General features: G+C 36.1%; 2 protein-coding genes and 1 pseudogene across 3 annotated transcripts; 2 read left to right on the top strand and 1 right to left on the bottom strand.

Annotated features, from left to right (window-relative positions):
* The first annotated feature begins 21,087 nt into the window (after positions 1 to 21,087).
* On the top strand, positions 21,088 to 27,387 carry LOC113277265 (respiratory burst oxidase homolog protein A-like). The gene is made up of 11 exons (XM_026526402.1): positions 21,088 to 21,616; positions 21,862 to 22,018; positions 22,106 to 22,154; positions 22,512 to 22,625; positions 22,729 to 23,145; positions 23,385 to 23,771; positions 23,858 to 24,172; positions 24,318 to 24,632; positions 24,717 to 24,845; positions 25,001 to 25,079; positions 27,169 to 27,387. Exons 1-11 carry the CDS (start codon positions 21,298 to 21,300, stop codon positions 27,276 to 27,278), a joined length of 2,391 nt encoding a protein of 796 aa, XP_026382187.1. The 5' UTR covers positions 21,088 to 21,297; the 3' UTR covers positions 27,279 to 27,387.
* A 13,275-nt stretch (positions 27,388 to 40,662) lies between these two features.
* On the top strand, positions 40,663 to 43,346 carry LOC113278758 (annotated as a pseudogene).
* Positions 43,347 to 57,964: 14,618 nt separating this feature from the next.
* Positions 57,965 to 60,741, bottom strand: LOC113277263 (succinate dehydrogenase subunit 7B, mitochondrial-like). 2 transcript variants are annotated; one of them, XM_026526400.1, is made up of 5 exons: positions 60,681 to 60,741; positions 59,541 to 59,635; positions 59,391 to 59,462; positions 58,311 to 58,413; positions 57,965 to 58,153 (listed from the first exon to the last, which is right to left on the bottom strand). In XM_026526400.1, exons 2-5 carry the CDS (start codon positions 59,598 to 59,600, stop codon positions 58,113 to 58,115), a joined length of 276 nt encoding a protein of 91 aa, XP_026382185.1. In that variant the 5' UTR covers positions 59,601 to 59,635; positions 60,681 to 60,741; the 3' UTR covers positions 57,965 to 58,112. The 2 variants fall into 2 exon arrangements, with proteins under 2 accessions (XP_026382185.1, XP_026382186.1); XM_026526401.1 differs by having other exon boundaries at positions 59,541 to 59,609; positions 60,681 to 60,738.
* Between the last annotated feature and the right edge of the window lie 11,348 nt (positions 60,742 to 72,089).

Raw genomic sequence — 72,089 nt, 5'->3', positions numbered from 1 at the left:
GTGGCCGATGATAGATGATGCGAGAGGTTTTGCCTTTTTTTTTCTTCTTCTTCTTCGGTTTTTGATCGGCAAAACTAAAAAGATTAAAATCAAGAAGAAATCATTGTTACTTCCCGAAAAAAGACTAAACAAAAACATGGCCCAAAAAAGATTATACCAGAAAAAACATTGAAGCAACCATCTGTTCAGTGGATGGGGATATGCAACATCCAGCCATTTTAGAAGAATGTGGTTGTGTTTTAGGCAAGGACATAGTTTCACAGGATGCATGCATACATTCTTATATACTGTAGCGGCGAAAATGCTTGTTCAAATGTACTCGAGACGGTGAGGAAAGAGAATGAGTCGTACAAACTCAAAAAACCAAAAATCTTCTTTGCCTGAAACTTAAAAACCCCCGTTCATTTCTAGTCGTTTCTTTGTCCCTTTCTCCTCAACGTCTCTTTAACGGTCATTTCCCACCGGCATTCTACCGGTATTCTCTGCCGGAGATAGCTGGTTCTCCCCCTCTCCTTCATCTTCTTTCCTCCCTGCTTTTGTTCTTATGATTTCTCCTATCATCTAATCTCTTAACTAGCTTTTCTTTGTACTAATGGCTAATCAATCACAATATCTCACCAGAAATCTCATCATCACCCAGTGCAACTGCTTATATTCTTACATGACTGAAAGTAAATCTATCACTAGAAGGGATACAATACAGGAATTCACAAACGTCACAAACATCACTAACATCACAAACATTGCTGAAATCGCAGAAATCGCAGAAATCACAGAAAGCTAAGAAATTATAGGAATCATTAAATCTCCAGGAAAAACAAGAATCACTAGCTCCATCGGCCTTGCAGAACTTGTTAGAGCTCGGTCGAACTCGCATGCGTTGCTATCTCAAGCATGTTTATCAATGTTAGTGATCAAAACTATAAGTCTTGATTTCTAGCCTATTATAGCTAAAGCTCTCGGACTAGGATAGAAAGTGCAGCTGAGCGCAAGACTCCATGGCAATCATCATACAAGACGAAGGACTACTCAAGGAACTGGTGAAACTTCATCGACTAAAAGGTATGTGGAGACTTGAACTTTTCTGTCACTCAAAAGTCTATTTACTCTATCTCCTATTCTTGAGACAAAAGTCGTTTTGATATATAGACTTTGTTTATACACATTTGCTATTTCGAGCCGAGTTTATCTCGCCTATCTATTTCTCGAAATAAGTTTGGTAAGCTTTCGCTTTAGCCAAATTCATCTTTACCTAGTGACGAATGTCATGTTATGTTTCAATCACTTTGAAAATTGCTCTGACGAAAAATGGTCTGTGAATAATGGCTATATAACGTCCTCTGATAATGTTTCAATGATTGAAATGAGAGTTTAGATTACATAACCATTGATAGGATATAAGCATTGTTGTGGAAACACATATATGTATAAGTCCTTATTCCTTGAACCAAAGTTTGCGAACTTTGTTGATCAAGAGAAACGGAATGTGTCGTGAGCCAAGACGCGAACTCAGTCCTCCTACTGGCGGAAGTTCTCGAACCGAGAATTTCGTGAGCTTAAGTCCGCGAACCCAGTCCGCGAACTTGAGTAGGTTATATCTAAAATGGTTGTTCTTGAACTCATGTTTACATAAACTAAGGAATGCTTTTGCAAACCGTGGATATAAAGTTCATGAACCGATTCGAGTGAATCAAACCGTTTTTGCTTCGATTGTGTCTTGTGTAGTTGTTAGAGCATAGCTTGGTCAACCTCGCATGCGTTTCTATCTCAAGCATGTTTGTCAATATTAGTGATCAAAACTATAAGTCTTGATTTCTAGCCTACATACCTAAGTTTCAGACTAGGATAGAAAAGTGTAGTTGAGCTCAAGGACTTCATGGCGATTCATCATACAACGACGAAGATCTATACAAGGAACCGTGTAACTTCATCAACAAAAAGGTATGTGGAGACTTGAACTTATCTATCACTCAAAAATCTATCTCTTCTATCTCCTACTTCTTATGAGACAAAAGTCGTATGCTATATAGACTAGATCATACACATTTGACATTTCGAGCTGAGCATTCATTGCTTATCTTTTATCTCGAAATCGTGTGTTGGTAAAGCGTTTCTCTTTGATCAAGTTTATCTTCACCTAGTGACGAAATTCATGAAAAGTTTCAATCAATTTGAGAATTGCTCTGACGTGAATCGGTCTGTGAATAACGGCTACATATCGTCCTCTGAGAATGTCTCAATAATTGAAATGAGAGTTTAGATTACATAACCATGTATTCCTTGAACCAAAGTTTTCGAAATTTGTTGATCAAGAGAAATCGGGAGGATTGTGGAATTGGCTTGTCAAGTCCGTGAACTGTCGAAAGTTCTCGACCGAGAATTTCTGCTGGGATTTTCCAAAACTCGTTTGTGTGCTAAGTCCGCGAACTCAGTCCCTGAACTGGCGGAAGTTCTCTTTCCGAGAATTTCTGCTGAGTTTGGAAATCTCAACCGATTAACTTAAGTCCGCGAACTTGTTTGTGAAATTAAGAGGTTATGATCTAAAGATGTGCTCTGAACATGAAACATTAAATTACTAAGGAATGCTTTATGAAAACCGTGGCTATAATTTTCATGAGACGATTCAATCGAATCGAATCATCTTTGTTTCAATTGTGTCTTGTGTAGTTACATAAGATCTCATAGAAATTGAACAACTCTGTAACTAATTCATTTGAGTCAATTGAAGTAGTTATGGTGAAGAAGAACAAGGTTAATATGAAATGCTCATATGGTTAACCTTTTGGGTTACTATGTTGAACCAACATACACGTACACGTTTGGGCATGGTTTTCACGAACCCAGTAAACGTATACCCAAGTGTGTGTGACAAGCTAAGTTTTTGATCTAAGGGTTGAAAAATATTAGCTTGAATCTAAATCAGGTTTTCATCTAACGATGAATATGGATTGCTTTGTAACTAAGGCAAAACCTTGATTTGAAGGATATATAAAGGAAACATCTAGCATTGTGAAAAACTAATCCCCAAACGTCTGTGTGCTACTAGTGCGCCCGCTAGAGTCGATCTCCATTAACCTTTGATTTTCTTCTCTAAAATCAGGTTAACGACTTAAAGACTTCATTGGGATTGTGAAGCCAGACCGATACTACTTTATCGTAGTTGTGAGATCTGATCTTGCACCTTCTATCGTACGAGTACAATCGATTGATTGACTTGAGATCGTGAGAGTTCTCCGATAGGCAAGATAAAGAAGTCACAAACATCTTTATCTCACTGTTTGTGATTCCTCGAGAATCCGTTGTGTAGTCAGGAAGGATTGCAGAGAGGTGATTGATTAATCTAGGATGTTCTTCGGGAATATAAGATCGGATTATCAATTGGTTCCTGTTACCTTGATTTTATATCTATAGACAGAACAAAACCTAGGGTTTATCTGTGGGAGACAAATTTATCCTCTTATAGACTTTTCTGTGTGAGACAAATCTGTTTATTATCAAGTCTGTGATTTTGGGTTACAGCAACTCTTGGTTGTGGGTGAGATCAGCTAAAGGAATCAAATGCGCAGTATCTTGCTGGGATCAGAGGCATAGGAGTACAACTGTACCTTGGATCGGTGGGAGACTGATTGGGGTTCAACTATAGTCCAGTCCGAAGTTAGTTTGTAGTAGGCTAGTGTCTGTAGCGGCTCAATACAGTGTGCATTCAATCTGGACTAGGTCCCGGGGTTTTTCTGCATTTGCGGTTTCCTCGTTAACAAAATTTCTGGTGTCTGTGTTATTTCTTTTCCGCATTATATTTTATATAATTGAAATAATACAGGTTGTGCCTTCGTGATCATCAATTGGAAATCCAACCTTTGGTTGTTGATTGATATGGATTGATCCTTGGACATTGGTCTTTGGTACCGTCCAAGTATTCCTTGTATTTGATAAAGGCTCTCTATTGTTTTTAGCTTGAGTAAAAATCAAATCAAGAGAGAGATATTAACTCCTTGAGATACTTTTATCTAGATTGAGTCTGACTGTCTAGTTGATTCTCGAGCAAAGTATTTCGGAGTTAGTCCATACAAATTTCTAATCGAAATATTGGGTGGTGTTGTTAGACCCCCGCTTTTTTCAATTGGTATCAGAGCAGGCAAACACGTTTAAGACCTCATGTGTTTGTAGCGATCTGACTCTATGGACAAGAGTACTATTCTCTCTCGTCTAATTATATTAAAGAGAAAGCTGTTCTATCTCGAATATAGAAAAACCTTGTGGTTCGACGAGACAGACAAACAATGGCAGGTGTGTTCTTGATCTCCCCTCGAAAGAGACCTTCTCTTCTAATGAGTGGGATACAGCTGAAGAAAGTAATTTGATTCTAAATCTTGTTAGTATTCAAGCTTTCAGATTGGATCAGCTAAATCTCCATGTCAATATTCTTCTTGGTGTTGTAAGAGATTGGAAAGTCCATGTCAATGCTGAAGATCATCCTTCGTGCTTAATTCTTGAGGCCAGCTTCGAAAAGGATGCCTTGGATATTGAACGCCGTTTGAATAAACTCTCCGTTCAAGGTTGTTCAAAGCAAGCTAATATACCAAGAACTTCTGATGCTTTACATTCAGAAGTAAAAACAGGTGTTCCTAATATTTCCACCAAACTTAGGACACTCTGTAAAAATCTTTGATGATGATATTAAGACGACTTCCTCCAATCACTCTTATGATCAAAAGGTATGTGTCATCTGTGAGACTAAGTGTTCTGTTAGACAAAAGTGAAAACTTAAGTTGAATAAAGACTGCTTAGTTCAACTTCAACACACCCTAAATTTGATTCTCAAAGGTGTGACTGACATACGTATGATTGATCCAATTGGTTTTCGTACCTATCATGTGAATGCTACCAGGAATGTCAGTACAGTGAGTTCCTCCAATGTTCAAAGGCAGAATAAACGTCTTAATAAACATCATCCTAAGGAAGTTAACCACTGTGCTTCTTAAATCAACGTTGATCCTGTTGAGAGAGTCATCCTAGAAAAAAGGAAAATCAATGAGATGAGAAAAGATATTAAAAAGATAGTTGGAAGATATAAAGAGCTTGTCGACAGATTATCCTCTTCTTCATGTCAAGGCACTTCTGGTAAGAACTCTAACTATGTCTCTTATTTTGATGACAGTAAATTTTATGATAATTTCTCATGTCAAACATGATCTTTCTAAGACTAAGAGGAAATACAAACTTAACCAAAGACATAAACCTCGTAATGAGCCTGGGGCTCGTACTTGTGCTAATTAATTACAAGGTTCGAGAACTTACTCATATAAAATCTTGTTGAGTAAGTTGTGTTAAAAACAAGTATACTTGTTGCTTGCATCTGTTACGTTAATCTATTTTCTTATCGTTCGTAGCTAAACTTGTGTCGACAGATCCGCTAAGATCAAGTATTGATTAAGTCAAAAGAAGTTGTTGCATACTGTTTTAAACCGTGTTTTTTTTTTGGTCTTGTTTTCAATTTGTTGAAGGACTTTATTTCTTGGGTACTTGTTGTACCCGAAAGGATTTCGTTCTAGCCCGAGTCAACAGTTTCTGTTTGAAACCCTAAATTGCTGTCCCCAAAGAATATATATCCAACCTCTTAGGGTTGCAAGTCACGTACGTGTACTCCTGGTTGTTTTTGGATTTTCAAGAATGTCTTCCTCCTCCTCTTTCTATGGTGGTTTTTCAAAAGGATTTCTTGACAAAGGTGTTGAGATTGATTCCAAGAAGAAGAGAACAATTGTAGATGAAGATCATCCCAATGCTTCGTGCTTCTTTGCTTATTCTCATGAAGATGTTGAGAAGGATGATATGATCTCTACTGAAGTTGTTCATGACTTTCTTAAGTACTTTGGAGAAGAAAGACAACAGCTTGTTGATACTCTAAAAGGTCTTGATAAAGTGAAATCTGAGTTGGAAAAGGTTGTGTCTGACCTTGGTCTCATAAAATCTCAAATCAATGATCTTCGTAAAGAGAATCATCTCTCTGATAATGCAGGCAAGGCTGTCGTTCACAAGCCGTAAGACTCCTTGTCTTGTGAGGATCCTATTGTGCCCTAATCCCTATTCGTTGTCAAGGAAACAATGGAGTCTGATTCTCTCTAGATTGTCTTTTTAGATGCCTAGGATGTCTTCTTTTTGGATTAGTTGGAAGAATAACTAGTGCTTTGAATAGCGATGATTGTGACTACACATAACTATTTTTGTTTTCATCTTCTTATGTTATTTTTTAGCTTTATCGGTATTAAATTCTAAAAATATTTGAAGGATGTTTTTTATTGCAGTATTTTAATGGTTTGTGATATTGCAATATTTTTATGGGATATGTATTGTTTACGTCCGTGAACTTGAAGGTCCCAGATTGCAGTCAAAAGTTAAGTCGTTCATGAATCGGTATTCGTATTGATGAAAGGACGAATGGACTTTTGACATATACAAAAGTTAGGCCTATGTAATCATTAATTTGATGGAAAATAGGATAAAATCTTTTGTTCAAAAAGGATAAAGTCTATCATGTCGTTATGATGGAAAATAGAATAGATCCTTGTATGTTATCCACGGTATTGATCTTCATTGATCCATTTTATTATGTTTTACCGTGAAGGCTCCATTGTGTGTCTTATGTTGAGCACCTTACAACTAAGTCGATTTACCTTGGATTTGTTGGTTGTTCCATAAGATGATATATGTCGAGCATTAGGAACTAAATTAATCAACTAGTTTGGTTATTTAGTTTGTACTCCATAAGTTTTCTTCCTTATGTCGAGTACATGTACGGTTAAGGTTGTCATATTCTATGATGAATTTAGTCGGGGTTCCATAAGTTCTTTTATGTTGAGCCCAAAATAATTAAATTGATTACTTCGGTGATTAGTTTGGTTAGTTTTATTCCAATTAGATTAATTATAGGTTCTCTTGTAATTAATCTAGTTGAGTTTTCATATATCCCACAAGTTCTTGTGTTGAGTATATGAAAGGCTACACTATCATGTCCTTTGGTTAATGTAGTCATATATTCCGTAAGGTTTTCCTTATGTTGATTATTTGAACGGTTAAGTTAGTCATCTCCGTGTGATTGACTTAGTCGTAGCTCAGTGAGTTTTCTTATGTTGAGCACTTCCAATTAAATCGATCACTTTTATGGTTTGATTTAGTTGTGTATTCCAATTGAATTAATCATGGGTTTACTTGTGGTTAATTTGGTTGAGCTTTGGATATAGAAAATCATTCTTATGGTTTTTAGTGTCCAATATAAAATCTTTCTTTTCTTTCGAAATTAAGGTCGCTCTTGTTGTTCTCTCGGGAATGACATCAAATGGAGGAGAGTTCTTTTGAACTTGTGCTTAATGCTAATATCTTGTGGGGAGTGCGGCTATGGAATTTTATAGGGGTTATCTTGTATCTTAAAACTCCTTGATGAATGCTGTTAGCTTCGGCTATTAGATTGCATCTAAATTAAGTTGGTATGTATTTTTCTTCTAGTCTATGAAATGTCTCTTGTGGAAATTTCATTATGATCCCGTTCTTTTACCTTTGCCAATTTTATTGACAAAAAGGGGGAGAAATAATGTAGTTCACACTACAAATACATATGGTTTTCGGATCATTGTGTAAGGGGGAGTGGTTTCCATGATCGAGATGGAGTATTGACTAAGGAGGAGTGATACATATCACCATAATATTGTTGTTAAAGTCGTGATGCAATTGGACTTTGATGTTACATAATGATACTATGACACTGTATAATAATGATCGAGAATCTCGATTTCTCTCATTGTTATAGATACGGATCTTCAACAACGGTGGTGCTAAACTTACAACCTTTGGGATCATTGGAGTACTTGGAAGGACGAAGATTTCAAGGAACGTTGAAGATTAGACTATGGAATAGGAGCCACTAAAGTTTATCTTTTTTGTATTCCATATGTATTAATAGTTTTGTCACTAAAATTGACAAAGGGGGAGATTGTTAGAGCATATCTCGGTCGACCTCGCATGCGTTGCTATATCAAGCATGTTTTTCAATGTTAGTGATCAAAACTATGAGTCTTGATTTCTAGTCTATTATAGCTAAGTCTCGGACTAGGATAGAAAAGTGTAGTTGAGCTCAAGGAATTCATGGTGATTCATCATACAACGACGAAGATCTATACAAGGAACCGTGGAACTTCATCAACAAAAAGGTATGTGGAAACTTAAACTTATCTATCACTCAAAAGTCTATCTCATACTTCTTATGAGACAAAAGTCGTATGCATAAAGACTAGATCATACACATTTGACATTTCGAGATGAGCATTCATTGCTTATCTTTTATCTCGAAATCGTATGTTGTTAAAGTGTTTCGCTTTGATCAAGTTTATCTTCACCGAGTGACGAAAGTCATGAAAAGTTTCAATCAATTTGAGAATTGCTCTGACGTGAATCGGTCTGTGAATAACGTCTACATAGCGTCCTCTGAGAATGTCTCAATGATTCAAATGAGAGTTTAGATTACATAACCATGTATTCCTTGAACCGAAGTTTTCGAACTTTGTTGATCAATAGAAATCAGGAGGATTGTGTAATTGGCTTGCCAAGTCCGCGAACTGTCGGAATTTCTCGACCGAGAATTTCTTCTGGGATTTTTCAAACCTCGTTTGTGTGCTAAGTCCGCGAACCCAGTCCACGAACTGGCGGAAGTTCTCTTTCCGAGAATTTCTGCTAAGTTTGGAAAACTCAACCGATTAACTTAAGTCCGCGAACTTGTTTGTGAACTTAAGAGGTTATGATCTAAATATGTGCTCTGCACATGAAACATTAAATTACTAAGGAATGATTTATGCAAACCGTGGCTATAATGTTCATGAGCCGATTCAATCGGATCGAATCATCTTTGTTTCAATTGTGTCTTGTATAGTTACATAAGATCTCATAGCAATTGAACAACTTTGTAACTAGTTCATTTGAGTCAATTGAACTAGTTATGGTGAATAAGAATAAAGTTAATATGAAATGCTCATATGGTTAACCTTTTGGGTTACTATGTTGAACCAACATACACGTACACGTTTGGGCATGGTTTTCACGAACCCAGTAAACGTCTACCCAAGTGTGTATGACAAGCTAAGTTTTCGATCTAACGGTTGAGAAATATTAGCTTGAATCTAAATCAGGTTTTCATCTAACGGTGAATATGGATTGTTTTGTAACTAAGGAAAAACCCTGATTTGAAGGATATATAAAGGAGACATCTAGCATTATGCAAAAGTAATCCCCACACGTATGTGTGCTACTAGTGCTCCCGCTAGAGTCTATCTCCATTAACCTTTGATTTTCTTCTCTAAAATCAGGTTAACGACTTAAAGACTTCATTGGGATTGTGAAGCCAGACCGATACTACTTTATCGTAGTTGTGTGATCTGATCTTGCATCTTCTATCGTTAGAGTACAATCGATTGATTGACTTGAGATCGTGAGAGTTCTCCGATAGGCAAGATAAAGAAGTCACAAACATCTTCGTCTCACTGTTTGTGATTCCTCGACAATCCGCTTCTGTAGTCAGGAAGGATTGTAGAGAGGTGATTGATTAATCTAGGATGTTCTTCGGGAATATAAGACTGGATTATCAATTGGTTCCTGTTACCTTGATTTTATATCTAAAGACGGAACAAAACCTAGGGCTTATCTGTGGGAGACAGATTTATCCTATTATAGACTTTTCTGTGTCAGACAGATCTGTTTATTATCAAGTCTGTGATTTTGGGTTACAGCAACTCTTGGTTGTGGGTGAGATCAGCTAAGGGAATCAAGTGCGCAGTATCCTGCTGGGATCAGAGGCGTAGGAGTACAAATGTACCTTGGATCGGTGGGAGACTGATTGGGGTTCAACTATAGTCCAGTCCGAAGTTAGTTTGCAGTAGGCTAGTGTCTGTAGCGGCTTAATACAATGTGTATTCAATCTGGATTAGGTCCCGGGGTTTTTCTGCATTTGCGGTTTCCTCGTTAACAAAATTTCTGGTGTCTGTGTTGTTTCTTTTCCGCATTATATTTTATATAATTGAAATAATACAGGTTGTGCCTTCGTGATCATCAATTGGAAATCCAACCTTTGGTTGTTGATTGATATTGATTGATCCTTGGGCATTGGTGTTTGGTACCGTCCAAGTATTCCTTGTATTTGATAAAGACTCTCTATTGTCTTTAGCTTGAATAAAAATCAAATCAAGAGAGAGATATTAACTCCTTGAGATACTTTTATCTAGATTGAGTCTGACTGTCTAGTTGATTCTCTAGCAAAGTATTTCGGAGTTAGTCTATACAGATTGCTAATCAAAATATTGGGTGGTGTTGTTAGACCCCCGCTTTTTCAGTAGTTACATAATATCTAAGCAATTGAACAACTCTCTAACTAGTTCATTTGAGTCATTTGAACTAGTTATGGTGAAGAAGAATATGGTGGATATGAAAGTGATAATATGGCTAATCATTTGGTTAGCTATTGTTTAACCAACAAATGTTAATGTTTGGTAACAGTTACATAAACCCAAAATTGGACATTTCATTTGTGTGTAACAAGCTAAGTTTTCGATCCAACGGTTGAGAAAAATTAGCTTGAATCTAATCAGGATTTCATCTAACTGTGAATATTGAATGCTTTGTTACCAAGCTAACATTGATTGCAAACCCTGATTTGAAAGACTATATAAGAGAGAACTCTAGCAAATGGGAAACCTAATCCCCACACCTTACGTGTGATACTAGTTGCATAATCTAGAGTCGATTCTCCTTTAATGTTGGTTTTTCTTCTCTAAACCAGGTTAACCACTTAAAGACTTTATTGGGATTGTGAAGCCAGACCGATACTACTTTTCTTGTAGTTGTGTGATCTAATCTTGTTGTTTCTATCATTTTGAGTACGATCATAATGATTGACTTGAGATTTATATATCCGCTAAGCAAGATAGAAAAGTAATCACAAACATCTTCGTCTCATCGTTTGTGATTCCACAATATCTTTTTTCGCTGCACGATTAAGATTATTGTGAGGTGATTGATAATACTACGTTGTTCTTCGGGAATATAAGTCCGGGTTATTAATTGGTTCCTGTTCACCTTGATTTATCAAAAGACGGAACAAAACTCGTAGGTATATTCGTGGGAGACAAATTTATCTATTACGTGGACTTTTCTGTGTGATACAAATTTGTTTATTAAAGTCCTCGACTTTGGGTCATAGCAACTCTTAGTTGTGGGTGAAATCAGCTAAGGGAATCAAGTACGTAACATCCAGCTGGGATCAGAGGCGTATGAGCATAATTGTACGTTGGATCAGTGTAAGATTGATTTGGGTTCAACTACAGTCCAGACCGAAGTTAGTTTGGAGTACGCTTGTGTCTGTAGTGGCTTAATACAGTGTGTGTTCAATATGGACTAGGTCCTGGGGTTTTTATGCATTTGCGGTTTCCTCGTTAACAAAATTCTAGTGTTTGTGTTATTTCTATTCCGCATTATATTTGTTTATATAATTGAAATATCACAGGTTGTGCGTTGTTAAATCAATTAGAATATCCGACCTTTTGGTTGTTGATTTAAATTGATTGGCACTTGGATATTGGTCTTTGGTACCATCCAAGTTATCTCTCTTTGATAAAGACTCGCAGATTTCTATTTGCTTGAGTAAAGATCAAATTGATAGATTGAGATATAAACCCTTTGATATACTTTTTATCTATATTGAGTCTGACTGTCTAGTTGATTATCTAGAAAATATATTGGATTTTGTCCATACAAATTGCTAATCGAATTGTTGGGTGTAGTTGTTGTACCCCCGCTTTTTTCAGAACTCACACAAAGATCTTCTTGCTACCAAACCTATTGGTAGTTACAATCGTGACAACCCAAATCAGTTCCCTAGTACTACAAAGCGATCAAGAATAGAAGCTCAATCTCAAACCACAAACACCTACACAGTCATACCATGTTTAGATGATACTAGAGTTCTTCAACAATCTCATCTTCAACCTCCTTCTCAAGAGCCTGATACCACTCCAAACTGCTACCCACAACCCCATAACCAAATTACTACCCACAATCCTACCAGAAAACTAATCCTTCAGGAAATTCAGGTATGCAATTTATGTGTTTTGCTTATAAGAATAAAAGAGAACCCCATATATCAGCTATCCTTACATTACTGCCAAACTATTACTATGCACACTATCATCAACCTCACCTCTTCTCTAGATGCTAGTAACATGTTAATCCATATAAAATTTAACATCTACCACTTATCCACCAACAAAATCAACCCAATCACAAATCTAATTACCATAGTAAAAATATACTACCTTCATATTACTAAAAGTTCCCAAAATATCCAAATTACTTACAGATTCAAATTTCAAAACCAAAAAAACCAAAAAATTAAACTTGTTCTGATCCAGATTTTGATAACTAATGGAGAGATAGAAATTCGAACTTCAACATTCATATCCCCTCATCCAATTACTGATGGAGAGATACAAATTCAAACTGTCATTTACCTGTTTCTCCTATTCCTGAGTTCGGCTCCGAGTCCCCTGGCTAACGGTTCGGCTCAGACTTCTAGTCAAATACAGGGTGAAATTTGGAGCTTGCCTTCGAGGAGGAGGGGTAGCCTGATCTTCTCTGTCCTTCTCAGCCTCAGACGGTACCGGAACATCATCAGAAGTATGCATTGGTGGAACTGGCTCGGTTGTTGGATCGGTGGCTGGAACAGTGTCTGGATCGGTGGCTGCTTGAGCAAATATCTCACGACAAATATTACCAGTTGCCGAACACAAACCATCCAACACTGGAAATCGCATTGGCTCATCTCTTCGCCATGGCTGTGTAACCAATTGTCGCACCATGAACCATGCTTCAAGTTGGAGAGTAATGGATTGGAAACCAACCCTGCTCAAACCAGACACCAGGACTCGGTCTGCAACAATGGCAACTCCCTCATGCACCTCGAATGGACCAAACTTGGGATGATAGGCATACAATACCCAATCATCGTCATTAGAACCATTTCGTTTGGGCTTCAAAGAAGACAAGGATTCATCAGAAGCAGTAGGAGCAGACATATCATCTCTCATAGAATGAGTGGCACCAGGCATGCGACACCCACCATCCTCTATCCGAATCCTAGTCTTAAGGAAATGATTACCAACATCTTGTTGAACAGGAGGAGCTTTATTCTGCTTGAAGAATTGCACCAATCTTTCAATAGGGGAATCAAGCAAAAATTCATGCACAACTCCAGGGGGGCCATCTTGTTGCAAGAATTCTTCTTCAATCTTCACTTCAATGTTATGTTGCATATCCCTCAAATACCAATTAAAATTCGCTTGAAAATTAGGAGACTCACACCCTTGTGGAAAAGTTATACCATATGGAAACCGACTCACCAAATGCTCATAGGGATACCAGTGAATTCGTGGCTCTTCCTCCACCTCAATCAACTTGCGGTTGCATTTTCGATCACTATCACTCTGATTTCCAGCCATGATAGATCTCACAGGAAGAAGGGAAGTCTTAAAAAACCAATGGTTTCCCCCAGCAAGCGTTCAGGCTCTTATAAATTTCCATCTCCCAGCCACTTCGAACGCGTCGCCCATAAATGGCGACGGTTCCCAAAACCGTCTTTACTTCCCTCTCAATTCAACCCTCTCTATCTCTGTCGTTTCAAATCTCCCGCAAATAGGTTATAATAACTTATATTGCAGCAAACTGTTTTTTGCATGCTTACTTAACCTAACCACTTTTATGCTGCTAGTTGTGACAGGTGGAATTGAACTAATAGACACATTACTGGTACTCCTCAGTAGTTGGAAAATATGCACTTCTACTGGCTGGAGAGAGACCTGCAAAGCAAAAAAAGACGATCCACAAACCACATCCATATTCGGATAAAGAAAAACCAGGTTACAGTTGCCTCTCATAAATTTCTTTGGGACATAACCCCTTTAGTTGTGCTAGCTAAGCCCAATAAAAGAACTTATCAACAAGCTAATAACACAAACTATAAAGGGAAAGTAATCCTCTCTTGGTCTTCTATTGATATCTCAACGATCATCATATGTTGGGACAAGGTAATGCTTTTATACCAAAAACCTCTATATAGTACTATTATCTTTAGAGTTCGTACTTGTCTTTTTGAAACCAGGTCACTATCCGCTCTGCCATTAGCCATAAAAGACAACCATTTGAACAGTATGTTGACAAAGGAATTCAATATGCTCACATGTAGCGTCAGAACGAACCGCTACATGACAATATTCGATTCAACGCATAATGCTGAACCAAAGGAACCCGTGACAACTATTCAAATTAATGTGAGCCATATCAACATCACAATCATCTCAAACACTGCTACTTATCCAACTAAAAATGACTTTTATCTTACTATAGCCATTACTAGTTTGCTTCAATTCTACAAACTTATGGCTTCATCCTCAAACTCAAAACCACACTCCATTGAAAACTTTGTCAAATAAATGAACACTGCTCTTAATATTCCTGAAGACCTATTCCCATAAGTGTTCATAAACTTTGAAAGTATCAGATAAGAAAAACCTCAAGATTGGAAAGGATGTTTCATAGGAAAACATGTGCAACAATATATGTTTCCAAACTTCAAAAGTGAGCAATTTCATTAATGCCTACTGGGAAATGATCAACAGAATTGAAGTTGAAGTTTGGAACAGAAGAAGAAATTTCTACATTCTCAGAACTACTCATGAAGAAGATTATGCAACTCTAAGGAATGGAGGAACAAGAGGAGTGTTTGATAAGCTCATGGTTCTGGTAGGAGTACCTGAAAAAGGTCCTGAACTAATTGATGAAAAACTCTTTTCAAAGGTTATGATCTGGCTTCTAGTCAAAATAATTCCCACCCACATCATTCCTGACATAAAGAACCTTGTCAAACCTATTGGTGTCTACCAAACTTCAAAGAAGCCTTATGGGAGGGATAGGTTTGAAAAGAATATGGAAGTAAAAGTTACAATCAATGTAACCAGATCTCTCAAGTTTGGAATATAAGCTTTTGAAACACCAATTCTTTCTCACTGGCTAGAGTGTTCCTATGCTCTCAATGGTATCAAATTCTACAAAGTTTGCAGAATTCTTGACCACCCAAGCCCCCCTTGTACTACACCCCCAAATCAAAACAATCATAACTATTATCACCTACCAACTCCCAACCAGCTCTACCTCCAATAACCCCTCAACAGAAGATTGTGTAAGCTGGCAAAGATATTATTCATAGACAATACTCTGATGCAGATACATCTGCTGAGTTTGAAGCAAATCTCAAAGATGCAAAAAGAAATGAACTTGAGAAGACAATTGCAAACATTGCATCAACCTCAAATAATCATATCATCTTTGGATCTCAAAATTCTCAAACTGATTGCCCAAACTCCCCTCACCCTGATGTGTTAGCTTGTCAAATTAGAAACAAAAGACTGGATCTAGCCAAAAAGATCATTGGCTCTTATAAGAAAAAACTGCCAAAATGGAAAGCTGCTGCAAGAACTCAATCAAATAAGACCTCTGAAACCAGAATTGATGATGAAGAAACCATTGCAGCTGAGATTTCTGCTGTTGAACAAATCTTTCCAGCTACTCATGACAACTCTCAAAAGTCCTTTCCCTTCAATACCATGCCAAATTTAGCTCAGATCAAAGCAAATATGGAAGCTGAGGCTACCAAGAAGAAAAAGGAGGCTTGGAAAGAAAAGAAAAAAGACCATCTATTTGAAAACCTTGACACAAATTCTCAGTCCAATCCCTCTAACCCTCACTCAGAGTACAAGAGGAAGCAATCCCTCTATACTGAAGAATTCCTCTTAACCAACAATATGAACTTGAAAAACCAAAGTAAATTCAAGGATTTCTCTGAACATTCTCAGGAGAAGGGTGGAGAACCTCATCCCAACATGGATAATGGCAGTGTGTAAAGCTCATCATCAGGCACCATGGTAACCTTTTCCATCCTTTATTCTACAGTCTAAATTTTACTGTCTTAAGAACTATTCATACCATCTGCATTAGCACTCATATGATTCAAGCTTTCTATGACCATTTAACTATAAGACTTATCTCTAAGTACCCTAATGTCTCTTATTTCTGGCAATTCTTCACTTCTTTAGCTTGGAACTGGCAAGGATTAGGAACTAGAGATGCTAAGAAGTACCTTAATGACATGCTTAACAAATTAAATCCTCATATTGTCTTTATTTCTGAAACCAAACAAAATTCTGGATAATTTGAAAAATCCATGCATGATCTAGGTGTCACCAATTTTTGGTCTGTGAACCCTGGAGGGGCTAGTGGCACTGCTGGTGGATTATCCTTGATATGGAAAAACTGCATAAACTTGGAAATCAAGGATTATTCCATAAATCATATCAATGCTATTATCATAAATGGCAACAACCCCCCTTGGCTCTTCACAAGGTATTATGGGAATCCTTATGAAACTCCTTCTAAGCTTTTATCCTGGAACATCTCTCTAATACTACTACCTCCTACAATCTTCCTTGGTTGATTTTAGAAGATTTGAACTTTATATTGCATGATTCTGAAAAGTTCAGTACTCATCCTATGGACATAAATGAAGCTAATATCTTCAAAGAGAAGATTCTTGAGCTTGATTTAATTGATATTGGCTTTACTGGATGCCCTTTCACTTGGTCCAATAAGAGAAAATGTCATGCTTTGACTGAGCAAAGATTGGATAGAGGTTTAGCAACTGATGAGTGGCTAACCATCTACCCAAATACCACTATCACTAACATGCTTGCCATTGGCTCTGATCACCATCCTATCTTATTAAATTCCAATCCAAACTAGAAAAATGGTAAAATTCCCTTCAAGTTATTTGGTCCTTGGCTGGATCATGAGGATTGCAGGAAAATTATAGCAGAATGTTGGAATAAGACTATCAATGGCTCTAGTGCTTTCATCATTTCTAGAAAGTGAAAAGACATAAAGCTGCATATAAGAGTTTGGAACAAGGAGTTCTATGGTAACATCAAAACAAACATTGAGGAAAGTAAGCAATACCTGAGCTGGATGCATATAAACTACTTCAAAGATGATAGAGGACAAGCTCTAGCTAATGCAAGGAAACAACTCAAGAACTGGTTTGATATTGAGGAAAGCTTTTGGAAAACCAAGAGTAGAGATCAGCTAATTATCAAACTGGGAGATCAAAATACAAGCTACTTCCATAGAGCAACTAAGAGTATAACAAGAAGAAATAAGATTGAGACTGTTCAAACAGAGGAAGGCCAGTGGATCACATACTATGCAGAAGTCAAAAACTGCTTCACAAAACAGTTTTCTCAAATGGAAACTGCTGAACCCACCAACCCATCAACTGAAATCATCAACCTTATACCATACAATATCTCGGCCATTGATAACCTCCTCCTAAACAGAAAACCAGAAACTGAAGAAATCAAAGCCATACTTTTCAGTATGGCTAGTGATAAAGCTCCAGGACCAGATGGTTTTCCACCAAACTTCTTCAAAGAAAATTGGGACATCATAGGCTCTGACATTATCAAAATGGTCCAAAACTTCTTCTCCTCTGGTCATCTGCTCAAGAAAATGAACTCTACATTCATATCCCTCATCCCAAAAATTGAAAATCCCACATCCCCAAGTCATTTTAGACCTATAAGCTTATGCAATACCACATAAAAAATAATATCCAAACTTCTAGCTCAGAGAATGAAACCCCTTCTACCAAAAATCATATCCCCATACCAATTTGCTTTCATCCCTGGTAGACAAATATCTGAAAACATAGCCATAGCCCATGAAATCATACACAATATGAGATCATAAAGAGGGAAAAAAGGAAACAATGGTGTTATGGGTATCAAAATTGACATGGCAAAGGCTTTTGATAGAGTGGATCGGAATTACCTCATTGACATCATGAAGAAAATGGGGTTTGATACTCATTGGTGCAACAAAATTATGCAATGCATATCAACTACTACTTCTGCTGTCCTTATAAATGACTCTCCTGATAAATTCTTCAAACCCTCCAGAGGTCTAAGTCAAGGGGATCCTTTATCTCCATATTTGTTTTTATTCTGCATGGAATCTCTCTCAAGAACTCTCTTGCATGCTGAAGAAAAAGGAATCATTACAGGAATCAAAATATGCAAAGCAACACCTTCTATCAGTCACTTACTATTTGCAGATGACTACATGATCTTCTGTAAGGCTAACTTGATTCAATCACAGAATTTAATGAAGACTCTGAAGAATTTTGGAAGTATCTCTGGACAGCTTATAAACTTCAATCTGGTGTTTTCTTCAGCAAAAACACATAACCCACTCTCATACTCCAAATCAGCAGCTCCACGGGAGTTCAGGTGCTTCAGCTGGATGATAAATATCTTGGATCACCCCTCTTCACTCACAGAAGCAAAATCACCTCATTCAAACCAGGAGCGGAAAAGATGAAGCTAAGACTCTCAGGATGGAAGAATATCCCTCTCAATCCGGCTGGAAGAGAAGTTTTCATCAAATCTGTCACCTCCTCAACATGTATCTATCAAATGAATTGTTTCAAAGTTCCAAAGAAAACTTGCAAAGATCTGGATAAGCTTCAAAGAGACTTCTTTTGGGGCGAAAACTTAGAGCATCCTACTGGGATTTATCCTAAAGCTTGGACCTCAGTATGTAAACCAAACGATTTGGGAGGCTTAGGTTTCATGAATCTGGAACTCTTCAACAACTCTATGATAACAAAAATAGGATGGAGGCTTGATCAGGATAAGAAACACTATGGTATAAACTCATGGATGCAAAATACTTAATAAGCAGGAATGTTTTGAATATGGATATTAAACCTAAAGATGTTCACTCCTGGATATGGAAAGGGATTCTTGAAGGAATAGGTAATATACAACAACATTGCTCTTGGAGAATTGGAAATGGAAACAAAATCAATATTTAGGAAGATATTTGGATTCCAGACAATCACTCAAGATTGCAAAAACTAGATAATTTTCCTCTACAAATAGAAAAAGTTGCTTCCCTCCTACACCCAGATCGTTCGTGGAATGCAGAGCTACTTCTTACTATCTTCAACAATACTGAAGCTGCAATGATAATGAATCTGCATACCAACACAGCTGAGGAAGACAGAATCATTTGGAAGATTACTGAGAAAGGAGATTTATCTGTTAAAGCTCTATACAAAGAAAATATTAAGCACTTATACATAAATGACAACACTACAGGTAACTGGGAAGCTATATGGAGAATGGAGGTGGCACCAGTTATCAAAATCTTCATCTGGAAGTGTGCTCATGGAATCCTTCCCACTAATGCAAAGACAGCTAGCATCCTACACTATATCAATTCCAGATGCATTGTCTGCAATAGTGGTGAAGAGGAGACCATTATACACATGTTCTTGAACTGCCTTGCTGCTACTCAAGTTTGGCAGGAAATCATTGGCACTAATCACACTCAGTTTAATCACAACACTATCTTTATTGGATGGCTAAATTCTTGGTTTCTACCTGGAATACCAAGTAATGAAAAAACCATTCTTGCAACCAGTTGTTGGCATATCTGGAAAGCTAGATGTGATTTGATTTTTAGACAGATTCAGCCAAATGCGAAAGTTACAGCCATGCGCATTAAGCAATACTTATGCAATCATCACAGACTGCATACTCTGCAGACTCATATCATAAATGATTTTACTCTTCTACCTGAGGAAGCTGATTCAGCCTTGACTCGGGATAATATTCCTTATAATAAGAATATCTCCTCATACTTTGGGAACATATTAAAAATATGTACCCTAAAAGATCTTGAGAACCAACTCTACTATACTGCACTGATTATGACAAATTTTGGAGAAAGAATCATTGGAACCAGAGGATATCCAGGATATGCAGGACCTTGGGGAACAACAGGGGGAACATACTTAGCTTTCCAGTGGGCAAAAGAATGACAACAAATAAATGTGCAAATTTACGCTGAATTAATGGAGGTTTTAGCTCGTTTCAAGACTCTCTACCATGAAGTCGTAAAGGGAAGATTTCAACTCAGCTACCATGAAAGAATCAACAGTCATGAAAACAGTTTAGACAAAGGAATAGCCATGTCTCTTTTGTTCTTTTGAATCTTAATATCATCCATCATTCAGAAAATTTGGATGCCTTTAATTTAGCTTCGTATTGTAAAAACAATGATGACAGGATATTTTCCATGCCAATGACAACACTTTTGTTCTGCAGGTGATCTTAGTGCCTTTCGAGGCCTAAATTTTTTCTATAAAAAAAATAATTCTTATATACTGTATATTTTTTAATATTTTTAAACACATACAAGACAGTAGACAATATGCAATTATTGTTTAGTGGATTCACATATGCATCCTTTTGTCCAACGGATGCACGTAGAAATTCGACCATGCCAAAATTTTATTGACCCCGGTTGATTTCTTATAATTTTCATTTCTTTTTCAAAACTAGTCATAAAAACCCAAGATGATCAAATTTGTGGTAGAAAAACCCCACTCAAATGTTGGGATCCATTAAAACTCCATTGTAAACAAAATTGATACAAAAACCCCAAATTTTTAAAAATTGATACAAAAATCACAAATTTAAATATCGGTTTCATCAAATTTTATTTTGGAGTTTTTGTGTTACTTTTGTTTTGATGGATTTTTTGTGAAAGGATGGTAACACCTATGAGATTATAACTCGCTTTAGGCATGCGGTGAAATGACGAGTCAAAACCAAACTTTTGTGTCACCTCAGTTTGCAAGAAACCGTATTTGGAAAAAAGATTTGGTATGTTAGACCCCTTACCTCCACTTATCTCTCTACTCCCCCAAAACAGATGAACTTCACAAAGAAAAAGAAAAACTCATTTGCTTTTCGTGGAATCTTCTTCTATTGGCTCTACTATACTTCACCTGCTCTGTCTTTTTTATTCACCTATTCTCTCCTACTACTCTTTCCAATTCATCCATCTCTCAGCTCTCACCACGTACATCCATTTCTTCTTTAAACTTTTTTCTTCTTCTTTTAATCTCTTTTCTCCCCACTCCTCTCTCTCAAGTACCTAATCACACCACCCATCTAATATTATTGCATTAATTCTCAATGTTCTTAGTAGTAAGACATTTTCTTCTTCTTTTCTACTTTCAAAATCCACTTCATATTTGAGTATATTATCTGTAGTAGTCTGAAACTGAGTTTCCAAAGAGAAAAAAACCCCATGGAATTTCAATTTCAAGAAACCCATGATCACCATCAGCAATATTCTTTGTCTAATTCCTCGTCTTCGTCTTCTTCAACATCTTCGTCTTCAACTACAACCCAAGACTGGTCTGTTCCTGCTTCACCAGGAAACAACCAGAAAAACCATTACTTGCAACAAGAAAATGATGATGGGGTAGGAACGAAACAGCTGAGGTTTTTCGACTCGTTAAATTGTGTAGGAGGAGATAAATGGAAAGATGTGGAACAACGGTTTGATCAGTTGGCTTCGCTGCGGACTGGTCTAATTAGCCGCTCCGATTTTGCATACTGCATTGGTAAGTAAGCAAGTGTAGGCAACAATCATCAACCAAGAAACGCATACTAGCCTTGCTTTGGCATTTCTAGCTTAGAAGCCTTTTTTGCATGACTGCTGCTTTGCTTTGCCTGCATTTTGTGCAATTTATTTTCTATAATATATTTCTTTCTTTTTCTTTTTCTTTAATTTTTTTATTATTTAAGTTCGTATGATTATTATATTTTTAAGCCGCGCAAACAATCAGCTGATTTTGTTTTAATACAGGGATGAAAGATACACCGGATTTTGCAGAAGAGCTTTTAAATGCATTAAGAGGGAGAGAAGATTTAGCACTAGGAATATCAAAAGCTGAACTCCATGACCATTGGTGTCGAATCACTGACCCCAAATTCGATTCTCGAGTTCGTGTTTTCTTTGATTTGTAAGTGACTTCAATTTTATTTTTTAATTTTTTTGGAAGTTTTTCATTTTTAATTCTTTTGTGTTTTTTATTCATATTCTTCTTCAGGTGCGACAGAAATTTGGATGGAAAGATTACTCAAGAGGAAATAAAGCAGGTAAAAATAACTACTCCCTCTGTCCCTAATTACATGACATAGTTAAAATTTAATAGTAAATTTAGAAATGATTTTTATCTCTCAAACTATACAACGGATTTTCGTAAATTTTGTATCATTAGAAAGCATTTTAAAACACCTACCTAATGAATATAAATATGACTATCAAATTTTACATATTTCTTATAATAATACTAATATATTACTCCACTTATTTACGGTATAAGTCATCTAATCGGGGACGAAGATAATATTAAGGAGTAATTTACTAATTTATTAAAGGAAAAATTCATTTAAAATTAATGAAATGTACATTCTTTTTTCTAGTGGTGTAATGGTAAAATTAGATATTTCCAGGTTATTTTACTGAGTGCAGCTACAAATAAGCTTTTCATAACACAAGAAGCAGCAGAAGAACATGCTGCCTTACTCATGGAAGACCTTGATTCTGAACACCATGGATACATTCAGGTAGACATTCTAATCTCTTAAGACCATACATACTCTATTTTTTTTCTTCTTTTGATACGGCACGGCTGAACCCTGAACCCTGAACGTTACTAATTTGTTGCAGCTATCTCAACTAGAAACTCTATTCAAGGAAAGCCTAAGCAAATCTGCAGTAAAAACTCAAACTGAGACAATTACATTGACGGAAAATTCAGTCCATGAATCACATGAACATTATGAAGAACCAATGACGTCGATGGAAATCGCTATACGAACATACTGGAGGCGGGCGTGGATAGTTATACTATGGTTACTCATATGTTTTGGTCTTTTTGTTTGGAAGTTCATGCAATATAGAGAAAGAAAGGCTTTCCAAGTTATGGGTTATTGCTTATGCACTTCGAAAGGTGCTGCAGAAACCTTGAAGTTCAATATGGCACTCATTTTGTTACCTGTTTGCCGGAATACGATTACATTGCTTCGGAGAAACCGAATGTTGAATTACATGATCCCATTTAATGACAACATCAACTTTCATAAGGTAATTTTTTATTTGTGACCGGTAGTTCAGGATTTTGCTTCATTATCTCATGTTGTGAAAGGGGGCACCTAGCCAGTAAAACGCCCAAGGCACAAATAAACGAGCCATCATTATTATTCTTTTCTTTTTTCTTCTGGGTGCTCAAGGCACCTAAGCGCTAGGCGAGGCAAATGGCTTGGCGCCTCGCACAACATAATTCTCATCTGCATGACACATTGTACTTACATTTACTAGTGTAGCTAATTGCAGGGGGGATAGTAATTGGTGTAATTCTACATGGAGGAACGCATTTAACATGTGATTTTCCGAGGATTGCTGGCTGTAGTCGATCAATTTTTCGCCGAACCATTGCAGTGCATTTCGGGAACCACCAACCATCTTACTACGAGATATTAGCTACGACTGAAGTTGCCACTGGTCTTGCAATGGTCATTTTAATGGCCATAGCTTTCATCCTAGCGACACATGTGTCCCGGCGTAAGTCATCAACATTGCCACAGCCATTGCGGAAGGTGACAGGATACAACACATTTTGGTATTCACATCACCTCTTCATCCTTGTCTATGTCTTGCTCATCATCCACTCCATGTTTCTCTTCCTCACCAAGGACATTAGCGAAAAAACGGTAAGCATTTCACTTTAGGATCCATGAATTTCAAGACATTTGTAAGTTCAGCTTTTCTTGATGCTGGGACTGAATTTTTGATGTAGACGTGGATGTATATTGCGATTCCGGTTCTATTGTATGCTGGGGAACGGGTTGTTCGAGCTATAAGATCAGAACTCGACCGTGTCGAAATTGTCAAGGCAACTACTTATCCTGGAAAAGTTTTGTCCTTAAAAATGAGCAAACCAGCAGGCTTCACATACAGAAGTGGAATGTATTTATTCCTCAAGTGCCCTGACATTTCTCCATTTGAATGGCATCCGTTATCGTTAACATCGGCACCGGAAGATGATCATCTTAGTGTGCATATTAGAACATTGGGAGATTGGAGTTATCAGATCTACAGCCGTTTTCAAGAGGTAACAAAGGAAAAGGTTGAAACTTCTCTTGCTATAGGAAATATTACGTAAAAGTAGGCCAAATTAAAAAGTGTGAGTATCAGTTTGTCTGAAATGGGGAAGTATGAATAAAAAAAACTGAAAATATTCATTGTTAATTGTGCAGGCAATAGTAAGTGGTAATCCGCAGTACCCAAAAGTATACATTGACGGTCCTTATGGCGCTTCTTCCCAAGATCACGTAAAATACGATATCGTCGTTCTCATTGGACTTGGTATAGGAGCAACACCTTTCATCAGTGTCATCAAAGACATCATTCATAATACTCTACAAAAACCAGCCCTTGTTGAGGATGAAGAATCTGTCATTTCCAAAGTTTGCTCGTCAAAAGCTTACTTGTACTGGGTTACCAGGGAACAAAGTTCGTTTGGATGGTTTAGAGATGTTATGAAGGAAATATCCAACAAAAACCAAAACAAGGTAAGCGACGATAAATTCTGATTCCAAGTTTGTCATCTATCAAGTGTTTTCTTACCCAAAATTTTCTTCATGTAATTCCGATAGGCCGTGATCGAGATGCACAACTACCTGACAAGTGTTTATCAGGATGGGGATGCCAGATCAGCATTAATCAGCATAATTCAATCTCTGCATCGTCAGAAAATTGGCATGGATGTTCTCTCGCACACTCCGGTAAGACATTTTCTTTTACAATATTGGGTTGGGGTTCAACAACTCCAGTGACTCAGTTTAGCACTTAAAGCTATCTCTATCAATATGCACCGTCCACCAATGTATTTTTTTCTGTCTATTTTCACTTTAACCAATTTTGAAGCTGATTATTGCAGGTGCATACACATTTTGCAAGACCAAATTGGTCTGAAGTTTTGTCAAACTTGTCCACTAAACATGAAGGTGCAAGGATTGGTAAGTCTTTAACTCAAATTTCTAGCTTTCCATTTAAAGGTAGTTTTTAGGTAAACAATTCCAGAAACACAGATAAGTTTGAGGATTCATTGGTTTTGGCCACCAACTTTTATACGTATTATTAAGTAGTAGCAGCTTAGCTTAGCTTAAATCACTAAGGCAATAGGCACCAATACACTTTATAAATTACCTAACCACCAAACATTTTGAGGTTAAAAATAAACAAAGGGTTTAGGAATAAGGAAAATTTGTTTGAACCACTTTGGACCAATTAATAGACCTATTAAAATGAGAAGGTACAACATGTTTTAATACCAGAACATGTAGTGGTGGAGAGGGTGGTTGTTGCAGAGCAGCATAAAAGTTATTTTCGACTTGATTAAGACAAAAAGTCAAAAGTTAGTTCGGAAACGAAATTTTAAATTAACTTTTAGAAATATAAAAATTTATTCGTGTGAATAGCCCGGTTGGACACCAAGATCAGGAACAGAGATATTTTGCTTCATACAAGGTTGATTTTTTGTTACTAGAAGTTGTTCTGAAATTTTATACTCAAACTCTATTTTTAGCATTAGTGTGATCAATAAATTCTTTTAGTATAACAAAAAAAGTAAAAGAAAAAAAACAAAAAAAAACCAAAAGACTTATGGGGGTGTTTGGGACCTTTGGTACCACATAGAAAATCCATTTCTGACTTATTTAAAACGAAAAGTTAAAAGTTAGTCTGAAAAAAAAATTTCTAAATCACTTCTATAAGTTAAAAAGTAGGCAAATGTCAACATATGCATATAGGCATAGGTCAAGCAGCATTTGATGTTAATCTTTTGTCTAGAATTTTACGCTATTTATTATCATGAATATTTTTATTTTATTGTAAATTGGTTTTCCATTATTACCCTTGTAATTGAATAGTTTATGCTGTTTTTGATTATGTTTTAACTTCCTCCGTTTCTACTTCCCCTTTCTTCTCTCTTTGAATACCGCACTCCTTCCACGTCTAATTCTCTCTACTTCTCTTATTTTTCTGTGGTGTTCTTCAAAAATCCAAAGAAGGAAATCATGATTAGATGGATAAAAAAGAAACAATCAACTCTTTGAAATGCCACCATTAAAAAAGGAAAAACTCCAATCTTAAATTTAAACCCTAATTTTCTTGATTTCTCGTATCTCTGGTAATTTTCATTCTTAAATTAAAATAAACCCTAGAATTTCTAAAATTGTTAAAATTGCTGGTGTAGTCTCAGCTCGAATCTATGGTGGTTGTACAGTTTTCTTTCATACTCTTCTCTAAACCGCCAAACTAGTATCAGAGGATCCAAAATGCTTAGACAGTACGAGCGTTGTGAAGGATAATAGTCTCACACTGTTTATATTCCTTTAATAACTTTAAAATATAATACGGAAGTGTCATTCCACTCATTGCCAATTGGTTTTGAGTTGGATGCCCACAGACTTTCATTTGGTATCAGAGCTAGACCCGTGTGTGAGTAGGCTCAACGGTCACCACACAACGTAGGTCCACGTGTTAGACCCAACGAGGCTACACGTGAGGGGGCGTGTGAAGGATAATAGTCGCACAATGTTTATATTCCTTTAATAACTTTAAAATATAATATGGAAAGGTCACTCCACTCATTGCCACTTGGTTTTGAGTTGGATACCCGCAGACTTTAATTAGAGTAGTTATGAAATCTAGTTAGTCATTAAGATATTCTTTTTTAGCTTATTCCAATATAAATCCCAAAACCCGATACAATTAATTAATAAATCTCAATATCCAATGTAATTGATTAGTTAGCTAAATAGGTCTTAATCCATGCATGGATGCATACGTTACCCTAAAAAGTATATTTTATGTGAAGGTTAGTTTCGAAATGAAATTTCAAAATAATTTGTAGGAAATAAAACATGTTTTGCACGAAGTGAAAAAAGTCCTGCTTTTGGCTTCTAAAAACTACTCTACTAGCTTCCGGTTACCAAACAAGTTTTAAATGCTAGTGTGTATAATACATCTATCTTTATGATTATGATTTAAATCGCACCGTTGTTGGCTGGCTTATTTGTTGATGATTTGTATTAAAATACACAGGTGTGTTCTATTGCGGGCCTTCAGTTTTAGCGAAAGAGATGCAAAGGCTGTGCACAAAAATGAGCTCTAAAACCACAACAAGATTCGTATTTCACAAGGAACATTACTGACTAAAACCACATATACAAAATTATTATTTTTTCTTGGTTTATTGTTTAACCAAAATGCCTTCGTATCGAAGATTTTACAAATATATGTTGGTTTGCTTGTCAAAGACAAGCTCATTTGTCGCATAAACTGTAGTATATTTTCATTTTGCGAAGATTCTGGACTCGGATTAGCAGTGAAATTATTAAGGTGTAACTGCATTGCTTTACCATTTCTAGGGTTTGCTTGTATCCCATCTGGTGTTGTGTTTCGGTCAATATTAGTTCTCAGAAGCATAAAACGAATTTTTCCCATTCCACATATAGTGCAAAGTTCTACCAGATTTCGCATTCGTGGAAATATTAACGTTATGCATGGCAAGCGAGTCTACTTTTTCTTTCGCATTATTAATTAGGTTACTCCGTTACTCTGTTATAATCGAGACGGTGTCATTGGTATCAACCAACATTATTTCCGTCTCTCATGTACTATCTTCTTATCTCCCATTATTCCTCGATGAACCTGCTCTTTCCATTCAAAGATGAAATAAAATGAGTCAATACAAAAATCAAAATCAAAATTCAAAAAAAGTCCAAGTCTAAGGTTTATAACCACATCCTCGCATCATAAAAATTTCATTGGTTTTGGCCAACAACCTTTGTATTATTTTTTTTTGAGGCATGAAATTTATTTAATTAGACTGAAATTACACGGGATACGTAATACCCATAGAGTCTGCTATTACAATAAAATTGATAGATTGCGGAATTGTATGATCCCATATTGTTGTCGTGAGTCTCCCTATGGAACAATCATCCGCTACTCGGTTTGCTAAACCATCTGCCGCTTGATTTGCTTCTCTGTAGACGTGGCTAACGGTATATTGCTAAATTTGGGCGAGCCTTTGTTTGATCTCTGCAACCAGATCAGATATATACCAAGGGGGGTCTTTATCTGAGGTTATAAGTCTCATTAAATTTTCTGAATCCGTTTCAAATTGGACTTTATGCCATTCGTTCCGTCGCCGTTTTAGAGGCTATGTGCATGACCAAGGTCTCCGCTGCAAGTGCTGTGGTGATGCCTAGAGGTTGTGATATTGCTAGAATAGTGTTGGTTTCCTCATTTCTACAAATAATACCTGCTCCCACTATTCCGGGGATTCCTCTTGCTGCGCCGTCCGTGTTAATTTTGATCCAATCTGATTGAGGCTTGAGCCATCCTACAAAGATGGATGGTGCCTGCCCCTTCTGCAACAGGGATATGGATCCTTTTGTAGATCATGCCTTGCATTGTGCGAATGGAGTGGGCCTAAAGTTTAGACACGATTTGGTGCAAGATACTATTGCTGACATGTGTTATCGAGCGGGTGTTCCAGCTAGGAAAGAGGTTTGAAAAAGCGGGGGTCTAACAACACCACCTAATATTTCGCTTAGCAATCTGTATAGACTAACTCTGAAATACTTTGCTAGAGAATCAACTAGACAGTCAGACTCAATCTAGATTAAAGTATCCCAAGGAATCAATATCTCTCACTTGTTTTGATTTACTCAAGCTAAAACAATAGCGAGTCTTTAATCAAACACAAGGAATAACTTCGACGGTACCAAAGACCAATATCCAAGGATCAATCAATATCAATCAACAACCAAAGGTTGGATTTCCAATTGATGATCTTAACGCACAACCTGTATTATTTCAATTATATAAAATATAATGCGGAAAAGAAATAATACAGACACCAGAAGTTTTGTTAACGAGGAAACCGCAAATGCAGAAAACCCCGGGACCTAGTCCAGATTGAATACACACTGTATTAAGCCGCTACAGACACTAGCCTACTCCAAGCTAACTTCGGACTGGACTATAGTTGAACCCCAATCAATATCCCACCAATCCAAGGTACATTTGTACTCCTACGCCTATGATCCCAGCAGGATACTGCGCACTTGATTCCCTTAGCTGATCTCACCCACAACTAAGAGTTGCTGCAACCCAAAATCACAGACTTGATAATAAACAAATCTGTCTCACACAAAAAAGTCTACAAAGGATAAATCTGTCTCCCACAGAAAAACCCTAGGTTTTGTTCCGTCTTAAGATATAAAATCAAGGTGAACCGGAACCAATTGATAATCCGGTCTTATATTCCCGAAGAACAGCCTAGATTAATCAATCACCTCTCAATAATCCTTCTTGACTACACAAGCGGTTTGTCGAGGAATCACAAACAGTGAGACGAATATGTTTGTGACTTCTTTATCTTTCCTATCAAAGAACTCTCACGATCTCAAGCCAATCAAGGATTGTACTCGTACGATAGAAGATGCAAGATCAGATCACACAACTACGATAAAGTAGTATCGGTCTGGCTTCAAAATCCCAATGAAGTATTTAAGTCGTTAACCTGGTTTTATAGAAGAAAGCCAAAGGTTAAAGGAGAATCGACTCTAGCGAGCGCACTAGTATCACACAGACGTGTGGGGATTAGTTTTGCACAATGCTAGATGTCTCCTTTATATAACCTTCAAATCAGGGTTTTGCCTTAGTTATAAAGCAATCCATATTCACCGTTAGATGAAAACCTGATTTAGATTCAAGCTAATATTTTTCAACCGTTAGATCGAAAACTTAGCTTGCCACACACACTTGGGTAGACGTTTACTGTGTTTGTGAAAACCATGCCCAAACGTGTACGTGTATGTTGGTTCAACATAGTAACCCAAAAGGTTAACCATATGAGCAATTCATATTAACCTAGTTCTTCTTCACCATAACTAGTTCAATTGACTCAAATGAACTAGTTAGAGAGTTGTTCAATTTCTATGAGATCTTATGTAACTACACAAGACACAATTGAAACAAAGATGATTCGATTCGATGAATCGGCTCATGAACTTTACAGCCACGGTTTGCATAAAGCATTCCTTAGTAATTTAAGTTTCATGTTCAGAGCACATTTTTAGATCATAACCACTTAAGCTCACAAACAAGTTCGCGGACTTAAGGCAACCGGCAGAGTTTGCCAAACTCGGCAGAAAATCTCGGCAAAGAGACTTCCACCAGTTCGCGGACTAGGTTCGCAGGCTAAACACGCAAACGAGTTTTTGGAAAATCCCAACAGAAATTATTGGTAAGAGAACTTCCGTCAGTTCGCGGAATGAGTTCGTGGACTGGGTTCGCGGACTTGGCAAAACCAATTCCTCCGGTTTCTCTCAATCAACAAAGTTCGAAAACTTCGGATTAAGGAATACATGGTTATGTAATCTAAACTTTCATTCCAATCATTGAGACATTCTCAGAGGACGTTATATAGCCGTTATTCACAGACCGTTTCACGTCAGAGCAATTCTCAAAGTAATTGAAACTTTTCATGACTTTCGTCACTAGGTGAAGATAAACTTGATCAAAGCGAAATGCTTTACCAACACACGATTTCGAGAAAAAGATAAGTAGTGAATACTCAGCTCAAAATGTCAAATGTGTATGATCCAGTCTATATAGCATACGAATTTTTGTCTCATAAGAAGTAGGAGATAGCATAGATATACTTTTGAGTGATAGATAAGTTCAAGTCTCCACATACCTTTTTGTTGATGAAGTTCCACGGTTCCTTGAGTAGATCTTCGTCGTTGTATGATGAATCGCCATGAAGTCCTTGAGCTCAACTACACTTTTCTATCCTAGTCCGAGACTTAGTTATAATAGATTAGAAATCAAGACTCATAGTTTTGATCACTAACATTGACAAACATGCTTTATATAGCAACGCATGCGAGGTCGACCGAGCTATGCTCTAACAAGGTTGATTTGGGTCTTCTTTCCAACAACGGCGCTGCTTTGAGACCAGCTGATATACTCGTTTTAAACTGGGAGAATGGAGGTGACATGTGTTTTGATGTGACAGGAGTTTCACCCTTCACTGGTGGCGGAGTTCGCACCTTTTCACCGGGGATTGTTATCAAGAATGCTTTTTCTAAGAAGAATGCCAAGTACTTGGAGAAGTGTACTGCACAAGGTTATGGTATTGGGACACTTGCTTTTACCACCTTAGGAGAGCTTGGAGACGATATCACGGTTTTTCTTAAGCGCTTGCGTAACTGCATTGCTAGTTATGATGACAATATACGTGTTGGAGATTTTCTCTTTCATAGATTAGAAGTGGTCATTCAAAAAGGGGTTGGAGCTCAGCTTGTTGCTCGTCTTCCGACAAATTTTTTAGCAGATGATAATCCGTCTGAATTTTAATGTATGATAAAATTTAATGTAAAAAATAAAAGAAAAAATAACTATATACAAAATATTCTCCACTCCTTTTGGACTCCTCTTTTCTTTCCTTCTTTGGCGATGCTTTCCTTTTATAGCACTTTTTCTTTCCTTGTAGCTTCGCTCCAAATCTGAAAAGAATCAAAAAAATACCAAAGGCGTAAAAGAGAACAAAAAATCTAAAAATAAAATAATCAAAAACTTAAATACAAGTCCGCGTCGGCGGCGCCAAAAATTGATGTAGTTTTTCAAGTGGTAAATAAGTGATTCGATTCTCGGACTTGTTGAAATTGATTTTAGACTCAATACTAGAAAATTATATACAAAAGATGTCACAATATCGAGAGGTACTGAGACTCAGGATTCCATCAATTCTCATTCATGTGGTTCAACTAATAATTCTAGACATTTATAGCTCAAATAATAACACTTTATTGACTCTAATTTATTGTCAAAAGTAGGTTTTTGAAAAGCAATGATCGTAAATCGAAAGCATGGGACATCAAAACACTTAAGAAAGCATGACCCATCAATTGAAATAACAATCACTCAATAAAAATCATAAATTAATTAAAAATCATTGCAATAAGTCATAAAAGAATTAATAGAATTACCACACGCATGTATAATGGCTTCCTCCATCATCCCAATGTTGGTGCCTAGCTCATGATGTCCAAAACACACTCAAAAGATTTATTCATGGCTCAAAAGGGTGTTTTATTGGAGAAAAATAATATTACAGCGGATTTGCAACGCTGTAAAGGTATTACTAACGGAGGTTGAAACAAAAAATACCCAGTAAGCAGGAGTGGTTGGATTCTTGGTTTCAAGATGGAAGTCCCAAGTGGAGCGTGCCTGCTAATGATGAGGATAAACTAGTACACCATTAGTGTGTATGGCTATTGCAGAGAAGGAATGAAAGGAGGATACGGGGTTATATTGCGTGATGATTTCGGTAGACCAATAGTTGCTTCTTCCGGGGTTTCTGTCCATGGTTCAGTTTCATTCCTTTTTCACGAGTTCCAGGGTGTGAGAGGAGGTTTACAACATGTGTTAGATTATAAGCTTATTGCTAACGATGTCGAAGTACTTTGAAAATCACAGGCTATAGCGGATGTCCTTGAGATAATTAGGTGGAAAGTTGCTGATATTGTTGAGGATAACGCCAGTTCGCCCAATGTCTGGGATTCTCTGAGGAGGTGTTCCCGTTTTGGTACAACTGGAGGATTGTTACAAAGAAAATATGATTGTTTTATTTTTGTCTGTGATCTATTCTTCTTCTTCACCTGAAGGTGCAGGAACGAGTTCTGTAGCTTTCTTTTCTCCGACCTCAGCTCCGGTTATTTGTCTGTTATCCTCTGGATCGACCCTAAACTCTCGATAACCCCTTTGATTGTATAATCGATGCTTTAATATATACCACAAGACCCAAAAATCTGAGAAATTTTTCTTCTCTTTCACCGGAAGTTACGACCTATATTCTTTCCTTCATTATCTCTTCCGCGCGTCCTCCAAGTTATCTGATCTTTCCATCCTCTCCGTAGATTATCTAAGGACTCAGTAGACTCAAATCTCCTCATAATATCTTCTTCCAGGCCGAGTACTTCATGCACTATTTTATCGAGGAACATGTAACAACTTCTTTTTTTCCACGATTCTTACCTAACTACCAACCCTGTCCGGACATAACAACTCAATATTAATCCAAACTATGGAAAGTTTCCAAGTAAATCTCCACCAAATTTATTCCAAGAATAGAAAAGAAACCCGAATATCTTCACTTCCCCTGTTTTCTTGATAACCACGATAATCTTCTATTTTTATGAATCTGCAGCACTTATCAACCCTATTTCAACGCCACAAGCCCATACCAACTGAAATCCATGAGAAAGTCTATTTCAATGCCCCCTAACCAGAGTAGGGGTGCCCATAGCATGGGGTGTAAATAACACATCTAAGGTAGAAATAGCAGCGAGGTGCCTTTTAGTAATTGAAGTGCCCCTTATCCAAACTAAGAGTCCGAATAGTAGGTGTCCTCAGGGTGCCTTTATCAACTTTTCGAGTCGATTTTTCCGAAAACGTTTATTGCCCCAAAATACCTACAAACACATAAAACACCATAATAAAAACAAAAATAGGTATTAACAATATAGAAAATCGAGATGAAAATAAACACATAAATGCGTCTATCAAATAACACGAGCTGTGATTGTATGTGTATGGATAATTTGGATTCAGAGAGGAGTGGAGATCCACATATTGGTGATCGGATTTCTCAACAGAGATTTGTTAAACCTGCTTCATATAGGGATGTTTTTGTCAATTCTAGTTTGAGATTGGAAAATTGCTTTCAAGAGTGAGGCCTGCAAGATTTGGATATGGAAATCGATGGTCTTAACACCTCTATGATTGGTGAAGATGATGTTGTGAATAGAATCCCATCAATTAATTTAGATGTTGATACTCAAAAGCGCATAATTCATCCATGGAAGTGTTGCTTAATTAGTAAAGTTGTGGGGAAGACATTAGGTTTCATATTTTAATCTTATAAAGTGAATGAATTATGGAAGCTTACAGGTAAGATTGAAATACTTGATCTTGTTAACAATCTTTTTCCTATTCAGATTTGAATGTCCAGATGATTATAGATTTCCTCTCTTAGAATGCCCTTGGTTTATTGGTGGTCATCATCTTTCAATGAGAAGATAGACCCCAAATTTCAAGCCTTATGCTGGATCTGTGAATACGACTGTGGTATGGGCTAGATTACTTGAAATTCCACTGGAATATTTTGATAAATCGGTTATTGAGAAAATAGGAGCTAAAATTGGTAGATTGATAAAGGCAGATTATACTACTGATCAAGTGTTGAAGGGGAGGTTTGCCAGAGTTTGTGTTGAAATTGCAACAAACAAGCCTTTAGTCCCATTAGTTAGGATAGGTTCCATCATTCAGAAAGTTGAGGGTGTGAATATGATTTGTTTCCACTATGGAAAAATGACACATAAAATAGACAATTGTTTAAGTGCATCTTATTACTACTAATCCTCTGTATGTTTCAGGTACAAACTTCGCTACCAACGCTGAGGCGAATTTTTTACCTTGGATGATGGTGGACAAGAAAAGGAACATGTTCAAAGGAAGTGGTGTTGGTGTGGCAGCTCATAAGTAAAAGGAGAGTAACAAATGAGAGTTCTAACCGAAAAGGCGTGACTAGTGGTGGTTTGGAGAATAATGCAGATAATGACTCAGATGGTCAGTGGCAGATGGTTTCAAGGAACAAAGAAAAGTTAAGTGCAAGTAAGTTGGAATCTTCTCGATCTAATTTTTCTCAAATGAAGAATGTCCAAAATGTATAGATCTCATACCCATCCCATTAAGGTGAATTGCCCATTCAGATTAGGAATATTAAAGGTCCAAGGAATAAATCTGGTGGTAATGATAAGCATAATGTTAGTTACATAATTTCAAAATAAATAACTTAAATGTTATTCAGTTTTAGAAAATTATAATTTAAGTCATGATGGACTTAATATGAATGGTGATATGGTGATTGAAATGGCTAATCATAATGATTTTAATAGTGGCAATTTATCGGAATTGAATGCTGAAAATGGTGGTAGAGTTTGTGATAAGGGAATTGTAAAAGAAGAAGGATAAAACACAAATAGGTCATGGAAAATCTGATCATCATAAACAGACAGATGGATCACCTCAATTTGTTTCATGTAGCATCTCCAAGTCTTTTAGTGGAGGAATGAATGGTGAAGGATCTAATGGTGCGAAGAGCTCGAGAGAAATTGTTGGCTATGAAGAACAGCGTTATGGAACTGATAATGGAACAAGTGAAAAGCTTGGATCCAATGATACATTTAACAAATGATATAAATCGGCTATAACGACAGTTGATAACCGTACTTCCACAAATGGTGCATGCTCCAGAGAGTGTTTTGAGGCCGATAGGGATTTCTCTTTCAATCTGGACACAACCGGATCCAGTAGAGTTTCTAAACGAACGGAGGGTCGATCCAGATTGTGCGTCAAAGATATGGCAAGGGACAACATTTCTGGAGGCAGTGATTCCACCAATGGTGGAGAAGCCAACAGTAAAAAGAACCCCAAAAGGACTTTGGAAGTTCGAGATGCTTCTCATTACAAGGATGAATCTGGAACATGGAGTGCAGAGAATCTTCAAGGTAAGACTCATACCATTAACGGGAATGAACCAAGCATTAATGCCGGAATAGATGGTGACCTTTGTCAATAGCCATCCTAATGGTGTGTTTTTCTCATCTCCTCTTGTTGAATTCAGTATGAAGATCATTATGTGGAATTATAGAGGGATTGCAAGGCCTACTTTTAATAGGGTGATGAATTAGTTAGTCAAAAAATATAATCCTCACGATGTGGCTTTTTTGGAGACTAGAACTATAAAGGAGCATGCCATTGAAATTGTGAAAAAACTTGGTTTCACTAGCTCCATCGTAGTGGACCCTGCTGGTTTTTCTAGGAGGCATGATGTTGTTGTGAAATGAAAATTAAGTGGAGATTCAAGCCACCTCTATGTCGTAATGGGAAATTTATGTGGTGGTTACAACTAAATTTAAGAGATCATGGATTTTGTGTACCATATGTGCAAGCACAAAAAAGGTTAGCAGGAAAAGGGTTTGAAATGAAATGAATGGGATAGGTGGTATAAGAATGTTGAGTTGATGGCAATGGGGGACTCAAACACCATATGTAGTTAAAAAGAGAAGATTGGATGTAAGAAGGCTATCGCTAGTTAACTAGATGAACTGGAGAATGTCATGGATCAGAATGGGCTTATTGACCTTGGTGCCCATGGATCGAAATTGACCTGTAAAAATAAGAGAATTGGAATAGTAACATAAAAGAGAGGTTGGATGGGAAAATGGCTAATTCTAAGTGGTGTAAGAGATTTACGGATGCCAAGGTAATGCACCTGCCTTCTTTTGACTCTGACCATAAAATTATTCTTATTGATTTAGAACCAAAACAAAAATCTAAAACTATAGCATATAGACTAGAGACTTTGTGGATTAAGGATAATAGGCTTCATGAGGTATTTAAAAAGGCCTGGAATCCAAATGAACTAGCACCACACCACTTTAAGGAATTAGAAACTCAGATTAGAAACATCACTAACGATGTTTCTAATTTTTTTGTTTCTAATTTCGGTTGCAAATTTTTCGCAACGGCGGATTGCGGTTGCTGATTTCGCAACCGCGAATGGTAGGTTGCGAATAGCAACACCGCGGTGTTCAAGCGTTAAGCGTGCGTGTGGTCGGGAACACTATGACTAGTAAATACACCCAAGTCAAAGTTTGGTCAAGTCTTCTTTTTTTTTTCCACCCTTCAAGACTTATCTGCCTTTACCTTTCCTTCTTCGATTTTTCTTCTTATTTCTCAGCCACAAGACTTTCATCTCATCTGTTTCATTCTGGATCTGCAGCTCTGATAAACCCTAGTTTTTCTTCATTGTCTTTATGTCGATTTCAAATCAAAAGATTTGAGTTTTAATTAAGTGAGTGATTCATAGAAGTCTTGTAGCTTGATTAATCGAGGGGGGAGGTGACGTTGTTGCTATTGACTGAGTTTTGGGAGGAGAAAAGAAATTAGGGTTTTGGTCTTGAGAGAAAGAAATCAAGATTGGATGTAGAATTAGTTGAGAACCCTGCTGATTTATGGTAGTGGTGCTAAATCAAGTGTCGATTCAAACTCAGGAGGTTGAATAAAAGGTAAATTAGGGGTTTTTGTTTAATGATTTTTTTTTGCTAAGGTAAAATTCCAGTTCAGAAAGAGATTAAAAATCTAGGAGGAAGGTAGGTTTTTCACCTATTCATTCTCTCATTACATTATTTCTCCTATAATATTTAGCCGCCTTATCGGCCATGGAGATAAATGTTCTACTAACGTAATTTACTTTCAAGAAAGAAAAATTACTCAAAAGAAATTGACAGTCGTCTAAAATAGTTTGATTGAACCAACACAGTTGGTGATTATTATTATTCAAATAAGTGATTGCGTTTTTTGCATCACTGCGAATGTAGAAGCTATTGATGCCTTTATTTCCCGTTCATTTGTTTCCTTCTAGTATGGCAATGCATTCCGCCTCTTCCGCTGATCTGGCTACTCTATTGATGAGTTTATAGCCTTCGTAATTCCCTTCCATATCAAGTAATACAAGACAAGAGCCTGCTTTATTAGTATTTGTATCAAAACTGGCATCAAAACAGAGAATATTACATGCATCGGGTACACCACAGTTGTCTGGAAGCTGAATAAATGCAGGCGATCTGACTGGTTGAGCATTAGGTGTAGGTACACTGTGATCTATGTCTGCAATAAGTTTCAAAGCAAGATTGGCAGTATTCACTGGTGTCACCATTTTCTTTTGAAAGATTTTGAAACACCTATCTCTCCATATGCTCCATGCTGTAACAAATATTGAATTCTTGATAGCTACACTTTTGTTACTCTTCAATCATTTATCAAACCAGCTTCCTATTGGTGTATTTGAGTTATTTTCAGCAGTAACGAAGTGACCAAAAGGAGTGTTTGCCCATACATTTTTTAGCATATGGACAATGTAACAAGAGACGTTCAGCTGTTTCAATTGAGTTGGTATCACACAAGCAACAAGGATCAGCTTGGTCTCTACAATGCAAAAGTTTAGCACTAGTAGGTAGGATGTTTTCAATACATTTCCAAATCAAAAGTTGTACTTTAGGAAGGGTGGGAAAACTCCAAAAGGCTTTGTAAGTAGGTTGATTAGGATGGGGATTTTGCAAGAAATTTAGCTCACCATAGAGGGCTTTATAGGCAGTTTTCACTGAAAAGTCGTCATCTTTGGTATGCAACCAGACCAATCTGTCGTTTCCAGTGAGGGGAATTCTTATGTTAATGACTTTCTGAGCATTGTTACTAGTGAAAAAACTATTAATGAGATCCATATTCCATATCCTAGTATGAGGGTCAATGAAATCATCCACTAACATATTAGGATTAGGATAACTAATGCGAAGGGGAGATGATGCATTTGGTATCCAGTTATCTATGAATGCATAGATGCTTAACCCATTTTTAACTTCCCACATTGAATTATTTCTAATGATCTCTAGACCAACCAAAATTCCTCTCCATAACCAAGAAGAGTCATGTGGTTTCCTAGCATGCAATGGATGATAATTCTTGAAATATTTTCATTTCAAGATTTTGACCCATAATTCATTCGAGGAATGAATTAAGGTCCAAGCAAGCTTGTCTAGCATAGCCTTGTTAAAGATTTTCAAATCTTTAATACCCAGGCCACCTTGAAGCTTATGAGAACAAACATCCCGCCAATTTTTAATGTAAATACCCCCTGAGTTAGACTTTCCCCACCAGATGTCCCTTTGGGATTGTTCTATTTTTTGAGTTATGGCGTCTGGGATAAAGAAAGTACTCATATGGTATATCGGAGAAGACTTCAAAACATGCTGTACCATTATGGATCTACCAGCTTGAGTAAGCTGCTTTCCTTTCCAGTTTGGTACTTTTTTATCAAATGTTCAAGCAAATGACTAAAAGACTCAGTTTTATTCCTACCAATGAATGAGGGAATACCTAAGTATTTATCTTTTAGTTCAATTTTCTTCATTTCCAACGCATTGATAAGCGAGACAACATGATTTGGGTGAACATTTCATGCGAAGCTTTGACAAATATGAGGCAATCATCATCAAAGAGTAAGTGTGAGACAATTGGGATCTCTTTGCTGATGCGAATACCTTGAATTAACTGGTTATTTTCAGCATGTAGTAGGTATCTATTTAACGACTCCATACACAAAATGAAGAGATAAGGGGATAATGGATCCCCTTGTCTTAAACCTCTTTTTGGTCTGAAAGAACGGCAAGGGGACCCATGAAGCATGATAAAAATATTGGTAGTGCTAAAACATAGGTAAATAAAAGAGCACCATTCATGCGGAAAACCAGAACATTTAAGAATATCAATCAACAAGGACCACTCAACTCTGTCAAAGGCCTTAGACATATCGAGTTTAAGGCCCGTGACACCATTTCTGTCTTTTTTTCTGTTCCTTTTCATAGTATGAACTATCTCTTGTGCTATGACAACATTATTGGAGATGTGTCTCTTGGGCACATACGCAGCCTGATAAGAAGAGATGAGTTTACTAAGTAAAGGTTTCATCATATTTACAAGAATCTTAGACTTTATCTTGTAATTAGTATTACATAAGGAAACTGGCCTAAAGTCAGATGGTGATGAGGGATTGCTGAGTTTAGGGATTAGGGACAAGAACGTATGATTCAGAGACTTAAGTAAATGTTTTGACTCAAAAAAAGACTTGGCAGTATCCAAAATATCATTTTCAAGCAACTCTAGATTCTATTTGTAGAAACCTGGAGGAAAACTATCAGGCCCAGGGGATGTCCAAGAGGACATCTGTTTGATGGTTTCCCGAATTTCCTCTAGAAAAATAGGTCTGAGCAAGTGACTGTTATCATCAGCAGTTATACAGGGTTCAATACAATTTAAAAATTCGGCATTTCGAAATGGCCGAGAGGTAGAGCTAACACTTTGAAAATAATTGATTAAAAGGCCTTCAATTTCATTCCTATCCTTAGAACAGTTACCATTGGGTGATCGAAGAGTTGCAATGTGATTAAAGTGTTTCCTTTTATTGATAAAAGTATGATAGTAATCAGTAATCCCATCAGAACTTTTAATGAAGTCTTGTCTATATTTTTGGGCGTAAAAATCTTCTTGAACCTTCTGCCAATGTTCAAGATATAGTTCTACTCCCTTGACTTCCTCAGCATTCTGAATAGATAGAGGTTGACTATTTAAATGCTGAAGTTGGTCAGTCAGGAACTTAACTCTTTGATCTACATTCCCAAAATGGTTTATGTTCTACTTTCTCAATTCATGTTTAACATTCCTAAGTTTATTTGTAAACTGAAATGTTGGTGACCCTCTAACATGTTTTGAGTATGCATTCTTGATAACATCTTTAGAAGTAGAATTACTACTCTAAGCCTTAAAGTATCTATAAGGTTTCTGTTTAATGATTAATTCATGTAAATTTTGAATTTTAGTGATGGGTTTTATTTAAGCATGAGGTAGGGATATTTGTATGTAATTTGATTTTACAGAAATTAGGGTTCTTGGTAGTTTTTGAATTGGGTGCAGGAATCAGAGATAAGTATTGAGTTAATTAGAAGAATTAGTTTGAAAGGTAGTTGTTTAAGATACTTTGTACCTCTATCACAGGGTTTGTTTGGATTATGTTTTTGTAGAATTTGCATATGATGATATCTTGAAAGGTTAAATTTGATTAACGGTTCCACCACTAATTGGCTTGTTTTTATGTTTTTAGAAACTAGTTTAAGTTCTAACCTTCAAGTGTGTATTGTTTAGATGCTAAACTGAATCTTCAAGTACAACCATCATATCATATGTCCTCATGTTGATTGCCAGACGATCTTTTTTGCTGACATTAAAGTGTATATTCTTACCAGGTTGTGTGAAGGAGGAGAATTACTTGCAGAATTTTATCCCGGTAAAATAAGAGTACATATCGTTGTATGAATGTGCGCCATTTGTTAAATTTGTTTTGTTTATTCCCGAGTGTAGCAATAGTACTGGAAATTTAAAGTCATAAAATTTTAATTTCTTGCTGTAGAGGTGGTCGACATCCAGAGCACGATGCCAAAACTATAATTGTTCAAATTCTAGGTGTAGTTGCTTTTTGTCATTTGCAGGGTGTTGTCCACCGAGATTTAAAACCAGAGGTATGCATCCAAGCTCGATATTTTATGATTGTTTGTTTTTGTAGTTTCGGTTTTCCGAGTGCATACTGCATATATTAAGACTTTAACCACGAAATGTTACTTTTCTCTTGTCCGCTTAATAGAATTTTCTATTTACAACTAGAGATGAAGATTCTCCATTGAAGATCATTGATTTTGGTCTTTCTGACTTTATAAGACCAGGTAAGAATTTGTTAAGTATTCTGTTTAAAAGTTAGGACCACCACAAGGGTATTCTATTATATGTCGTGCATATTTTATCCAAATGATATATTACTTATTTTGTATTTATTTATTCTTGGATTTTTTAAAATTAATATCTGATGTAGAAAATTGTTTGAATACCTCCCTCGCGGGGTTCAACATATTGGTAACCCTTATCTTGACTTATGAGGAAGGTTATTACGTCATTACTTCATATAAGTTTCTTTATCTTCTCAACAACCTTCAACTTCCTTCACTGGTGTCAGAAAGTTTACTAAGTCTTCCCAATTGGTATTTGTATCTGTCGTTTGAAGGAAATATGTAGTATCACACCTATGCATTTAACATGATGCTTATATCTTTTTAACAAATATCTTAGGGCTATAATAGTTATCTTAGGATTGTAATAGTTATCAAAAGATGTCTTTCGAATCTTGTTTTCGAACTTTGGAATTAAGATTATAGCGTTTAGTCAAAGTTGTTTGTTCTATAATAGAATTTTGGGTTGTTGCTGAAATCTCGTGGTATTAAATATAGTGATAAATATTAGATGTTCAAAGAAATTAACCTTTTAGATATTTTTGCACAGATAAAAGACTCAATGATATAGTTGGTAGTACATACTATGTTGCATCAGAAGTCCTACAGTATGGAAGCAGATATTTAGAGAATTGGCGTCATAACATATATCTTGTTATGTGGAAGCATACCTTTTTGGGAACGAACGGGGTCAGGAATTTTTCACGATGTTCTAAGAGCTGATCCTAATTTTGAAGATTTACCTTGGCCTGTGGTATCTCCAGAAGCCAAAGATTTTATAAAACGGTTTCTGAATAAGGACCACATGAAAAGAATGACCGCAGCACAAGCTCTCAGTAAGCGTCTTACTCATTGATAACTTTCCTAGGGTTTCCTGAAGTTTATATCAACCCTCAAATTATGGTATTATGTATTTTTTCAGTTACATGTCTCTCCTTCAATAACTTGTCTTTTGAGTATAAAATGGAAACTGAGAACTCTCAATTGGCAGCTCACCCATGGTTATGAGATGAACACCGCCATGTGCCGTTGGATATATTAATTTATAATTTAGTCAAGTCATACCTGCGTGGTTTGGGTTCTGTTGTATTTTGTTGCACATGTGACTGCAGTGCAGGTCAATTGAAGCGCTAGTAGCCACCCGGGGGAATATCAATCCCTGTTAAGTACACTTCCTTTGCTTATGCTTATCATATTGATTTCAAACTTATGGATATTAATCTTTATTATATAATCACTTTTGAGGTATTAGTTGTTCGTGATGTTGCTATGGATTATGTTGTTGGTGACCTTACTCCGGTAAATCTTTGTTGTGATCTTCGTTACAATATCATTTGCATTTTATTCATTAATCCATTGGGTCTTGTGGGTCTTCGTAACAGTTGTCTTAACTTATATGGTCTTTTTTGTTCTATTTGTGCAGTTTTACTTTTGTCAGACCTAGAACCATCTCTCAAATCTCTTAAAGATAAGATTTTTGTTAGAGCACCTATCGGTCGAACTCGCAAGTGTTGCTATCTCAAGCTTGTTTGTCAAGTTTAGTTGTCAAAACTATAAGTCTTGATTTCTAGTCTACTTATAGCTATGTCTCGGATTAGGATAGAATGAGTAGTTGAGCTTTAGACTTCACGGCGTTCATCGATTAAAGACGAAGATATACTAAGGGGGGCTTGAAGTAAATTCATTAACAAAAGGTATGTGGAGACTTGAACTCATCTATCACTCAGAAGTCTATTCTATTCTATCTCCTATTGAGACTAAGTCATATAGGTTTGTAGACTTTACATTATATACATTTGATATTTCGAGCTGAGTTTGACTAGCTTATATCTTTCTCGATATATGTGTTGGAAATTTTTTTGCTTTAACTACATTCATCATTATTCTTGACGAAAGTCAAAAGATGATCATGTGAAGATCTACTTGTAACATCTTACATGATTTGTATGAGACAGTCATTTGATGTAGACTCGGAATGTTTTGTGTTGATCATTCGATCACTTGAAAATTGCTTATAAGCTAATAGTTTGTGTGAGACAGCTATTGACATTTTCTAAGAATGTTTCAATGATTGAAATGAGAGTTTAGAACAATGATTGAAATGGGAGTTTAGAAAAATTAATCATTGTTTTTATATAACACAGTATGCATGCCTGTATGCAAACTGTTGTAAGAATGATTCAGGTCCGGGAAGCAAGTATGCATACCCGTATGCGAATGGTTTTAACTATGAAAGTCCGGGAACTAAGTTTGCGCACCCGTTTGCAAACTGTTCCACCTGAATGCGATCTGGAACGACAGTATACGAACCCGTTTGCGAACTGTCGGAAAAGATCAATTCCGGAACGACAGTATGTGTACCCGTTTGCGAACTGTCGGAAAGGATTAAGTCTGGAACTTAAGTTTGTGTACCCGTTTGAAAACTTATGTGGTTAAGTTCTAAAATCGGTTAAGTATGATTTCATACTCATGAACAAATACATTTACATATTAAAGAATGCAATATTTGCAAACCGTGGCTAAAATGTTCATGAACTGATTCTTTTGAATCAATCCGATTTTGCTTCAGTTGTGTCTTGTATACTTCTACGAGAATATAAACAATTGAACAACTCTATGAGTAACACGATTATTCATTTGATTATCATTTGTTCTAGAAGTGTTAAGATGAACATGGTTAAGACAAAAGTGTTCATATGGCTATAACTTCGGTTAACTGCTATTGAGTCAACTCAATATATACGTTTATGTACGATTACCTATATCTAAATGAAGGTATATTTCATTTGTTTGTAACAAGATAAGACCATATAATGGTGGAAATATATTAGCTTGAATCTTAAATCAAGTTTTCATCTAACGGTGAATATTGATTGCTTTGTTCCAAAGTTATCAAACCCTGATTTGAAAACTATATAAGGGAGAAATCTAGCAACTGGGAAACCTAATCCCCACACCTCATGTGTGATACTAGTTGTGACTAGAGTAGATTCTCCTTTCACCTAGGTTTTTCCTAAGACCATTATAGGTTAACGACTTGAAGACTTCATTGGGATTCTGAAGCCAGACCCAACCATTTTCTCTGTAGTTGCGTGTTCTGATATTACTTTTTATATCGTATTGAGTACTATCTTCTCTAATATTTTCTAGAGATTTATCTCCGATAGGTAAGATATAAAAAATAATCACAAGGCTCTTTGTCTCATTCTTTGTGATTCCATAATAACTTGTTCTACTACCATATAGTTAAGTTATTGTGAGGTGATTGATATTTCTAGGCTGATCTTCGGGAATATAAGACCGGATTATCAATTGGTTCCTGTTCACCTTGATTTATCAAAAGACGGAACAAAAAATTTGTAGGTATTTCTGTAGGAGACATATTTATCTATCAGAATAGACTTTTCAGTGGGAGACAAATTTGTTTATCAAGTCTTCGACTTTGGGTCGTAGCAACTCTTAGTTGTGGGTGAGATCAGCTAAGGGAATCAAGTGTGTAGAGTCCTGCTGGGATTCATAGGCGTAAGGAACGCGATTGTACCTTAATCAGTGTGAGATCGGTTATGGATCAACTACATTCCAGTCCGAAGTTAACTTGTAGTAGGCTAGAGTCTGTAGCGGATTAATACAGTGTGTTGTTCAAATCTGGATTAGGTCACGGGGTTTTTCTGCATTTGCGGTTTCCTCATTAACAAAACTTCTGGTGTCTGTGTTTTTTCTTTTCCGCGTTATATTTGTTTATATAATTGAAGTATCACAGGTTGTGCATAGTTCAATCAATTGGTAAATCCAACCTTTGGTTGTTGATTAACATTGATTGACACTTGAACATTGGTCTTTGGTACCGTTCAAGTTGTTTATCATAATAATCAGGTCACTGATTTTATCTGTTTGATTTACTGATTACATTGAGTAACAGAGATATAACTCTTGGATATATTTTCCTTGATTGAGTCTGACTATCTAGTTGATTCTAGTGGAATTATATTGGAGTTAGTCTATACCGATTGCCTAAGAGAAATATTGGGTGTGGTTGTTAGACCCCACGCTATTTCACTCTTGACTAAGAATGTGGTATGTCGTCTTCTCCAATTCTATTGTTTTTTTCTCAGCAAGCTTTTATGGATCAAAATTTGTACCTAAGTGTACAAACTGGCGCAGTTTATACGACTTAGTTTTCTAATTTCTAAAATGTATACCTCAATTTACAAGAAGGTATTGTAGTTGGAAGGACTTTTACTTCACTAGGAAATTATCAAACTGATGGAAATAAAGAAATGATAGCCAAGAAACCATCAGGTTCTGGAGGGTTAACAAGTACGAATTCATGACATTTTTAGTTGCATTCTTTGGTGTTCTTCCCCGCAGTTGTTGTAAGCTTCTTTTCCATTGTCTTATTTGTCTTATTATATACTTATTTAATATATTATTACACTAAATTGGCTCTATAAACGCTCATTTTGATATCTGATTGGAAGAATTTGTGATGCTTTATTCGCAGGTTAATTGAATGATGCTTTGTTGTGAGATCAGAAAGGTTGGAGAACAAAGCAGCAACCGTTAGGTCCCTTAGCAGCTGCAAGATTTGTAAGTTTATGTAGTATCTCCTTATAATGATTTAAGTTGGAAGAACTTAGGAATTTCGTAAGTTTTATGAACTGAACTTAGAAACTAAGTAAGTTTTTATGTGTACACTAGTTTGCTGCGATACTTAGTATACATTCGTATCAAATACTCATACGTTTTGTTAACTTCAATTAAAGAATCCTTTTTTCATAATATAATATAATTTTGTATGTCCAATGAATGAATGACATTTTAGTTTCTATATTTATGGAAATGATGAATATGGGCAACTAGGTAATTGCAAGGGGTAAATGTGGGTGGAAATGGATTTTGACCAGGTCAATGAAGACTTGACATTTTTTTTTCTATTTCAAAAAATTAGCAACATCATTTATATGTTGCTAAATTAGAACCAGAACCAATAATATATGGTTCTGGGTAGGGGTATTCCTATAATTAGCAACAGATTAGCAACGGTTGACTTCAATTGCGAATAAACAATTTAGCAACGAAATCCAACATTGCAAATCCCCGTTGCTGACCGAGAGTCGTAATGGAGCTTATGCCATTGTAAAAAATTGTAACATGGTGTTTTGCATCATAAAACTGTTGTTGCGACCCCAGTCAGCAACAACCAGGATTTATTGTTAATCCTTAAAAATAGTGTAGTGTAGTAATGTCCAACACAATTATTTCACCTGTGTAGTAGATTCCACAAGGATTCCAGAAAATGAAATAAAAAGGTGTTTGGTAACTTGTCTAAGAACATTGATAATGCTTTGATTGAGATAAACATGGCTCACTGTGAATTTGGTAGGAACCCGACTGATGCTGATAAACTCACCATTACTAATTGCTTGTGCTTGTTTGAATTTTCTCAAGATGGAGGAAATATTTTGGAAGCAGAAGTATATAGTCAGTCAGTTGCTTGAAGGATATTTAAATACTAAGTTTTACTACTCCTCTGTTCTGGTTAGGAGAAGTAAGAAGGCTTAAGAATGATAATGGTTCTTGGCTTAATAGTGATACTGTGATTGAGTAACATATCGTGAATCACTTTTATATTTTGTTTTTATCTAGTGGTAATGAATGTGATAATGAGGAAATTATATGTTTGTTTCCAACAGTTTTATACTTACTAGCTATGTCAGTACTAGTGAAATTAGGAAGGCACAAAACAGTTAGGATCTCATAAAGCTCCAGGATCGGATGGTTTTCAAGGCTATATTTTTGGGAGGTATTAGAATCAGGTTAGTACTCATGTGGTTACGAATTCTTTCAAAGTGGTCAGTTGGATCCTAGACTAAACAATAGATTTATTGCTCTTACTCCTAAAAAGTGTATCCCTTGCACGATAAAGGAGTACAGACCTATCAGTTTGTTTAATTTTACATCGACAACCATTACTAAGATCATTGCAAACATGTTGAGGCCTTTTTTGAACAAAATTATCTCTTGTAATCAACATGGATTTGTGCCTGGAAGATCTATATTTGACAAGGGATAATATAACGAAATAATTCATTCGTTTAAGCATAAGAAAGATGAAAAGGGATGGATGACTCTTAAATTGGACTTTGATAAGGCCTATGAAAGAGTCATATGGCCATTCATTTATAGAGTTATGTAGTGTTTGGGCTTCAATAACACTTTTATAAAGTTTATTGAACTTTGGGTCAGTATTGTCTCATTCCAGGTTTTGATTAATGGCTCACAAAGTGCGAGTTTTAGCTTTATAAATGGCCTTAGGCAAGGGGACCCTCTGTCCCCTTTCTTATTTATTATTTTTTTGGATGCCTTATCGATACTTATTGCTAAAGGGTTTGAAGAGTCATATCTATTGGTAGGGATACCCCTGTAGTCTCTCATTCTTTTTGTGTAGACGGTTGCATTATCTTTCTAAAAGCTTCTTACAAAAATGCATGTTGTTTAAAAATAATTCTTGATAAATTTTGCAGGTGGTATGGTTAGATGATCGGTGATGGAGAATCCACTCTCCTCACATCTTTTAATATGGGAATGCGATTTTCTAAAGGAATGGTCAATGCTTTGTAGGTTCAAGTTGCAAACGATACAGGTAAATATCTTGGCATACCTCTTCAGTGGGGCTAAATTATCTCAAACACTTATCTTTAACTCACTGAGAAAATGGAGAACAGGATGCATGGGTGTCAGTTCTTAATAGAATTTACTATGAGGACGAAAAGTCATGCGATTAGTCTTGCGACGCTGACTAAGTCAAACAAAAAATTTGCTTCTTCTCCTTCTTCAATTCGTTCTTTATCTCTGCAAATTAATAAATTTTTCATGTTTACCTACTGTTTCTAATCCTTTTCCATATATTTAATTTAATTTTTGATTGATGTTTCTTTCAAATCGAATCTTTTAGTTATGACCTAATTTTTGTTTGAATTTCTGAATCTGATTTATAAAACTTTTTAAACCTAATTCAATGACTAATTTTGTTTATTATATTTCTGCATATTTTGATTTAACCCTTAGTCTTATCTAATCTGATACTCTAAAGTTTGTTCTCCTTTATTTGATTTCTATTTTAGGTCATGAGCTAATGGAGATATAGACATAGAGCATCAGATCATTATCATGAGTTTCGCAAATCAAAATGGTTCCTGGGAAGAATCTCAAGTTAAGAAGATGGGTATACACTTTACAGTGGGTATGCTTCATATATTACTTCCCCTCTTACTTTATTGGGCTTGGTTCACTTCAAGAATTGCTGAATGATAAGGATAAATCTTTAAGTCGAGTCATTGTGAGATATGTGAGATCCTACTCATAGTAGGGATTTGATTTAGCTGATACTACTTCTACTATTTAATATGTTTTTTGAAGCCAAGATTTTTTTGGAAATGAAAGTATTTGGTGGTGATTTTTATACTCATTATGATTATCTCTGTAAGAAGGATTTATATGGTTTATAGGTTGGAATTTTCTCTTTGCAGGGTAACTTGTTTGAGTTAATCCCCTATTCAATTGCAGCAAAAGGTGTATCAAAAGTTGTGTTAATTTTTAAAATTACAATTAAGAGGAATTTTTTAATTTTAAGTGGATTGAAGTTATTAAAGAATACTTATGGTTTATCTGTTGAAAGGTGGCTCACTCAAAAGTTCATTTACATTTGGAACTGTTACTTCTTTACTCCTTCTTTGTCACTATGATTCTCTGAGGTTATAAAAGAGTATAATGGTCTGCACAGTTTCTGCCATTTAATTGTCATTTCTTAAAAATAGTGTTGTCAAATTCAATACTATAAGCATGATGCACAATTACTTCACCCTGTATGGTTATTCTTCTGTGATTGATTGTCATTTCTTAAATATGGTGTTATCAATTTCATTTCTGTAAGCATGCTACACACTTACTTCATCCTGTCAAGTTATTCTTCTGTGATAGATGATAAAGCACAATAGGAATTGCATTAGCCAGAACTTAATTGTTTTCCTAATTAATGAGTTTTCTAAATCATAACTGAATGCATAAACCTTTCAGATTCCCCAGAGCTAGTATATATCTCCCCTACAGTGTGCCTCCTCTTAATCTTCCTTATCCCTTAGTGTTCCTCACATTTTCTTTCCTTTATTTGTAACTTTCTATTCATATCCCTTTAGTTAGATTAGTGAAATGGCAATCCTTGCTGATCAAGTGAGAGTGCTTGACCTGGATGAGGATGTTGAGGAATTTCCTTACAGGTTTGATGCATTTCTTTGTGATGATAGCAGAAGTTATCATAAGACTTCTGTCAAACACCACCTCAATAGAATCTGGACTATCAACTCCCCAGATTTTAAACTAGCTGCCTTATATTCTGGGTGGAGGAATTCAAAACTTGTTTGTAGTAATGTTCAAGAAGAACCAAGACAAAGATATAGCATATGCAGCAAGACCCGCCTTGCTTTTTGGTCAACTTTTTGCAGTCCAGCCTTTAGGAGCTTTAGAGTCCATATTTGATTTGGTTTGGGAGACTACTTTAATGCCAGTACAGATTAATATTCATTATGATTTGGTTAACAAAGGTAGGGTTAGGGAGGTTTTGGACCAACTTGGAAATTTTGTTTCGCCAGATTCTCCAGCTGGGAGTTTATATGAGGCAAGATTGATGGTCCCTCTGAAAACTCCATTGACAAGGAAAGTAGTTTTCAATACCAGTAGGAGAACTTATATTATGATTGCTTTCTACCCTAAGCTGCCTTTTAGGGCATACAAGAAATGTTATGTTTTGTATCATAATGAAGAGAAGTGAAGGGAAATTCAGATGAGGATATTTGTCAGGGCTTTGCCAGCACCTACTCCGAGAGCTTCTCATGTTGCAGTTAACAAGATTCAGTCAAGTTTAAAAATTGGAGAAAGCTCGAACCCCAGCATTATTAAGGCTTATTCTCCTGCTGTTGTTGAAGGTGCAACTTTCGATCATTCAAAGCCATCAGCATTCTCAGTCAGCCTTCAGCTATCTGCAGTTCTCAGAAGCACGGGTTCCTCCTTTTTCTCTCCTATTTCTTCTTCTGCTTTACCTAAGTTTGATCCTCTAACTGTTAGAGAGCCAGTTAATCATGAGCCAACCCCAGATGTTCACCCTCACTATTATATGAACTTTGCTGGTTTCTCTCAGTCTTATGATAGCATCACTTTTGATTCTGATGGGCTTATGCATGATAGGAAATGTAAAAGAACTAGGACATCTTTTGAAATTGTTGTTCATGGTACTAGTTCAGTATCATCTTATTTTACTATGATACCCACTCCTCGTTGGCCTCCTATCACCTTAGTACCTCCTTTTAGACCTCCTGCTGAAATCTCTTTCAATACGGGTAGTTCTAGAGTTTCTTCTAGTCACGGTTTTGCTGATGCTAACATGATATGGTCAACTTCTGCTTCAGCTTTTGTTCAGACTGTCTTCACATCTTCTGGTTTCATTTTTATCTCAGAAGTTCTTATGCACTCAAGTTCAGATAATGGTTTTTCATCTAATGCGAATCAGATTGAGGAACCTGTTGAAAATATGATTCTTGAACCTATGCCATTATCCATGATCCCACCGGAACTTGAAATCACTGACGAAGAATTCGAAAAATAGGTCGATCTCATGATGATGGATTCTGACTCTATGAATGCGGAAACCTCCTATGCTCATGACCTAGTAAGTCTTATAATCTTTTTCTCCTTTTTGTTTATTGCTTTGCACTTCTTGCCTTGCTTGTTTATTTATCTGCTTGATCTTTGCTAGTTGATTTTTTCCTTTTATCATGAAGTTTATTTATTGGAACATGAATGGTTGCTGCTCTGATAAAAAGTGGTTGCATCTCCTTAATCTGTTTAGAAAATTTAGACCTACAACAATCTGTCTTATTGAAACCATGGTCGACACTGAAGTTGTTAATAAGTATACTCATCATTTACCTTTTCATGCACATTATACGTGCTGTTGGTAAATCGGGTGGTATGGCTTTAGGATACTTTAAAAACTCAAGTATTGAAGTTATAGGTAGTGCTTTTAATATGATCCATGTTGTATGTGACGTCACGCCTATTATAAATAACTGCCTTGTCACCTTTATCTATGGTTCTCTAAACTCATTGGGAATTAGGAATCAATGGAAGTATTTAAATCATATGAATGAAACAGAGAATAGGCCGTGGTTATTACTAGGAGAATTTAATTTTATCGAATGTTTCGGAAAAGTAAGGTGGAAATCCAGACAACTCTATGGCCCCTCATTTTGTTAGAAACTCGCTAACTCAACTAAAAATGAATGAAGTCTACGCTTATGGCAACCCATTTACCTGGTATAATAGAAGATTCAAGAATCCTTCTGAATTGATTTTTAAAAAACTTGATAGGGGTTTCATGAATGATAAATGGGTTTCGGTTCTTCCTCAATCTAGGGTTACAAATTTGGGTAGAATCTTTTCAGATCATTGTCCTATTATTCTTCAATGCTTTCATCATGATCAAAATCTCTCTATTCCTTTTAAATATTTTAAATGTTGGTAGTCGAGTCCTGATTTCAATTATTTTCTTTCAAAATCGTGGGAAAAAGGAAAAAAAGGTTCCCCAAGTTTCATTGTTGCAGATAAGCTTAAAAATCTCAAGCATGATCTTATCAAGTGGAATTTGAATACCTTTGGGCATATTAAAACGACTATAAGTAGGTTGAATTTTTAAATTGAAAAACTTCAGAGCATGAGCTATACCCCTTCTTTATGTAATTATATTTTAAACTACTCTAAGAAATTAGACTACTGGTATGAAATATAAAACTCTTTCTATAAACAAAAATCGAGGATTGATTATTTCACTCAGTATGATAAGAATACAATTTTTTTCCATAATTCGGTTACGCTAAGAAATATGTATAACACCATACATACTTTAAAGGATAGTCCGGGGAATTGGTTAGAGAGCAGGGAGCAGGTTGTTTCCTCCTGTCAAATCATTTTAAAGCTATCTATACTTCTTCTTCGCCGAGTTCTGCTGACATTGATGATGTTCTCAAGGATAATAAGCCGATTATTACAGATGAACTGAATGCAAGTCTTGTACCTATTCCTACTACAAAAGAAATTCATTCAACTGTTAACAATATGGCTCCTTGGAAATCCCCGGGGCCTGATGGCTTCTCGGGGGGGGGGGGGGGGGGGGGGGGGGGTTTCAGGGATAATTGGGATCAAATATTTGCTGAAGTTATTAATCATGTTCGAGATTTTTTTCGTAACAAGTTTCTTCTCAAGCAGTTAAACCATTCTTTTATATTGCTTATTCCTAAGGTAAGTAACCCTTCTACTCCTAATGATTTCAGACCGATTAGTTTATCTAATACTGTTTACAAAGTTATCTCAAAATTTTTAACAAACCGTTTAAAACCACTTATCAATCTGCATTTATAGCAAATCGTCAAATTCAAGATAATGTCATAATCAGTCATGAAATTTTGCATTCTTTTAAAATTAGAAAAAGGAAAAATAACAAAGATTGGTTTATGGCCATTAAGTTGGATCTTTCGAAAGCTTTTGATCGATTGGAATGGTCCTTCATAATATCAGTTTTTAAGAAACTCGGCTTTTCGGAAGATTGGTGCCAGATAATTTTTCAATGCATAAGTACTGTTTCTTATTCCATTTTAGTTAATGGCTCGCCAAGAGAAGTTTTTTATCCTTCTAGGGGCATTAGACAGGGAGATTTTCTATCCCCTATATTTTTATCATATGTATGGAAACTCTTTCACAACTTCTGCTGAGAGGAGAGAATGAAAAAGTTATCCAAGGGTTCAAATTGAGAAAAGATAGTCCATCTATTTCTCACTTATTTTTCGCAGATGATTGTATGTTTTTCTCCAAAGCTTATCTTACTTATGTTAGGAACCTTATGAAAATTATTAACAGATTTGCAAGGGCTTCGGGTCAAGCTATAAACTTCGAAAAATCGGGTTTTTTCACAAGCAGTAAGATGCATCATAAACATGTTAAGTTGCTTTCAAAAGCTTTAGGGATTAAATTTCTGAGCAGCTCTGAAAAGTATCTAGGTACTCTTTTATTTGTTTAAATGGATAAAACAAAAACTTTCAATTCCTAATTGATTAGTTTTATGCTAGACTGGGTAATACTAAAAGATCAAAACTGAATGGGGAAGGAAACACAGTTATAACAAAGCATGTACTATATAGTTTATGTGTTTACCATATGTCTTGTTTTCCTTTTCCTAAGAAAATTACGTCGAAAATTGACTCAATTCAAAGAACTTTTTGGTGGTTTACGAAAAACTCAAGAAGAGGGGCATATTTTCTCTCTTGGGGTGATATAGGTAAGTCTAAATTAAATGGTGGTCTAGGAATTAGGAACTCCTATGCTACTAATAGGGTGCTTATTGCTAAATTGGGTTGGAGAATTTGTAAAAACCCTGAACAGTTGGTTGCAATTTTCCTTAAGGACAAGTATTTTCCTAACAAAACTTATTAGAAATTGATAAGGCTACTGACAGTTCTTCATGGATATGGAAAGGTATAGTAAATAGCTTGCTTTTCTTAAAAGAAAATATAGTATATAAGATCAATGATGGCAATTTCACAAAGATTTGGTATTATAATTGGTTGCCAGGTAGTTCTTCTCCTCCTAATTCTATTAATATAAATTTTGAAAATTTTACTTATGTTAGTGAACTTATAGATGCTCAAGATAAAAGTTGGAACCTTGATCTCCTTTCCTCTTTGTTTTCACCTGATGATGTTACTAGGATTAGGTCAATAAGAATTAATTTTACAAAAAAAGATGATATTATGTGGGCTCATACTTTTAATGGTAAGTACACAGTTAAGTCAGCTTATAAAGCTTATATGAATGAATCCTTTTCAATCGATGAAGCTTCTTTTTGGGAAAAAGTTTGGACTTTAGATTGTTTACCAAAGATTAAATTCTTTATGTGGAAGATTTTTGCTCAGATGTTTCCTGTAAATTAAGTTCTCAAGTTCTATAATCCTACTATTGATGAATGATGTCCCTTGTGTAGAAATGAAGTTGAAACTGTGATGCACTTATTTTTCCTTTGTCCGATTGCTTCTCATATCTGGTTTGCCCTCTCTCTGCAACATTTAGTGATTACAGATTGTGATTGGATTGAGGATATTTTTGTGTCTTGGTTTGATAAACTACTGGGTTTATCTCCTTATGCTGTGAAATGGCCAAGCATTGGTGCTATTGTTATGTGGTATGTCTGGAAGTTAAGATGTGAAGTTGTTTTCAGAAATGCTCAGGTTAATCTTGATAAAACAACTATGGATGTTAGAAGATTTATCAACACCTATATTGTTCCCCCTCTTCCAATAAATGATGTTCGTTTGGAAGTTAAAATTTTCATTCAAGATGTTGATCATATTATGTTTATTGATGGTTCTTATAAAAACTTTAACATGAGTATTGGTATTATTTTGTGTGATAATGCAGGAAGAATAAAAAGATACAGAACGGATTTTGGACTAATTCCAAGTGTTGTTGGTGCTGAGACAACAACTTTAATTTTGTCCATCTCTTGGCACAGGGGAGATGAATCTTTCTAAAGTCCTTTTTGTAAGTGATTGCCTACAGTTAGTGAACTTTGTGAATGAAGGCAAGGGAGATATGGACTGGTGGTGCCTTGACCTCTTAGAAGATTGTCGGATTTCCCTTTCTAGTTGTCTGTCTTATAAGGTTGTATATATTAAGCGTCTTAAGAATAAGCTTGTCGACCGGCTTGCGCGTCGGGCTAGGAAGTTTAGTTTGAAAACATTGGGTACTCTTCTCCTCATTTCTTGGACAATATTCTGAGGGAAGAATCCTTACCTGAAATCTGTAATGGTTTATTCGGTTAGTGCATCAGTGTGTTTCTCGGCAAGAAAAAAAGGATGCAGGGGTGGAAATCCAAAGACTTATATCGTGCTAGTAAGACTATCTTAGTTAAGTCAGTTTTAGACCATGTTTCCAACCATATCATGTTCATGCTCAAACTCTCCAAGAGTCTAATCTTAAAGATTGATAAGTATAAGCCTAATTTCTGGAGATAAGGATAGAAAAAGTATGCATAATCTGAACCGGAAGAAATTTTGTACCCCCTTAAAATATGGTGGTCTAGGAGTTAGAGATATTGAAATCAACAATCGACTCTTTTGACAAAAATGACCTGAAGACTTTTTGCTAATCCTAAATTGGAGGTGTCCAGACTTCTTAAAGCTAAGTATTTTCCTAACCGAGATTTTTGGAGCTGTGAGGCCAAAAGTAAAAGCTCCGAGTATCTCAAAGGAGGTGATGTTCCTAAGTCTTTTTTGAGGCGGAATATAAGAAACAGAGAAGATGTTGACTTACGCGATTGACAACTCGATTTGTAAAATATATATAAAATTATTTTACATAGGATTAGTTGATCGAAGAAGTACTTGAATCTTCGGATCTTTTGGCGGCGGACTGCAAAATTCTGGCGGAGACGGTCAACAAGTCATGTAAAGATTCTCCTTCAAGTGCGAAAAATACCATACAAGAAACACTCTTAATACTGGAAAAACTACCATAGACTCAAGTAAAGTACATGAAACACTCTTAATACTGAAAAATACCATACAAGAAACACTCTTAATACTGGAAAAATTACCATAGGCTCAAGAAACACTCTTAATACTGGAAAAACTACCATAGGAGTATATAACACAGGAAATGTAAATTTGCGGCGGACTACATTGCAAAAGAAGCTCGTCGAAAACATCTTCGGCACATGTCAGCCCAACTTCAGCTAAGAGTTCCAAAATAAAGTGTTATTTCCAATATTTTTGATAAAAATGAGCTTATATTGTACCATATTATTTGATTAATACATTTCTTTAGATCTTTTTAATATTAATTTTAGAAATTACAAAATCAAACCTCATAATTGTCATCTAAAATGTTAAAGAAAATGAGGATTATTGAATGTGAAAACTACAGGGAGACCCATTCTATAGATTTTCTACATCGTGAAACCCACGGGCGGAAAAGTTCACGCGCGCACCCAATTTTCGTAAGAAAATTTCTCCCAAACCCACAATTTATAAAATTTGATTTCTTCGTATCTTTTCTTCTTCTTCTTCACGGGAATTTCTTCTTCAATTATTTTTCTTTTCTTCCTCCCAACTGTGACTTACGATCAATAATATTGATAGACAGTATAATCACATGAAGATTGGAAACAATAGATGAATGAAACCGAAAGTTAGGGTTTGAGGTGATGTTATGAGATGAATGGAGATCTTGTTGTTTCTTATTTCCGAAAGATGTATGAATGGTTTTTTTTAATTAGGTATTATGATTGAGAAGATGGATCTGAGATGTGTTCTGAGATGGAGATAGGGTTTTGTAATTGTTTCAATCAAGTAGAACAGGAAGAAAAGTTAATTTGAGATTTAGAAAATACAGGAAATAATAATAAAGCTTATTTGATCTTGGATGATGATCAACGAAAAAGAAGAAGAAGAAGATGTTGTTATGAGTGCATAACATGTCATGCAGTCAAAAAATGGATGCATAACACATTAGCCGGCATCTTTGTTATTTTGTGTGAAATTGAAAATTGATGCATAATGCATCATGCAGTCGAGAAAATGGATGCATAACCTGATATGCATCCAAAATATGGCTGCATAATGCATTATGCATCGAGAAAATTGTTGCATAATCTTTTATGCATCGAGATATGCATCCTTAAATATGATTGCATAACCAATTATGCATCAATCTTTTTATGTACGGACTAAAATCAACCAAAACAATGGCTACATAACTCGTTATAGATGCATAACTTTGTTATGCAGTCGAGGAAATGGTTGCATAATTCGTTATTCGTCTGCATAATGTGTTGTGCATCTGTTTTGGAGGCTGCATAATGAATATGTAGTCAGTTTTCGAAAATTTTCCCTAAAACGATAATCACCTCCGACTTTTTCGTGAAAAACAAAAATTTGATATTGTTGTTTGTACTCGTTGTGTAGCTCTCTTAAAAAGATTTCCAACGATATAAAATTTATAAAATTCCAAGGCGCGGATTTTTAGATATGTTATATCCAAGTTGTATTGCCAATTATACCCCTAAAAAATTAGGCTGCATAACGATTTATGCCTGAAAAAATAGTATGCATAACGAGTTATGTATTAATTCTTAATAATTTCGGATTATTTTGGGTGTCACGGGATCTAAAATTAATTATGAGCCTGACAATAAGAATATTATTTTTTTGGGGCGTGCGCGTAATTTTCCCTTATTGAATTCCTAATCATTTGCGGCATCTCTATTGAAATAATTTGGAAAAATCGTTTGAGTCAAATTTCTTTGTCTACAAATTTATAAATTTATTATGTCCACCCATATTTTTGCATCCTCACGTCCATTTATTCCCTCCTATTAAGAAGACTCCTTTAGTTTGCCTCCTTCAGAGCTTCTTACTTTGATGTTGCTCTGACATACACTTCATAACAACCTCCTGCAACAAGTTAACAAAAAGGAAAAAAAACTTATTTGCCAAGCATTTCATTTCCAATGCAGAATATATAGTTGCACTGTTGCTGGAAAGAAAATCAAAACCACCAACCAAATAAAGCACAATAAGGGATGTTATTTCTCATCAGATTGGGGAATACCAGAAATGACAGCAAGGGCAAGAACATCTCCAAATCTTCTGACAAGGTGCTCAGCTTTCTTAGTAGACTTGAAATGTTTCAGTGCTGGGTGTGGTTCCAAAAGCTACAAAAGATCTTAAGGTCATGAAATTTGGACATAGGAACCAAACAAATCAAATAAAGTTGACAAACATTAAAGTAATAACCCAAATGAGAAAGAATAAAATTTACAGACATTCAAGGGCTTGATTGTTATCAGATTATAGGCTTTAAGCATTCGAAATATGGATCACCTAAAAGTTCCATCCAGTTCATAATATGAAGTGAAACCAGTAAATGGGGAAAAACAAGTACTCCAAAAGGAAGTTCCGTTATAAACAGAAATCATCATCAAAATAGAGATTTGATTGTGCATATGCCAACCAACTAGTAAAAAGGGAATGGCAAGAAAAATCATTCACTAATCCACTACAGGATTCACCGAATCCAGTAAATACTCCATATATACAAGATGAATTGGAATTCCAATAGGTACGACATACATTAGCTCTAGAAAGTAGAAATTCTTTTCCTTGTCAATTGGACGGCCTAATACCACATACGAGTTTATAATATCCATTTGACATTGCCAGTAAAATTTTCAAACCATGTGATCCTGAACTGAACATACACGTACATATATCTAATAACTGTTAGCGTTAAAGTCCTTGCCACTCCAGCTAAATGGAAACCAAAAACTTCTAACTGCGGTGTGCACAGTTAGTAAGGGATACTTTCTCAATAGTATGTCATTTGTCATTAGTTGAGAAATTAGACACCATATTTGAAGCCAAAATATCTTCATAAGATGAAAAATGAAAAATCAATACTTCCTATGCATTTTTTCCTATCCTTTTTCGTGTACCCTTTCACCAAGAAATTGACTGTTCTCACCTAAGGTAGATCAAAACCTTAATCTAATCCAGGATATCTTTGCAATTCTAATCTAATAAAAAATCTCTTTTAGAACTCTAATCACATATACCCAAATCATTTTATAAAAAATCTTAAAACAAGACAAAACCTTAAAAAGATATAAAATATTAAAATCTAAGCACTTACAGCTTTCTCGCGAGCACCAAGTTCAATATGAAATCCACGGCGAGACGATTGGAGAAATGATGGATTCACTTTCTACAGAAAAATAAAATAAAATCAAGATTCAAGTAAAACTGACCTAAATGATAATCGATAATGAAAACAAAGTCCAACCTGAGTAGAAGAAGAAACGAATCGAGAAACCGTGGAGGCCTTGCTAAGTAAAAACGCCATGGCTGAACCCTAAGGTAATACACTGATTTAGATTTCTGAAAGAGAGAAAGAAAATGAGAGGATTGGATGAGAAGTAAAAGACAATGATTAATGATGTACTTCTTAGGGAAAAAATATTCAAACATATAAGCAGATGAGAAGTAAAAGATAGGGTCCCTAGGCTTTCAATTTTCTGGCATGCAATGACAACAGCAAGCAAACAAAAGTCCAGCTACTGCTTGAATATTTCATGGTGTCTTTTTAGAGTTGGGCCTAGTAAATTCCAGAAATGACTAATCGTAGGCATTGCAGAAATTAGTGTTTTCTGGAACTATTGGTGTTTACCATTCAAACTTACAGGGTTTAGCGAAGATAAGAAAATAGTAAGATAGAAACTTTGTAAGACGGAAAACAATGTCAAGTTAGATACAGCTCTTCCCACTTACAAAAAGTAAAAACTAAATGCTAAACAATGTTATTGTCAACAGGACTTCAAGAACAAGGCAAAGAAGATGCAAAAAACGACACGAGACATCTGAAATTATTGCCTACACACTGAAGATGCACAGGACCTATTGATGTTGTGCAATTATGGTCCCAATGCTGCTGGAGCTAACACTAAAAGAGAGAAAACTGAAAATATAGGTACATCAGAAAAGCAGAATTAGTTTACTTAGTTGAGAAATTATCCTACAAGGTTCCAATCTGTTAACTATCTATGTCAATTTACACATCATTTGGCTACAAATACACGAGACATGTGACAACTTTCACATTTTACAGAAACACGAATTCTAATTCCTGAATTGAAGATGCAAGGGACCTAGTTTTCCTAGTTTTTGACTTCCGCAGGGGGTTTTCTGGCAGAAAGGAAAAAGAGAAAAGATACTGAGATTATTTCTGCCAGATGGTAGGATAAGATGAGCCCTATAAGGTCATTTAGGGAGTAAAGAATCAATGTTAAGAAATGATTCGTAACCCTCAAAGTCGTTCTTTTCTTACATACACTCCAACCCCTTACCACTAAAACATATATCCTCAACATTAAAGAAAGGGATAGGGAGAGAAAATGTTATAGGAAGAGCAAATGATGTAACGTACCTCTTGGGTGAACAATATACTACTGTTGTGATTCTGATCGAATTTTTATCGAAGTTCTTCTCAATTCGACTGAAAAAGAAGAAGCGAGGATGACTTATATAACAAAATTGGACGGCAGAGGTAGGGTACATCAGATTAGATTATCATTACATCTACGGCTGTGATTATACTACTAAACAAGGCAAATTACCAAATTTTATTTAGTGGTTTAATTGCAAATTATTTAGAATTTTTTTCATAATTTAGATAAAAATGAATCAAAAATCGGAAAGACTATCAGCTGGTAAGGCTTAGTCCTATGGGCTAGATATGTAGCTGCTAGATTGGTCATCCACGTCAGTCTGGGCAACCTCCTAAGTCCTATGATATTGCTAATCTAGCAGCGAAGCGCTGAATAAAACAGCGCTAAAAGCCGAATGGTTCGGCGGTACATAATTTTATTTTTTTAAAAACTAATCATTATCTCTCTCCACCTTTTTCCTCTCTCTCCAATTTTTTCCTCTCTCTCCCTTTTTTTCCTCCCTCCATCACGTTCTGGCTCTTTTTTTTCCTCTCTCTCTCTCTCCCTCTTTTTCTTCTCTCTCCATCACATTCTCTCTCAAAAATTAGTAAAATATATTGAACGCCGAATGGTTAGGCGTTTATGTCACTTTTTGAGCGCTGAACGGTTCAGCGTTTCAATCTCGCTGATAGTTGGACTTGTTAGGTGGGAGAACTATCAACTATCATTGTTAACTTTTTTCCAACACTTTTTCCTTGATTTGCAACACTTTTTGGCCAATGTAGCACTCCAATCTAGCCCATAGGGGTTAGCCTAAGAAATTGGATGGAAACCTAGCAACAAGCTGGGCTCCAACACCTTTTTGAACAACAAGCTGAGCTCCAACACCTTTAGTGTTTAGATTTTTATTTTATTTTTGAAGCATATTTTTTGATTTGTAATAATCCAAAATCTTAAAAAACGCGCTTCATAATATGAATCCAATTTTTTTTTCCTTTTCTGTTTTTTCTTTTTTGCTTTTCAATTTTATCGAATTAAAAAGGTATATTCAGGCTGCATATGCCCACACAAACATGTACTAACTCCGAGAGCACTGCACTTCTTAATGATCGATTTTTTTTCTTCTCACTTTTTAAAGATGGCATCAGTCATCGGGGTGAGCATCGCCGGTATGAACCGGTGAGCATGGGTCGGTATGCGGCGGTGAGCATCCAATCCAATTCATTACGAATTTTCAATTGGCATCCGCATCAATCCAGCATCCAATGAATGCACGAATGGACGGGGTAGACGCGGATAATCTAATGGATTTGTTTTACAATTAAATTTATATTAGAGAAAAAAGGCAACAAGTTTTTGGATGGTTTTAGAAATAAGGCCCAACTCCTTTAAAATAAAATGTCCTTTTTGTACGAGGGATCAAGTATTCCCGCCTATACATATGTTGGTCTTGTATCTTGCTCTTTTTTTTTTTGATAAGAAGGCTTTTATTTATTTATAAAGGGAAGTTTATATTACATATGATGGGTTCTAATATGAGATTAGCCCTTTCTAGTAAATTAGTTCTGAAAAAGCGGGGGTACAACAACCACGCCCAACAATTCGATTAGTAATCTGTATGGACAATCTCCAATATACTTTTTAGAGAATTAACTAGACAGTCAGACTCAATCTAGATAAAAGTATATCAAAGAGTTTATATCTCAATCTCTCGATTTGATCTTTACTTAAGCAAATAGAAATCTGCGAGTCTTTATCAAAGAGTGATAACTTGGATGGTACCAAAGACCAATATCCAAGTGTCAATCAATTTAAATCAACGACCAAAAGGTCAGATATTCTAATTGATTGAACAACGCACAACCTGTGATATTTCAATCATATTAACAAATATAATGCGGAAAAGAAATAACACAGACACCAGAATTTTGTTAACGAGGAAACCGCAAATGCAGAAAAACACCAGAATTTTGTTAACGAGGAAACCGCAAATGCAGAAAAACCCCGGGACCTAGTCCAGATTGAACACACACTGTATTAAGCCGCTACAGACACTAGCCTACTCCAAACTAACTTCGGTCTGGACTGTAGTTGAACCCCAATCAATATCCCACCAATCCAAGGTACATTTGTACTCCTACGCCTATGATCCCAGCAGGATACTGCGCACTTGATTCCCTTAGCTGATCTCACCCACAACTAAGAGTTGCTACTGAAAAAGCGGGGGTACAACAACGACACCCAACAATTCGATTAGCAATATGTATGGACAAACTCCAATATACTTTCTAGAGAATCAACTAGACAGTCATACTCAATCTAGAGAAAAGTATATCAAAGAGTCTATATCTCAATCTCTCGATTTGATCTTAACTCAAGCAAATAGAAATCTGTGAGTCTTTATCAAAGAGAGATAACTTGGATGGTACCAAAGACCAATATCCAAGTGTCAATCAATTTAAATCAACAACCCAAAGGTCGGATATTCTAATTGATTGAACAACGCACAACCTGTGATATTTCAATTATATAAACAAATATAATGCGGAACAGAAATAACACAGACACCAGAATTTTGTTAACGAGGAAACCGCAAATGCAGAAAAACCCTGGGACCTAGTCCAGATTGAACACACACTGTATTAAGCCGCTACAGACACTAGCCTACTCCAAACTAACTTCGGTCTGGACTGTAGTTGAACCCCAATCAATCGCACACTGATCCAAGGTACAGTTGCGCTCCTTGCGTCTCTGATCTCAGCAGGATACTACACACTTGATTCCCTTGCTAATCTCACCCCCAACTAAAGAGTTGCTACGACCCAAACTCGAAGACTTTAATAAACAAATTTGTATCACACAGAAAAGTCTACGGTAATAGATAAATCTTTCTCCCACGAATATACCTACGAGTTTTATTCCGTCTTTTGATAAATCAAGGTGAACAAGAACCAATCAATAACCCGGACTTATATTCCCGAAGAACAACATAGTATTATTGATCACCTCACAATAATCTTAATCGACGCAACGAAAAAAGATATTGCGGTTCACAAACGATGAGACGAAGATGTTTGTGACTTCTTTTCTATCTTTCCTATCAGAGATATAAATCTGAAGTCAATTATTTCAATTGTACTCGTAACGATTGAAACAACAAGATCATATCACACAACTACGATAAAAGTAGTATCGGCCTGACTTCACAATCCCAATGAAGTATTTAAGTCGTTAACCTGGTTTAAAGAAGAAAACCCAAGGTTAAAGGAGAATTGACTCTAGCTTACACAACTAGTATCACACGTAAGGTGTGTGGATTAGGTCTCCCAACGAAAAAGGTATGTGAAGACTTGAACTTATCTATCACTCGAAAGTGTCTATCTATTCTTCTCCTACTTCTTATGAGACAAAAGTCGTATGCTATATAGACTAGATCATATACACTTGATATTTCGAGCTGAGTATTCATTGCTTATCTTTTACTCGAAATCATGTGTTGGTAAAGCGTTTCGCTTTGATTAGGTTTATCTTCACCTAGTTACGAAAGTCATGAAAGTTTCAATCACTTTGGAAATTGCTCTGACGAGAAAGGTCTGTTGTTCTTCACGACTTAATATCGCCCTCTGAGAATGTTTCAATGATTGAAATGATAGTTTAGATTATATAACCATGTATTCCTTGAACAGAAGTTTTCGAACTTTGTTGATCAAGAGAAATCGGTAGGATTGTGGAATTGGCTTGCCAAGTCCGCGAACCCAGTTTGCAGACTCAGTCCGCGAACTGATGGAAGTTCTCGACGGAGAATTTCTGCTGGGATTTCCAAAACTCGTTTGTGTGCTAAGTCCGCGAACTGGCGGAAGTTCTCGACCCGAGAACTTCTGCTGAGTTTGGAAAACTCAACCGATTAACTTAAGTCCGCGAACTTGTTTGTGAACTTAAGAGGTTATGATCTAAAGATGTGCTTTGAACATGAAACATTAATTATTAAGGAATGCTTTATGCAAACCATGGCTATAATGTTCATGAGCCGAATCTAATCGAATCAAATCATCTTTGTTTCAATTTTGTCTTGTGTAGTTACATAAGGTCTCATAGAAATTGAGCAACTCGTAACTAGTTCATTTGAGTCAATTGAACTAGTTATGGTGAAGAAGAACACGATTAATATGAGATCATATGGTTGACATTTTGGGTTATCATGTTAAACCAACATACATGTACTCGTTTGGGCATGGTTTTCTCAAACCTAGTAAACGTGTACCCAAGTGTGTGTGACAAGCTATGTCTTTCGATCTAACGGTTGAGAGATATTAGCTTGAATCTAAATCAGGTTTTCATCTAACGGTGGATAGAGTTTGTAAGGTACAAAGAGCTTGTCAACAATTTATCTTCTTTCTCATGTCAAGACACTTCTGGTAAGAACCCTAATTATGTCTTTTATTTTGATGACATTAAATTTTATGATAATTTCTCATGTCAAACAGGATCCCTCTCTAAGACTAAGAGGAGAAACAAACTTAACCAAAGACATAAACCTCGTAATGAGCCAGTGGCTCGTACTTGTGCTAATTAATCACAAGGTTCAAGAGCTTAATCATATAAAATCCTGCTGAGTAAGTTGTGTTAATAACAAGTATACTTGTTGCTTGCATCTGTTAAGTTAAGTCGTTTTCTTATCGTCCATGGCTAAACTTGTGTTGACAGATCCGCTAAGATCAAGTATTGGTTAAGTCAAAAGAAGATGTTGCATACTGTCTTGAAACTTGTTTTTAGGTCCTGTTTTCAAATTATTTTAAGGAATTCACTTCTTGGGTATTCGTTGTACTCGAACGGATTTCGTTCTGTCCCGAGTCAACAGTTCTTTTGAAACCCTAAATTACTGTCCCCAAGGATAAATATCCAACCTCTTAGGGTTACAAGTCATGTTCGTGTACTTCGGGTAGTTTTGGATTTTTGAGAATGTCTTCCTCCTCTTGTTGCTATGGCGGTTTTGGAAAAGGATTCCTTGACAAAGGTATTGAGGTTGATTCCAAGAAGAAGATCATCCCAATGCCTCATGCTTCTTTGCATATACTCATGAAGATGCTGAAAAGGATGATATGATCTCTGCTGAAGTTGTTCATGACTTTCTTAAGTACTTTGGGGAAGCAAAACTGCAGCTTGTTGATACTCTTAAAGGTCTTGATAAGGTGAAAACTGAGTTGGAAAAGGTTGTGTCTGACCTTGGTCTCATAAAATCTCAAATCAAGGATCTTCGAGAAGAGAATCATCTCTCAGTTGATGCTGAGAAGGCTATAGATCACAAGCTTATTGACCTCATGTCTCGTGAGGATCCAGAACCTCCTTTGTTTCTGTTTGCTGTTGAGGATACGCCGGATTCCGTTTAAGCTTGTCATCTATTTTAGATACCTAGTATGTCTTCTTTTTGGATTAGTTGGAAGAATAACTAGTGCTTTGAATAGCGATGATTGTGACTACACATAGCTATTTTTGTTTTTCATCTTCTTATGTTTATTTCTTAGGTTTATTGTTTTAAATTCTAAAAATATTTGGAGGATGATGATTATTGCAGTATTTTCTTGGTTTGTTATATTGCAATATTTTTATGGGATATGTATTATTTGCGTCCGTGAACTTGAAGGTCCCATATTGCGGTCAAAAGTAAAGTCGTCCATAAATTGGTATTCGTATTGATGAAAGGACGAATGGACTTTTGACATATACAAAAGTTATGCCTATGCAATCATGTAATTGATGGAAAATAAGATTAAATCTTTTGTGTGACAAGGATAAAGTCTATTATGTTACTATGCATATAATGATGCAAAAATAGAATAGATCCTTGTATGTTAACCACGGTATTGATCTTCATTGATCCATCTTGCTATGTTTTACCGTGAAGGCTCCATTGTGTGTCTTATGTTGAGCACCTTACAACTAAGTCGATTAACCTTGGCTTTGTTGGTTGTTCCGTATGATGATATATGTTGAGCATTATGAACTAAATTAATCATCCTTGGTTATTTAGTTTGTACTCCATAAGTTTCTTTCTTATGTCGAGTACATATACGGTCAAGATGGTCATGTTCCATGATAATCTTAGTCGGGGTTCCATAATCTCTTATGTTGATCCCAAAATAATTAAATTGATTACTTCGGTAATTAGTTTGGTTGTTTTCTTTTCGATTAGATTAATTATAGGATCACTTGTAATTAATCTAATTTTGTGTTTTCATATATTCCACTAGCTCTTGTGTTGAGTATATGAGCGGCTACACTATCATGTTCTATTGGTTAGTGTAGTCACGTATTCCGTAAGGTTTTCCTTATGTTGAGTACTTGAATGGTTAAGTTAGTCACCTCCATATAATTAACTTAGTCGTAACGTGTTGCTCCGTGAGTTTACTTATGTTGAGCACTTTCAATCAAATTGATCTCTTTTGTGGTTTTGATTTAATTGCGTATTCTAATTAGGATATTCATGGGTTTACTTGTGAGTATTTTGGTTGAGTTTTGGATATAAAAAATCATTCACATGGTATTTGGTGTCCAAGTAAAAATCCTTCTTTTCTTTCGAAATTAAGGTCGCTCTTGTTGTTCCTTTGGGAATGACATCAAATGGGGGAGAGTTCTTTTGAACTTCTGCTTAATTGTAATATCTTGCGGGGAGTGCGGCTGTGGAATTTTATAGGGGTTATCTTGCGTCTTAAAACTCCTTTATGAATGTTGTTAGCTTCGTCTATAAGATTGCATCTAAATTAAGATGATATGTTGTCTTTCTTTTGGTCATGAAATGTCTCTTGTGGAAATTTCATTATGAACCTATTCTTGTACCTTTGCCAATTTTATTGACAAAAAGGGGGAGAAATATTGTAGGTCACACTACAAATACATATGGTTTTCGGATCATTGTGTTAGGGGGAGTGGTTTCCATGATCGAGATGGAGTATTGACTAAGGGGGAGTAATACATATCACCATAGTATTATTGTTAAAGTCGTGATGCAATTGGACTTTGATGTTCATAATAATACTATGACACTGTATAATAATGATCGAGAATCTCGATTTCTCTCATTGTTATAGCTACGGATCTTCAACAACGGTGATACTAAACTTACCTTTGGGATCATTGGAGTACTTGGAATGACGAAGATTTCAAGGAACGTTGAATATATTCCATACGTATTTAATAGTTTTGCCACTAAAATTGACAAAGGGGGAGATTGTTAGAGCATAGCTCGGTCAACCTCGCATGCGTTGTTATATCAAGCATGTTTGTCAATGTTAGTGATCAAAACTATAAATTCGTTATTTCTATCCTATTAGATAAGTCTCGGACTAGGATATGAAAAGTGTAGTTGAGGTCAAGGACTTCATGGTGATTCAACGACAATGACGAATATCTACACCAAGGAACCGTGGAACTTCATCAACAAAAAGGTATATGAAGACTTGAACTTATCTATCACTCGAAATTCTATCTATTCTTCTCCTACTTCTCGAAATCATGTGTTGGTAAAGCGTTTCGCTTTGATCAGGTTTATCTTCATCTAGTGACGAAAGTCATGAAAGTTTCAATCACTTTGGAAATTGCTCTGACGAGAAAGGTTTGTTGTTCTTCACGACTGAATATCGCCCTCTGAGAATGTTTCAATGATTGAAATGAGAGTTTAGATTATATAACCATGTATTCCTTGAACCGAAGTTTTCGAACTTTGTTGATCAAGAGAAATCGGTAGGATTGTGGAATTGGCTTGCCAAGTCCGCGAACCCAGTCCGCAGACTCAGTTCACGAACTGACGGAAGTTCTCGACCGAGAATTTCTGCTGGGATTTCCAAAACTCGTTTTTGTGCTAAGTCCGCGAACTGGCGGAAGTTCTCGACCCGAGAATTTCTGCTGAGTTTGGAAAACTCAACCGATTAAATTAAGTCCGCGAACTTGTTTGTGAACTTAAGAGGTTATTATCTAAAGATGTGCCCTGAACATGAAACATTAATTATTAAGGAATGCTTTATGCAAACCGTGGCTATAATGTTCATGAGACGATTCTAATCGAACCGAATCATCTTTGTTTCAATTGTGTCTTGTGTAGTTACATAAGATCTCATAGCAATTGAACAACTCTTAACTAGTTCATTTGAGTCAATTGAACTAGTTATGGTGAAGAAGAACATGATTAATATGAGATGCTCATATGGTTGACCTTTTGGGTTATCATGTTGAACCAACATACGTGTACTCGTTTGGGCATGGTTTTCTCAAACCTAGTAAACGTGTACCCAAGTGTGTGTGACAAGCTATGTCTTTCGATCTAACAGTTGAGAGATATTATCTTGAATCTAAATTAGGTTTTCATCTAACGGTGGATAGAGTTTGCTTTGTACCTAAGGCAAAACCCTGATTTGAAAGGCTATATATAGGAGACATATAGCTAGAGCAAAACTTAATCCCCACACGTCTGTGTGCTACTAGTGCGCTCGCTAGAGTCGATCTCCATTAACTCTTGAGTTTCTTCTCTAAGCTCGAGTTAACGACTTAAAGACTTCATTGGGATTGTGAAGCCAGACCGATACTACTTTTTTCGTAGTTGTGTGATCTGATCTTGCATCTTCTATCGTACGAGTACAATTGATTGATTGACTTGAGATCGTGAGAGTTCTCCGATAGGCAAGATAAAGAAGTCACAAACATCTTCGTCTCACTGTTTGTGATTCCTAGACAATCCGCTTGTGTAGTCAGGAAGGATTGTAGAGAGCTGATTGATTAATCTAGGCTGTTCTTCGGGAATATAAGTCTGGATTATCAATTGGTTCCTGCTACCTTGATTTTATATCTAAAGACGGAACAAAACCTAGGGTTTATCTGTGGGAGACAAATTTATCCTTTCGATAGACTTTTCTGTGTGAGACAGATTCGTTTATTATCAAGTCTGTGATTTTGGGTTGCAGCAACTCTTAGTTGTGGGTGAGATCAGCTAAGGAAATCAAGTACGCAGTGTCCTGCTAGGATCAGAGGCGTAGGAGTACAACTGTACCTTGTATTAGTGGGAGATTGGTAGGGGTTCAACTATAGATCAGTCTGAAGTTAGTTTACAGTAGGCTAGAGTCTGTAGCGGCTTAATACAGTGTGTATTCAATCTGGATTAGGTCCCGGGGTTTTCTGCATTTGCGGTTTCCTCGTTAACAAAACTTCTGGTGTCTGTGTTATTTCTTTTCCGCATTATATTTTATATAATAGAAATAATACATGTTGTGCGTTCGTGATCATCAATTAGAAATCCAACCTTTGGTTGTTGATTGATATTGATTGATCCTTGGACATTGGTCTTTGGTACCGTCCAAGTTATCTCTCTTTGATAAAGACTCGCAGATTTCTTTTTGCTTGAGTAAAGATCAAATCGAGAGATTGAGATAATAACTCCTTGAGATGTTTTTTATCTAGATTGAGTCGGACTGTCTAGTTGATTCTCTAGCAAAGTATTTCATAGTTAGTCCATACAGATTGCTAAGTGAAATATTGGGTGGTGTTGTAGACCCCCGCTTTTTCAATCATTACACAGCGTCAAAGTTTAATTGTCTCACAACTTCAACAACAATACTATGGTGATATGTATTACTCCCCCTTAGTCAATACTCCATCTCACATGGAAACCACTCCCCCTTACATAATGATCTGAATACCATATGTATTTGTAGTGTGAACTACACATTAATTCTCCCCCCTTTTTTGTTAATAAAATTGGCAAAGGTACCAAAACTAGTGGCTCCTATTTCATAGTCTAATCTTCAACGTTCCTTGAAATCTTCGTCCTTACAAGTACTCCAATGATCCCAAAGGTTGTAATTTTAGCACCACCGTTGTTGATCCGTAGCTACAACAATGAGAGAAATCGAGATTCTCGATCATTATTATACAGTGTCATAGTTTCATTATGTAACATCAAAGTACAATTGCATCACGACTTTAACATCAATACTATGGTGATATGTATCACTCCCCCTTAGTCAATACTCCATCTCGATCATGGAAACCACTCCCCCTTCCACGGCCGCACTCCCCACAAAGATATGGCAATTAAGCGCAAGTTCAAAAAGAACTCTCCCCCATAATATGTCATTCCCGAAAGAACAACAAGAGCGACCTTAATTTCGAAAGAAAAGAAGGATTTCTTTGGACATAACAAATTACATACAAGTATGAATTTGAATCCAAAGTATTCAATCAAATTAACTACTGGAGAATCCGTGATTAATTTAATCGAAAATACACAACCAAACTAATCACAAAAAGTAATCAATTTAATTGGCCATACTCACATAAGAGAATCTATGGAGCAATGACTAAGTTAATCATGAAAATAATCAACCCAATCAAGAACGCTAAAACATAAGAAAACTTATGGAGTCGTAACTAAATAACCAAACAAGATAATTAATTTAGTTCAAAAATACTCGACATAAAGTACCTTACGGAAGAACAACAAGCTAATCACAAAAATAATCAACTTGGTTGTTGAAATGCTCAACATAAGACACATTACGGAGTCTTACAGTAATACATAAAATATGGATCAGGGAAGATCAATTACTGCGGAATACACAAGGATTCATTCTATTTCCCATCACAATTTGCACCATGACAAACAATAGACATAATCCTTGGATACAAAATATTTTAACCTATCTTCCATCAAAAATTGAAAATATAGGGTTAACTTTTGTATTTGTCAAAAGTACATTTATTCCTTTATCAATATAAGAATATCGAATTACGAAAGACTTTACTTTTGACAAAATATGAGACAATCATAGTTCACGGACGTAAACACACATATCCCATAAATAGTTGGAATATATAAAACCATAAAGATTAATGCTGCAAAAATCATCTTCCAAACCAATAATAGAATTTAATCCAATAAATCTAAAAACAAGAAGATGAAAACATTGGAAATAACTATGTGTAATCACAATAATGGATATTCCAAACACTAGTTATTCTTCTAACAAACCGATTCACTAGAAGATTTACTAGATAAAAAAACCGGTTCACTGAACACGGTCTCCAACTAGAGGTTGAACATGGACGAGCTCATCAGTTGGTTTCTTCAGTTCGTTTTTCAGAAAATCAAGATTCCTTGTTACAATTCCGAGTTTTTCCCGTATGATCTCAAAATCTTGAAGAAGATTTCCTACCAATCGTGATGACATTTGTACTGGTAATTTCTATTCATGATCAATAGCATGATGACATGTTATGTAAACAAGATTCTTATGAATCTCGATAGTCTTGCTTTCCTTGACTTCATCAACTTTGTTGATCCCATCCATTGTGCACAGAAGAGAATCCTTATGGAACAATGTATCATCACATGTCATATGTAAATAAATATATATGTTCCACAA

The sequence above is a fragment of the Papaver somniferum genome, chromosome 5 (genome assembly GCF_003573695.1).
Source record: "Papaver somniferum cultivar HN1 chromosome 5, ASM357369v1, whole genome shotgun sequence".
NCBI classification, from domain to species: Eukaryota; Viridiplantae; Streptophyta; class Magnoliopsida; order Ranunculales; family Papaveraceae; genus Papaver; species Papaver somniferum.
The sequence above is the reverse complement of the archived record's forward strand: the minus strand, read 5'-3'. Positions and strand labels throughout refer to the sequence as shown.

Excerpts from the sequence above, each read along its gene's own strand:
- LOC113277265 (XM_026526402.1), top strand. The coding sequence starts at position 21,298 with ATGGAATTTCAATTTCAAGAAACCCATGATCACCATCAGCAATATTCT. Across the intron at positions 24,846-25,000 it reads ATGTTCTCTCGCACACTCCG|GTGCATACACATTTTGCAAG; the intron begins GTAAGACATTTT and ends TGATTATTGCAG. Across the intron at positions 25,080-27,168 it reads ACATGAAGGTGCAAGGATTG|GTGTGTTCTATTGCGGGCCT; the intron begins GTAAGTCTTTAA and ends TAAAATACACAG.
- LOC113277263 (XM_026526400.1), bottom strand. The coding sequence starts at position 59,600 with ATGGCGTTTTTACTTAGCAAGGCCTCCACGGTTTCTCGATTCGTTTCT. Across the intron at positions 58,414-59,390 it reads TTGGTGCTCGCGAGAAAGCT|CTTTTGGAACCACACCCAGC; the intron begins GTAAGTGCTTAG and ends GATCTTTTGTAG. Across the intron at positions 58,154-58,310 it reads TGCCCTTGCTGTCATTTCTG|GAGGTTGTTATGAAGTGTAT; the intron begins GTATTCCCCAAT and ends AACTTGTTGCAG.